Source organism: Elephas maximus, chromosome 19 (assembly GCF_024166365.1).
Source record: "Elephas maximus indicus isolate mEleMax1 chromosome 19, mEleMax1 primary haplotype, whole genome shotgun sequence".
Classification (NCBI taxonomy): domain Eukaryota; kingdom Metazoa; phylum Chordata; class Mammalia; order Proboscidea; family Elephantidae; genus Elephas; species Elephas maximus.
This window is the reverse complement of record NC_064837.1, coordinates 12445312-12513964: the sequence shown is the minus strand read 5'-3', so window position 1 is coordinate 12513964 and position 68653 is coordinate 12445312. Positions and strand designations below refer to the sequence as shown.

General features: G+C 50.5%; 4 protein-coding genes across 11 annotated transcripts in view; 3 read left to right on the top strand and 1 right to left on the bottom strand.

Moving 5' to 3' along the window:
- PFAS (phosphoribosylformylglycinamidine synthase) overlaps positions 1–5787 on the top strand; it is a 19180-nt gene extending 13393 nt beyond the window's left edge. For all 5 annotated transcript variants that reach the window (XM_049860559.1, XM_049860558.1, XM_049860560.1 and 2 more), the window contains 9 exons: positions 68–151; positions 363–518; positions 742–861; positions 1204–1349; positions 1482–1689; positions 1842–1933; positions 2019–2133; positions 2947–3270; positions 3366–5787. In XM_049860559.1, the coding sequence (XP_049716516.1) occupies positions 68–151; positions 363–518; positions 742–861; positions 1204–1349; positions 1482–1689; positions 1842–1933; positions 2019–2133; positions 2947–3270; positions 3366–3676 (1556 nt within the window). In that variant the 3' untranslated portion in view covers positions 3677–5787. The remainder of the gene's footprint in view (positions 1–67; positions 152–362; positions 519–741; positions 862–1203; positions 1350–1481; positions 1690–1841; positions 1934–2018; positions 2134–2946; positions 3271–3365) is intronic.
- A 12051-nt stretch (positions 5788–17838) lies between these two features.
- Positions 17839–19440, top strand: RANGRF (RAN guanine nucleotide release factor). Its single transcript, XM_049861090.1, has 5 exons — positions 17839–18174; positions 18264–18380; positions 18586–18742; positions 18848–18933; positions 19169–19440. The coding sequence occupies exons 1-5, from the start codon at positions 18098–18100 to the stop codon at positions 19290–19292; spliced, it is 561 nt and encodes a 186-aa protein (XP_049717047.1). The 5' UTR covers positions 17839–18097; the 3' UTR covers positions 19293–19440.
- A 54-nt stretch (positions 19441–19494) lies between these two features.
- SLC25A35 (solute carrier family 25 member 35) lies at positions 19495–23676 on the bottom strand. Its single transcript, XM_049861089.1, has 5 exons — positions 22733–23676; positions 21265–21330; positions 20646–20798; positions 20152–20286; positions 19495–20007 (listed from the first exon to the last, which is right to left on the bottom strand). The coding sequence occupies exons 1-5, from the start codon at positions 23105–23107 to the stop codon at positions 19834–19836; spliced, it is 903 nt and encodes a 300-aa protein (XP_049717046.1). The 5' UTR covers positions 23108–23676; the 3' UTR covers positions 19495–19833.
- Positions 23677–46799: 23123 nt separating this feature from the next.
- ARHGEF15 (Rho guanine nucleotide exchange factor 15) lies at positions 46800–58325 on the top strand. Of its 4 annotated transcripts, XR_007514162.1 has the most exons (17): positions 47397–47449; positions 48780–49462; positions 49746–50078; positions 50315–50369; positions 51395–51453; positions 51552–51763; positions 51892–52052; positions 52231–52383; positions 52526–52655; positions 53764–53838; positions 53956–54048; positions 54134–54294; positions 54388–54540; positions 54682–54764; positions 54874–54978; positions 56042–56893; positions 57460–58325. XR_007514162.1 is itself a non-coding variant. In XM_049860870.1 (16 exons), exons 2-16 carry the CDS (start codon positions 48829–48831, stop codon positions 56191–56193), a joined length of 2559 nt encoding a protein of 852 aa, XP_049716827.1. In that variant the 5' UTR covers positions 46800–46906; positions 48780–48828; the 3' UTR covers positions 56194–58325. The 4 variants fall into 4 exon arrangements, 3 of the variants coding, with proteins under 3 accessions (XP_049716827.1, XP_049716825.1, XP_049716826.1); XM_049860870.1 differs by lacking the exon at positions 47397–47449 and adding an exon at positions 46800–46906 and having other exon boundaries at positions 56042–58325; XM_049860868.1 differs by having other exon boundaries at positions 56042–58325.
- The last annotated feature ends 10328 nt before the right edge of the window (positions 58326–68653 follow it).

Sequence of the window (68653 nt, the reverse complement as noted above, 5' to 3'; positions counted from 1 at the left end):
GGGAGCGGGTGAGGAATTGTGAGGCTGGGCTGGCGTCCGCTCTTTCTTACTCTTCCTGGCTCTGCAGGGTCACTGGTCATCTCAGCCTATGCTGTGTGTCCAGACATCACAGCCACTGTGACCCCAGACCTCAAGCATCCTGGAGGGCGAGGTATGCTTATTCTCCCTCCTCACTGCATTGTGTATTCAGAGTGTGGTCCCTTTTTTGGGGTCTGTGTTGTGAGCACTGGGCCCCCTCATCCCTGCACTGTGACTATAGTGCTTTCTGGGACTGGGGGTGGGGGTGGGGTTGCACCACAGGCTGGGAGCTGCAGTGCTTATGAGTCCTCCTGTCCATCTCCCCCACTTCCCTGTCTCCTCAGGTCAGCTGCTCTATGTGCCTCTGAGCCCTGGCCAGTATCGCCTGGGGGGCACGGCTCTGGCCCAATGCTTCTCCCAGCTTGGGGAACAGCCTCCTGACCTGGACCTTCCTGAGAACTTGGTGCGTGCCTTCAGCACCACCCAAGGGCTGCTGAAAGGTGAGTAAGGCCCCCTGAGGATGGCGGTGCCCATGGGGCCAGGCATGTATGGGGCAGCAGTTCCCTAGCTGAGCGTGTAGGGTGGGGGCAGAGAAAGCTGACGCCCTTCCCTCTGGCTGGCTGTGTCTGCTTTCTCACATACTCTACCTGACTCTCCAGAAGGTGGAGTGGAGCAATCAGGTTTGGGCCTCGCGGTTGCTGAACTTTTTTCTCCTCCCTCTAGACTGCCTCCTCTGCTCAGGCCATGATGTCAGCGATGGGGGTCTCATCACCTGCCTACTAGAGATGGCCTTTGCTGGGAATTGTGGGATAGAGGTGGACGTGCCTGCCCCTGGGGTCGATGGTGAGGACCTGCGGTCTAGGCTCTGGCCTGGGCTGCCTTGCCCACCCCACACCTCTAGCAGTAGCCTGCCGTGCAGGTCCTGTCCTCTTTAAGAACAGCATGTCTCCCAGCCCCCTTCTCCCTGAGTTCTATGCTGCCTTCCCTGCTTACTGAACCACATGGCACCACCATGCTCTGACTGCACCCCTCTGACACCTCCCGCAGCACCTGGGGCAACATGCATGATCCCAGTCCCCCAGCCTTCACTCCACCCCTTGACCCTTGGCACTGACCATACCCTCCTGACTCCCTCTGAGTCCCTGGCAGCCCCTCAATCACCCTGATTCCCCGTTGCTCTCCCAGTGCTGCCTGTGCTGTTTGCCGAAGAGCCAGGCCTGGTACTGGAGGTGCAGGAGCCCGACCTGGCCCACGTGCTGAAGTGTTACCAGGATGCTGGCCTGCACTGCTTACGGCTGGGCCTCACGGGCAACGCTGGGCCCCACGCCATGGTGAGGAAGTGAAGGAGAGGGGAGTGGGCAGTTGGAGCGGGGAGGCGGCGAGGGGTTCGTCTCTTGGTCAGCCTGGTCGGTGGGCAGTATTGGGCATCCTTTCTCTGAGCTCTGAATACGCCCCTCTTTTAGGTCCGGGTGTCAGTGAACGGGGCTGTGGTTCTGGAGGAGCCTGTTGGGCAGCTGCGAGCCCTCTGGGAGGAGACGAGTTTCCAGCTGGACCGCCTGCAGGCAGAGCCAGACTGTGTGGCACAGGAGGAAAAGGGGCTGAAGGAGCGGACAGGGCCCAGCTACTGCCTGCCCCCCACCTTTCCCATGTCTTCCATGCCCCAGGAGCCTGGTGAGGGAGTGTGTGGCATCCTGGGGGCACTGAGTCTGGATCTGAAGCCAAGGCCTGGGTGTCTGTCTGGGCCTTCCCTAGAAAAGTTGTCTAGGTGGGTTAGGGTGGGAAAGTAGCCCTCTGGCCCAGAGACATGCCTTCTTGTCCCGCAGGTGGCCCTGCCCCCCGAGTCGCCATCTTGCGAGAGGAGGGTAGTAACGGAGACCGGGAGATGGCTGATGCCTTCCATTTGGCCGGGTTTGAGGTGAGCAGGGCGGCTGAGCAGAGCTGGGGGCAGCACTCCAGCCTCAGGCCACATGTCCTCTGACACCCCCTCCCCATCCTGCCAGGTGTGGGATGTGACCATGCAGGATCTCTGCTCTGGGGCCATCGGACTGGATACCTTCCGGGGCGTGGCCTTCGTGGGCGGCTTCAGCTATGCAGATGTGCTGGGCTCTGCCAAAGGTCAGCCTGCGGTCTTCTTCCCACTCCATCCCACGTGTTCCTCAGCGCTCTGCTTCCTGGCTGGGAATTGGCCTATCCCCTCCATGTTTCCTGGAGAGAGCAGGAACACTTGTTCTGGGTCAGATGCCAGCAGAGGGCCTACAAGTGATTTAAAGGAGGCAGGTGGGCTGGTGGTGTGCCACCCTGGAGGGCTCATGGCCTGGTTCAAGGGGTCGCTGCTCCTCGGCTCCCGCATATTGCCCTGCAGGGAAATTGGCTTAGCAGGTCCAGATCTGTTTTTCGAGAGAAGTCAGAATTGAAGATTTTTATACGAAATCTTTTTTTCAAACGCTCAGCGCCTGTCCCCAGGTGACACAAACCGTTAAGCACCCAACTACTAGCTGAAAGGTTGGCGGTTCGAACCCACCCAGAGGTGCCGTGGAAGACAGGCCTGGCGATCTGCTTCCGAAAGGTCACAGCCTTGAAAACCCTATAGCACAGTTCTACTCTAACACACATGGGGCTGCCGTGAGTTGGAATCGACTCTACAACAACTAACAATAACAACAAAAATAAATATTAGGCAATTAAAGGTTTTTTTGTTTTGGGCAAACCAGAAACTTACTGTGGGCCATCTCTGACCGAAGAGTAGGCAAATCTGATTTAAGAAAATGAACCCATTGCTCCCTTTGTACTTGGCCCGAGATATGCAGCATGCCCTGGGGGAGTGTAGCAGCGATTTGGGGAAGGGAAAGCAGCCAGCTCCCTCCATTTCTTGCTGTCCCTGCTCCGGGGCCTTCTCGGTCTCACCCCAACTTCCCTGTTCCCTCCCAGGGTGGGCAGCTGCCGTGACCTTTCATCCAAAGGCTGGGGCTGAGCTGAGGCGCTTCCAGAAGCGGCCAGACACCTTCAGCCTGGGCGTGTGCAATGGCTGTCAGCTGCTGGCTCTGTTGGGCTGGGTCGGGGGCGACCCCAACGAGGAGGCCGGGGAGATGGGCTGTGACCCTTGGCCAGCCCAGCCAGGCCTTCTGCTGCGCCACAACCTGTCTGGACGTTATGAGTCTCGCTGGAACAGCGTGCGTGTTGGGCCTGGGCCGGCCCTGATGCTGCGTGGGATGGAGGGTGCAGTGCTGCCTGTTTGGAGCGCCCATGGGGAAGGTCAGGACCCAGCATGGGATGGGAGAGAGTCTCAGGGTGAGGGGTAGGCAGAGGGCTTGAAGGAGCTTGGCTCTCACTTCTCTTCTCCCTTCCAGGCTACATGGCATTTTCTTCCCCGGAACTCCAAGCCCAGATCGAGGCCAGGGGCTTGGCTCCACTGCACTGGGCAGATGATGATGGGAACCCCACGGAGCAATACCCCCTTAATCCCAATGGCTCCCCAGGGGGCTTGGCTGGCGTCTGTTCCCCTGATGGCCGCCACCTGGCACTCATGCCTCACCCTGAGCGGGCTGTGAGGCCCTGGCAGTGGGCGTGGCGGCCCCCTCCATTTGACACCCTGACCACCTCCCCCTGGCTCCAGCTCTTCATCAATGCCCGAAACTGGGTCCAGGAAGAAGGTTGCTGAGCAGGCCAGGGAGGCCCCCAGGACTCATGTGTGTCCCCAGGGTGTCTGCTGCTCTTTCCCCCCATCACCTGCAGGACCCCCTGTGTATTTCCAAACCTATCTTGGACAAGCAAGGACCAAAATGCCAAAGATGGCAGCTAGTTTTATAATCTGCCCATTTTGCCTGTTTCCAGTTGCCCTGCTCTGTCTAACACGTTTTGTCTTCCGTGGGCCCAGGAAGCAGCAGGTGGTTCAGAGCGGAAGTTAGGATGCATCGGGGGGGCGGGGGGCCTCATCCCATTGGACCCACTTAACCTGTTAACACCATGTGCCTCATGTCCCCTTGTCTGGGCTGTGATGCCCTCTCTTTTTCATTGGAGTTTATGGGATGGGCAAGTCAGCCCCTCAGGACCTCAGTGTTCTCGTTTAAAAAATGGCAGAAGCTTTCTGGGTTTCCCTTCTAAAATGCTGTGCTGTGCTAAGTGTAAGGGACTGTTTGCAGGAGTTTCTCTGATGGTGCCTGGCCGTCTTGGCTGCTGTGGCCCTGGCCTCTGAGCTCAGCACCCTGAGTTTTGCTTCTCCTAGGTTAGCAGCTCCCATTCTCCCAAGGTGGGTGTCATCTCAACCCTTGAACTGAGCCTTTAGATGTATGAGTACTACATCTTCCTTCACCAAATGCTGTCATTGCCCCCAGGGAGTTTATGGTCCAATGGAATTTAAAATATTAGCCATGTGTATGTTCTAGGCATTTTGTATGTATCTAAATTATTTCCCATAATTCAGCAAGGTACTTAATAGCCATTTTGACAGAGGAGGAAGTAAGGTTAAATAAATTGCCCAGGGTCACACAGCTTGTAAGTGGCAAAGCCAGGATTTGATTTGGGGCTGCCTTTGGAGATCCTGGTGGTGTAGTGGTTAAGAGCTACAGCTGCTAACCAAAAGGTTGGCAGTTTGAATCCACCAGGCACTCCTTGGAAACTATGGGGCAGTTCTACTCTGTTTTATAGGGCCCCTATGGGTCAGAATTGACTTGATGGCAAGGAGTTTGTTTTTCCCCCAAGGCCATTGCTTACCCATGCTACATTTCCTTCCCACCATTATGCTGTCCCACATCCTGGAGACAACATTATCAAGATTTCTCACTGACAGTTATGTCCTATGTCCATTGCTTCCTTCGTGTGCATATGTGTGTGTATGAAGTCACTTCTCATGGCTGTTTTGCAAACTCAAGACATTTTGCCTCCTAATAAATTTTGTAGCTCAACATCTTGGTTAGAGAAGTTTTCCTGAGAAGGGAGACTAGAATCTCAGATCCCTGAGGGCATCAGGGCCTGGTGGGGAGCTGAGCACGAGTGTCCTGGGAGTGGGTGGCCCCCCAAGGGCAGACTGATAATAAACTTTTTGGATATGGAGTCCTGGGAGGTGCAAACAGCTGAAAGTTTGGAGGCTGAGTCCACCTAGAGGCACCTCAGAGGAAACCTCATAATTTATTTCCCAAAAATCAGCTATTGAAAACCTCGTGGAGCACCATTCTACTCTGACACATGGGATTGCCATGAGTTGGAGGTTGGCTCTGTGGCAACTGGTTTTTAAAATTATGGATGTGGAGGAAACACCATTTCAGATTTTTTTCCTCATGCTTTGCAAATCGACCTACCCTCCGCAGTGGAGCTAGTGAGGATAATTTTTGACATTTGGACATTCCCTCCTGACCCTGGGAGATAATGTTTAATTCATAGATAATTTCAAATGTACAATTTTGGAGCTGATACTAAGGCCCAGATGTAAAGTTTACTATGTGTTTTATGCAAAAGCAGGACGGTATGTAAGTAGCCTGATGGCTGTGAGGGGTAAACTAAGGCATTTTGCTGCATTTTGTAGATGGAGCCATTTCTGGTTTGGCTCTTCACCGTCCATCCTCCCCAGACACAGGCAAGACCAAGTCCACTTTTCCTCTCATCCCTAATTTCATCCAGCACCCACACAACTTCTGGCCTCTAACCCGCTTTCTGTTACTTCCCACCCCTCCCACAGAGCCCTCTAGCAAATTCCCCTACTGGTTCTTCTCTACTCCTTGCCTTCATGGTAAACCTGCTGCCCTTGGAAAATCACTTCTTCCACAGTCCCTCCAAGTTGCTTTTTTTCTCTGAAACTTCACATCTCAGGTTCCTCAGGTTGGGGAGTTGGTGTTGGGGTCTTCCCTGTACCACTTCCAGATTATTGCTTATCCACCCCCTTGGGAAGAAAATCTTGAACATTTTAGACCAGTGCCATTCTCTTATCACCTCAACCCCTCTTTGGTGTTCTGCTGTTGTCCTCATCACTCCCTGAGGAAGAGATTGCCAATTGGTCCCCGGTATCTGATTCCCCTCTCTGGAAATAAAACCCTCAATATTTTAGTTGAGCACGTGGCATTCAAAATAAAGTTGATACCTCCCAGCTTCCCTTACAGCGATGACACATTCTGGCCAATGGGAGAGAAAATGAGAACTTCCGGAGTTCTGGAAGGAAGGGTGCATGCTTTTCATCCTTTCCTCCTTCCTGCCATTTGGAATGCAGACATAATGGTAGGGACTCCGACAACCACCTTGGATCATGAAGTACCCATAGGAATGGATACCGTGCAGAGAAGAGTAGCAAGACCGAAGAAGACAAGGTCTCTGGAAACAGGAGTGCCATGACATTGGAAGCTAGACATATGAGCCCTGGATAGGCTCTCTGCATGTGCTGAGTGTGTGAGACAAACTTGTGTTGTTGCTGGGTGCCTTCAGTCAACTTCCAATCAGAGTGACCTCATGTGACAGTAGAACTGCCTCACAGGGTTGTTTCTCCCGCAGAGCCACTGAGTGTTTGAAGCGCAGTCTTTCAGTTAGCAGTGGAGCTGCTAGCTGATTTGCCCCCAGCAATCCTTTCTCATTTAAGTCCTATTAATTTCGGTGTTTCTGATACATGTAACTAAACCTTACCTACTTAACCCTTTATTTAAAAAACAAAAACCTTGCCATCGAATTGATTCCAACTCATAGCGACCCTACAGGACAGAGTAGAACTGCCCCACAGGATTTCCAAGGCTATAATCTTTATGGGAGCAGACTGCCACATCTTTCTACACCGAGGGACTGGTGGGTTCAAACCGCCAGCCTTCTGGTTGACAGCTGAGTGTTTTAACCACTGCACCACCAGGGTTCCTTCTAACCCTTTGTACCCACCAAACCCACTGCCGTCGGGTCAATTCTGACTCACAGTGACCCTAAAGACCGTAGAACTGCCTCATAGGGTTCCTAAGGCTGTAATCTTTATGGAAACAGACTGCCACATATTTCTCCTGTGGACCGGCTGGTGAGTTTGAACTGCCAACCTTTTGGTTGGCAGCTGAGCATTTCAACCACTGCATCACCAGGTGCCTTTTCTAACCCTTTATAGTTGCCCCATATTCTTCAGAGACATTTGCCCTGGATCACAGTCTTGCTCTCCACCTCAATCGCTTCCATTATCCTGAATCCATGTTGATGGCCCATCTAACACCCTGAACGTTTCTCCAATGGCCTCTTCCATTTCCCCTCCGTCATCCACTCCCACCTTCCAAACCTTGGGCCTCGTCATCACTCTGAGCTGTCCCACTTCCAGAATCACTGTTTAAGTGTGTCCTATTTCTCCGTTCCCTCTTGCTGCTTCACCTACAGTACTCTGAGACTTCAAGGTCATCAGCACCACCAGTCCAATAACTACTTGCCCCTGGTCCATCTCCTTTGCTCTCTTTCCTGCTTGTCTAGCTTCCAATAACAGGCCCTTAAACTAACTTGCCCCCATATCTTTTCATCAGACCTATTTGGCAAAATTCCAACCCATCAGCTTTCTCTGAGAAAGCTAGACAACAGGGTAGATTGTCATGATTACCCATCTATGGGGGAAACAGAATGGAAATAGAGATAAAAAGTTATGAGATGATGACAGTGGGTCAGGAACCATGAACTGAGCAGTAAGATTACCTCAGCTCTCTACACCTGAGGTCTAGGAAAAAAAAAAACCCAAACTTAATAATCAAGCCCTGCTTTTTTTTTTTTTTTTTGGCTCTCAGCTCAGTCACTAGCTCTCCGGTCAAATCCTTTGTTAGACACAGGAGGCTCTTATACCACCACACACCTCCCTTCATAGTCCAAGTCACTGTTGTGATTGAGTTTTCATCGTTGCAATCTTACATTGAACTGTGTGATTCTTTGATCAAAGGTCTGACTTCCCAGGAGAAGGTAAACTCCACGAGAGCAGGAACCTCGTTTTTCCTCTCCACCGTACCCTAGCACAGTGTCTGGCACCTACTACGTGCTCAATACATATATGTTGTACAAACGAATAAATATAAATGTTAAAGGTCATTGCTGAGTGAAGTAAGTCAATCACAAAGGGACAGATATTGCATGGTCTCACTCCTGTGAAGTATCTATTAGTGGTTACCAGGGTGGGAGGGAGGGGAAAGGAGTCGTCGTCGTTTAGGAAGCAGTGAGTTTCTCTATAGTGACAGGAAGCTTGGTGACAGATGTTGGTGCTGGCTGCACAACATGACTGATGTAACTGATGTCACTCAACTGTACATGTGAAAACGTTAAATTGGCAAATGTGTTACATATATTTTTACTATATATATATATATATATTAATTAGTAAAGGTCGATACACATTTTTTTTTCCTTAACAGAAGAGCAAACTTAGTGGATTGGGTTTGTGGTGACTTTGCTTTCAGCCCCTTCTCACCTCATTTTTCCAGCTATGCCAGAGTTCTGTTATGGGATCAAATAAACAGCAGTGTGTGTGTGTGTGTGTGTGTGTGTGTGTTGTGTGTGTGTGTGGTGAGGGTGGTGGGGGGCAGGGGAAGTGGAAAGACAGGGAGAACCAGTAAGTCTTCTTTCTGAACGCCTGCCTGGCAGCCAATGAAAAACAAAAAAAAAGCCAAACCTGTGTGTTTGATTCCAACTCACAGCTACCCTGTAGGACAGAGTAGAGCTACCCCATAGGATTTCCAAGGCTGTCATCTTTTTTAATTTTTATTGTGCCTTTTTTTTTTTAAGTGAAAGTTTACAAATCAAGTCAGACTCTCATACAAAAATTCATAAACGCCTTGCTATATACTACTAATTGTTCTCCCCCTCATGAGACAGCATACTCCTTCCCTCCTCTATTTCTTTTCGTGTCCATTTGGCCAGCTTCTGAGCCTCTCTACCCTCTCATCTCCCCTTCAGACAAGAGACACCAACATAGTCTCATGTGTCTACTTGATCCAAGAAGCTCATTCTTCACCAGGATCATTGTCTATCCCATAGTCTAGTCCAATCCCCGTCTGAAGACTTAGCTTTAGGAATGGTTCCTGTCTTGGGCTAATAGAAGGTCTGGGGACCATGACCTCCGGGGTCATTCTAGTCTCAGTCAGACCATTAAGTCTGGTCTTTTTACCAGAATTTGGGGTCTGCATCCCACTGCTCCCCTGCTCCCTCAGGGGTTCTCTGTTGTGTTCCTTGTCAGGACAGTCAACTGTTGTAACGGGGCACCATCTAATTCTGGTCTCAGGCTGATACAGTCCCTGGTTTATGTGGCCCTTTCTGTCTCTTGGGCTCATAATTACCCTGTGTCTTTGGCATTCTTCATTCTCCTTTGCACCAGGTGGGTTGAGACCCATTGATGCATTTTAGATGGTTGCTTGCCATCTTCAAGGTGGGATGCAGAATGTTTTCTTAATAGATATTATTATGCCTATTGACTTAGATATCCCCTGAAACCATGGTCCCCAAACCCCCTCCTCTGCTACACTGGCCTTCGAAGCGTTCAGTTTATTCAGGAAACTGCTTTTGGTTTAGTCCAGTTGTGCTGACCTCGCCTGTATTGTGTGTTGTCTCTCCCTTCACCTAAAATAGTTCTTATCTACCATCTAATTAGTGAAAACCCCTCTCCTTCCCTCCCTCCCCACTCTAGTAACCATCAAAGAATATTCTCTTCTCTGTTTAAACTATTTCTCAAGTTCTTATAATAGTGGTCTCAAACAATATTCATCCTTTGGCAACTAATTTCACTCAGCATAATGCCTTCCAGATTCCTCCATATTATGAAATGTTTCACGGATTCATCATTGTTCTTTACTGATGTGTAATATCCCATCGTGTGAATTTACCATAATTTACCCATTCATCCATTGATGGGCACCTTGGTTGCTTCCATCTTTTTGCTATTGTAAACAGTGCTGCAGTGAACGTGGGTGTGCATATATCTGTTCCTGTAAAGGCTCTCATTTCTCTAGAATATATTCCAAGGAGTGGGATTCCTGGATCGTATGATAGTTCTATTTCTAGTTTTCTAAGGAAGTGCCAAATAGATTTCCAAAGTGGTTGTACCATTTGACATTCCCACCAGCAGCATATGAGTGTTCCCAAGGCTGTAATCTTTAAGGAAGTAAACTGCCACATCTTTCTCCCACGGAGTGGCTGGTGGATTTAAACCAGCAACATTTTGGTTAGTAGTCTTTTAACCACTGCACCGTTTCACAGAAAAACATACAGCACTGAACTTGGCATGCGTTACTGTCCCCTGTCAGCACACAGTGTGCAGGAAGGTGCACGACTAGCCTGGGGTAGAGGGAGCAGGGTCTGGACACAGAGAGGGAGAAGCATGTGCAAGGGGGCCACTTTCTCCAAGGAGACCACAAGTCAGGATGCCCCCTCCTCTCCAATTGTTCACCTCACCTCTGGGCTTCCCTCCAAACTGCAGTCTGGAAGCATGCTACTGTACCAGGAATGGAAAAGGGGCAAGGAAGCAGGTGCGTGTCAGTCAGTGTGTGCCTGTTGGAGGAGGATGTCTCCCACAGTGGCTGAGCCTACAGAGCATCCCTGGGACAGGAAACCCGTATTTCCTGAGTCTCTGTTGTATTCCAGACCTCCTAGTGGAAATCAAAGGACTCTGAAGCCTGACCTTGGACACCTGGGGGCAGCAAACAGCCGGATGGTGGAGACTGGGCCTCTGCAGTGGGGCCAGGACTTGGAGGCCAGTGTCTGGCTTCAGAAAAGCTGTTCCCCTGTGAGCATCCCACTAGGAGTGCCCGCTACTTCGGGCTGAGGAGGAATAGTTCGTGCAGCTTCATCTGCTTGGTCAGGTTGGAGGAGCAGCCTGTGGCCACAGAATGGGACAAAACGTACTGAACACAGGGTCTCACCTAAACTTTCATTCAGGTAACAATGTTGTCAAGGACAACCTCTCAGAGTGTGGTTGGAGGGAGACAGACATGAAATGAGTAGTTTCAATACAGTGCTCGTTTGGGGGAACCTCAGGATACTATGGGAGCCCACAGCACGGGATGCAGCCCAGACTGTCAGGATCAGGGAAGGATACCTGTGGAAGCTGAATGTCAAGGTGATGTTATGGACTGCATTGTGTACCCCCAAAAACATGTGTTGAATTCCTGGTGGTTAAGAGCTCGGCTGCTAACCAAAAGGTCGGCAGTTCGAATCCACCAGCTTCTCCTTGGGAACTCTCCTTTAAAGCCACCCACTTGAGGTATTTTTTGTTAGAGCAGCCCTAGGTAACTAACACAGATGAGTAGCAGTTGGTCACTTGAAAAGAGAACGAGGAGGAGTAACCCAGAAAAGCAGAACAACATTTCCAAAGAGACACGGTGAGTCAAAGTAAACAAAGGTGAATGAGTCTTTCTGGAATATCAGTTCTACCCTGTCCTATAGGATTGGTATGAGTCAATCTCCTGGACAGCAATGGGTTTGGCACCTGTGGATGTGGTCTCATTTAGGAATAAGGGGTTTTTGTTGTGTTAATTCATACCACTGCAGGGTGGATCCTAAACCTAATCACTTCTGAGTTCTATGGAGCAGCATAGACACAGACACACATGGGGGAAGACAGGAACCAAGGAAAGCCAAGGAACCTCTGGGACTCCTAACAAGGAAAGATCCTGCTACAGCCACACCCTGAATTCTGACTTCTAGCCTCCTGAAATGTGAGAAAATAATCCCTTTTTTCTTTTTTGTACTTTAGACGAAGGTTTACAGAGCAAATTAGTTTCGCATTGAACAATTAATACACATACTGTTTTGTGCCATGGGTTGCCAAGCCCATGACATGTCAACACTCTTTCCTTCTTGACCCTCGGTTCCCCATTACCAGCTTTCCTGTCCCCTCCTGCCTTCTTGTCCTTGCCCCTGGGCTGGTGTGCCCATTCAGTCTCACTTGTTTTATGGGCTTGGCTAATCTTTGGCTGAACAGTGAACCTCAGGAATGACTTTGGTGCTGAGTTAAAAGGGTATCTGGGGGCCATACTCTCAGGGTTTCTCCAGTCTCTGTGAGACCACTAAGTTTGGTCTTTTTTTTTTTTTTTTACGAGTTAGAATTTTGATCTACATTTTTCTCCAGCTCTGTCTGGGACCCTCTATTGTGATCCCTGTCACAGCAGTCGGTGGTGGTTGCCGGGTACCATCTAGTTGTGGTGGACTCAGTCTGGTGGAGGCTGTGGTACCTGTGGTCCATTAGTCCTTTGGACTAATCTTTCCCTTGTCTGTTTGATTTTCTTCCTTCTCCCTTGTTCCAGCTGGGGTGAGACCAGTGGAGTATCTTAGATGGCCACTCATAAGTTTTTAAGACCCCTAGATGCTGCTCACCAAAGTAGGATGTAGAACATTTTCTTTATAACTTACTGATCTAGATGTCTCCTGAGACCATAGTCCCCAGCCCTCAGCCCAGTAATTCGGTCCCTCAGGGAAAACTCCTGTTCTTTAAAGCCACCCACTTGAGGTATTTTTTGTTAGAGCAGCCCTAGGTAACTAACACAGATGAGTAGCAGTTGGTCACTTGAAAAGAGAACGAGGAGGAGTAACCCAGAAAAGCAGAACAACATTTCCAAAGAGACACGGTGAGTCAAAGTAAACAAAGGTGAATGAATCTTTCTGGAATATCAAATAAAAGTGGGAAGCTGAGGACAGGTAAGTTGAAGTCCTAATAGAACACGTTAACGAATCTAGACTTTATCCTAAGAGCAATGGGAAGCCACTCAAAGAGGTTTATGTAGGGGGTAGACATGATCAAGTTTGCATTTTTGAAAGATTACTCATGCAAGAGAGGATGTGGGCAGTCTCCAGGCTACACAGTCTCCAGGCAGAAATAATGCTGGCCTGAACGAAGGTAGTGCAATAGAAATGGAGAGAAATGGAAGGATTCAAGGGACACTAGGAGGTAAAGTCTCCAGGAACTGGATGTAGGGAGAGGAGTAGGAAAGGGGAGTCCATGATGATGCCCAGGCTTCTTGCTTGGACCACTGGGTAGATGGTGATTTCATTAACTGTGATAGGAATACAGGAGGTGGCCCACGTATGAGTGGGAAGACAATTCACTTTGCTTAGAACATGCTGAGTTTGAGGTGATGATGGGACACAAAAGTGGAGGTGTCCAGGAGGCAGTCAGATGAGGTCTGGGACAGGGATGAAGATTTTGCAGGCACTGGCATATATATGGGTGGGTTATTTAGGGGTAGCGTGTAGAGCCTGGTAACCCAACATTTCAGGGGTTGGCAGAAAAAGAGGAGGCTGAGAAGGAATGGTCACCAGCTGAGTGGCTTCCCACTGCTGCATCACTAGACTACCCTGGGAGGCCTCCTGGAATAGTATCCAGGACTACAGAAGGGACTAGGAAGCCAGATTGCCGTCCTCCTCCTCCTTCACCACCAAGTCCTAGCAATGCTGATCCTGTCTTCGCCCCTAGGCAAACTCCTCTCTCCCAACGCTCTTTCCTAACATACCACAGACAATCCTCCAGCCCCCAAACACTTCGCCTGTGAAAGGTTATAAGGAAATGGCCTTGCCTAAATAAAGCAGATAAAGAGTTAAATTATGTAACATTTTGGAAGCTGGGACGCCAGGGGCTCCCAAGAGGGATTGACACCTTCTAAAAGGTTCCCAGGGAAGAAACAAGGGGCACCCCCACTGAGTTCAAGAATCAGGGATCCTGGCTTGGGTAGCAGACCAAGGAAATCCCTCCTCACACAGCCCATGATGGGCCTCTCCCTCCTCACCAGAGTCCAAAGAGTAGTGATAGGGTTCCCTTCTTCCCTCTCTCTGGACTGAAGACAGGCCACTGGGTGTAAGTATCAGCCACCACACACCACCTCTTCCACTAGACAGCATCCCAATTGCCTCCTCCTCCCACTTCTGCAATACGTCCTGAAACACAGGTGTGAGATGCAGGTGGCTAAGTGTGTGTTGAGAAGTCAAAACAGGTTGCTAGATCCTAGGTGAGAGACTATGTAGCTACTCCTGAGAGTGGCGGGGCTGTGTGCTGTTGGCTCTCTCCAGGCACAGGGTCCTTATGAAGAAATATTCCAGAGTGTTGTGTGGTAGTCACCCCTGATACACTGCCTACTGGTAAGCTGACACTGAAAAAGGGCAAATGGCAGAATCAGATGTTGGGCTCGATCGTTGAGGAGTGAGGGGCGGAGGGTAAGTGCCTGTGGTGAGATGAGTTCCTTTATGTGGCCTTTCTGCCTTGGTTCTTTGGAAAAACAGCTTGAGAGATTTTTCCCCTAAACCCTGAGGAGTTAACTTTGCTCTGGTTTTCCACTCCAGTTTTCTACTTTTATACTGGTTGACTGACACTTCCTGGGTAAGCTGTAAACAATTTGATGGTTGGAGAGTTTTTGTCTGGCCCTGGGCTGCAGCCCGCCCTGTGATTGGTCTATTTTATGTCCCTTGCAGGGACTGGTCAGTATACTAGGCAAATGAAGTGACTATGGTCCACCAAGGGGATTAGTCAGTTCATGGCCCTGCTGGGAGGATCATGCCTTGAAATTCACAAGTAATTGTAGCCAACCCCAGAGAAGTTTCAGAATGAGGAAAGGAGAAAAGCAAGAGAGGCAGAGAGAAGACAAGGAATCTCCTAAAAGAGCTGTAACATGATGGGTCAAGGGCTGTAACACTGAACACGGCAAGAGACCCAGAAGGGGCCCTGCTGCAGAGCTGGGAGTGAAGGCAGAAACGTGATGCTAGGAAATTAGGAATGCAGCTAGGAGAGCTGAGCAAAAATACTACACTGGCTGTGAGCTGGGTCAGTTAGCATCAGTTAGCAGTGGAGAGGCCCATGACAGGGAGGCTGATGGCAGAGAGGCCTGCCCTCAGGGGGCTAAGTGGCAATGTGCAGGGCCAAGAGGAGGCCTGCATGGCTGAGAAGGGGACTGCACAGCAGAGAGAAGGGCCTGCTTGCTTGTATAGCCAAGATGAGCTGAGAGAGCTGTCCTGCACTGAAGAAGAAAGGGATGTGCTCTTTACTTCCAGGGAGCTTTCTAGACTTTGCCTACATGCTTCCTGGTCCTGATCCTGAGTTGTAGCCTGTTGATCCTGATCCCAAATTGTACCCTTTTCCTTAATAAACCACTTAGCTGTGAGTACAGTCTGTGAGTTCTGTGTGGCCATTGCAATGAATTATCGGACCCATCAGAGAAGAGAGTGCTGTGGGAAGGACAGTTGGTGTCAGAATTGGTAAAAGGTTTGGGAAGTGGCGGTATGTCTGACCTCCATCTCAGAGGGGTCAGCTTTGGGGTAATGGTGATTCTCCTCCTACTGAAGTTAGAGGACTTCAGGCACTACTGGAACATTTCAGTGTTCAATTTTGTGACTGAAGGGCAAGAACGGAGGCCCTCTCTCCTCTTGGCCTCATCCGCCACCAAACTGTCCACCTCCCTATTTCTGTCACTACTGTTTTCATTCTTCATGGCCAGGTCTCCATCTTTGGACCTGCTCTTCACTCTTCCTCTACGCTTTGTGGCTCCCCCATCCTACTGCTTCTTCCCTTGCTTATTGCTTATCCTAACCTTTTGGTTAGCAGCCAAACTGTCTTCCTAACAGTTTAGAGATGAGGAAATGAAGCTCAGAGAGAAGCCTGATGCCAACAGCCAGAAATGAGGAGTCCGAGCCTCTTTGTATGCCATACAAAAGCCCTGCATATCTGGCCTCCTCTCCAGCCTCATCGCTGGAGTTCTCCACCATCAAACTGATACTCGCAGTCCCCAAGACAAGCCATGCCCTCTCATGTCCAAGCCTTTGCTCCTGATGTCTCCTGCTACAATACACCAAGGTTGCCCTGGTGAGTTCCTGAGTCAACCTTTGAGACTCAGTCCAAGTGTACTCCACTGTTCTTGTGAGACAGGGGCTGTGTCCTAATTGTTTTTGTATCTCCAGCCCTTCACATAGGGCCTGGAAAGGTAAGATGCCCATAAATATGTGCCCTTGTCACTAAATGATCTGGGTCCTGATTAGGGTCCAGAAGTATGCTCAGCATTTGAAACCCTGTGGGAGGCCCCAGGACGAGAATCCCCTTGCCCAGTTCTTGGCTGGTGTGAAAATGGCATGGCAGGGCATCAAAAGTCCTCCTCTAACTTCACAAGGAGAGAGAGAGTCATCATCAACATCAGCCCAAGGCTGATTCCTATGAAGTGGAGGTCAAACATACCTCCACCCTCCAATCTTTTTACCAATTCTGACACCAGCTGTCCCGCCCATGGCACCCTCTACTTCTCTGCTGGGTTCGATAATTCATCGCAATGGCCACACAGAACTCACAGGCTATACTTACAATTATGGGATTTATCAGAGAAGTAACAGGTTACAGTCAAGATCAGGAGCGACTCAGGATACAGTTCTTCAGTCAGGACAGCTCTTCGGCCATGCCTACAGGCAGGCCTCTCTCTGGCCTTTGGCGTCTCAGCCTGGTCTCTGCCCTGCTTGGGCAAGTGTTACAAAGCTCTTTAGCTCCACCAGTAAGTGCCCGGGGACACCCCACTCCACTAGCAAGCCTCAGCCTGAAGACGCTCTGCTCTTTAGCTCCGTGGGTCAGCAAGCCTAGCTCCACTGACAAGCGCCCAGAGGCACCCCACTCTGCCACGAAGCCTCCTGCCCAAAGGTGCTCAACTCTCTTACCCTGTGAGTCAGTGAGCCAAACTCCATCAAGCGCATGGAGGTACTCTACTCTACCAGCAAGGCTCCTACGCGAAGGTGCTCAGCTTTCTCACTCAATAGGCTGGGAAGCCTACCACGCTGTCTCCTGCTGGTCTCCTGGTCCTGCTGCTGCCAGCTCTCTGCCACACTTGCTGCCACTTCTTGCTGTCTTGTGCCATCGCCAGTGTTACAGCTGTCTCCTGGGTCTAGGAGGTTCTCCTTGCAAGAACCTCAGATCCAAAGGATGCAGTCTGCTCCTGTTTCTTCTTCTTGGTGGTAGTGAGGTCCCCCCGTCTGCCTCTGGGATGGCTCATTTTAAGCCTAGTGGGTGGCAAAACTGACCAATCCCCTTGTTAGGGTTCCATACACCTTATTTGCATGGTCATACCCCTGCAAGGGTGTCATGCATCTTATTTGCATTACTAGCAAGGTATCTAATCCCCTTGGTGGGCCACAAGTACCTTATTTGCATAGTCCCACCTAGTTATTTGGTGGGAGTTACAAGACCACGGTGAGAAAAAAAAGCCGTATACCATATAAAATTGTCACACTGCGGGTGGGAAGGAGGTGACATCTAGAACCCCTGAGGGCATGAATGGTCCCCTACATTCCAACAATTGGCACTAATGGGTTTATTCCACCACTCAACAATACATAATGGGTCTGTTATGCTCTGCACACTAGGCCAGGTGCTGGGGATCAAAGATGAATGGAGAAATAAACTGGGAGGAGACACTCGAGCTGAAACTTTAAGCACGGCCTAAAATCTGCAAAGAAAAACAACAGAATTTAATCTGTCTTTCATCCACGTGTGCGAGGTCCCCACCGCGTTCCCAAGGCGGAGATTTGAGGGGGATTAGACATCTAATCCTCTGGTTGGGTCTCCTTCTCAGGAAGGCATAAGGCCGGAATCCTAATCTGGATTCACACCTGGCCCCATTGTTCTCCTAATTCCCTGCATTGGGTCCGGGAATTAGCGGTCTAGTTTCCAGCGCATTCGCCGTCGGGAGGCCCCGGGAAACTCTGAAAGGATTCCACCCTCCCCCGGCTCAAGAGACCCCCATCTAGACTCGGACCTCTCGGACGAGCGAGCAGGGCCCCTAAGGAGAGTCTCAGGCGGTCTTCCAAAAAGTGCTTCCCCTTTAAAAGGAGGAGGCTGGCGGGCGCAGGATAGTGACAGCGGGACGCGTCACAAATCCAAAGCCAAACACCCTGTCCCTGAACGACCCCGCGGGCCAGCGCTGTCCCAAGAGGCTTCCACCGGCGGCCCCGCGGAGCCCCGAGGCGCGGGCGCCGATTGGCCAGCTCGCCGCGGGGCGGGGCCAAGCCTTAAAGGGCCCGAGCTGAGGCCGAAGGGAGGCGGCGGTGGCGGCTGGGAACCGAGCGAGGTGATGCCGCCGGGCTCTAGGGGGTCCCGCCCGTGCCCCACGCGGGTTTCTGTTAAGTCCTTCTAGTGCCCACGCCTACTCTCGGGTCCATGGAGCCCTCGCGAGACTATCCGCTGTTCGGGGGCTCCTTCTCCGCCATCCTCCCCGCCGGAGCCATTGACGTAAGGTGAGGAGGCCGGGGCGCCGGTGGAGGCCGACCGGGTGGGTTGCGGGAAGAGGCGGGGGTCAGCTAGGGACCCCCTGACTTCTCCCCAGTGACCTCCGACCGGTCCCGGACAATCAGGAAGTTTTCTGCCATTGCGCAACAGACCAGAGCCTGATCGTGGAACTTCTGGAGCTGCAGGCCCACGTGCGGGGCGAGGCGGCTGCGCGGTGAGGAAGGCGGGCCCATGGCCAGCCAATGGGAGAGCCGGAGCCAGAGAAGTGGGCGGGGCCCGTGACGTGATGGTTAATCAGGGCAGTGAGAACTCCAAGGGCAGTACCGCCGGAAATGATCCCAGCCAGGGATTTAGAGATGTCGTGGGGGTGGGGGGACGGAGAGAGATGACCCTCCCTGACCCTGCTCTACCCAACCCAGGTACCACTTTGAGGACGTTGGCGGGGTGCAGGGGGCTAGGGCTGCGCAAGTAGAGGCTGTGCAGCCCCTGCCTTTGGAGAACCTGGCTCTGGGGGGCTGCTGTCAGGAGGCCTGGGTCCTCTCTGGCAAGCAGCAGGTAGCTAAGGAAAACCAGCAGGTGAGGGCTGGGGGAGTGTTGTGGCGGCGGGGGGCGGGGAAGGGTGGTGGTGGGGAAAGGGTAGCCCTGGGGGCCAGGTAAGTATCCTGATTCTAATCCCTTTAGGTAGCAAAGGAAGTGACACTACACCAGGCCTTGATGCGGCTGACCCAGTACCAGACGGATCTCCTGCTCACCTTCAATCAGCCCCCGTAAGGAGGGAGGATAGGTGGAAGGAAAAGGCGGGTGACTGGTCATGGCTGGGTCCCCAGGAGAATAGGGCCGGGAAGGGCAGAGCGGGGAGACTGACTGGTGAGGTCCTCCAAGGAAGCGAGAGAGAGGGCTAGAGGTTTGAGGTCTCAGATACCCAGGTCCCCTGGGGAACAGGAAGTGGGAACTTCCAAACCTGAGCCTGGATGATGTTCTCTCTCCATGTGTTCCCCCAAGCCCTGAGAACAGGTCATCTCTTGGCCCTGAAAATCTGTCACCCCCACCCTGGAGCCTGGGTGACTTCGAACAGCTGGTGACCAGTCTAACCCTTCACGATCCCAACATCTTTGGTCCCCAGTAAAGATGGTGAAGCACTGCGTGATGCTGCTAAGGACCTGGGGGCCCACTAATGCAGGGGTACCAGGGGCTGGATATCTGGGTTTCCCCTTATTCCTTCCCTGTGCATAAACATAAGACACCTCCACTCTGCAGAAATAAACTTCCTTTATAATCAATATAATCTTTGTCTTTGAATCTAACAGGACACCTGGGTTACTCCCTGTTCCCTTTGGTCTTGGAGGGGGCGTTTAAAGCTGTGCATGGGAGCAGGAGGGACCCAAGGCCAGCAGTGCAGAGGAAGAAATACCCTTTGGAGTGACTGGCTTAGCCCTGAGAGAGGGGTGTAAGGTGTACAAGGGGTGGGTAGGGAAGCCACAACACCCAAGGAGGAAGGGAGGAAAACTATCCCTTGTAGTGATTTGAACCCTGAGAGAACAGATGGGAGTGGGGTTGGTTGTCCCCCTCAATGGATGAAAGGTCACCTGGTCAGAAGTCCCCAGGACCTAATAGTGGAGGCAGAAGTGTCCAAAGAGTGCTGATTGGTGGAGATGAGGGAGTGGCTGTTATTTGGTGTACTTGTAGTAGAGGGAGCGCAGCTGGTCCCAGAAGAAGAGGGAGAGGATGGTGTGGGGGCCCAGGCGGAAGTAGGAGGCACCTATGCCCTTGTACATGCCAAAAATGCCCTCCGTCCGAGCTGTCTGCAGCAGAGCGTCCAGTATCCCCCGGTACATGAGACCCTGAGAGCAGGTTAGGGAGGGAGGGAGGGAGAGCATGAGGAAGGAATCTGTCAGAGCCCAACAGGGGCCTCACCTGCACCCACAACCTGCTTTCCCCTCTCCCTGGCTTCCCATGTCTGCCTGCACCCCAGAACACTCCCTTACCTTGCCCCCAGCATCTGTGGGCTGGTTGTAGAGTCTTGTACTGGCCATGTCAAAGGGTGTCATGGCCAGGACCACCACAATGCCACTCACCATGGCCGCCGCCAAAGCCACCTTCCAGCTCTGGGAAGGAAACACCTAGGAGGAGCGGGAGGAAGGGCTTTGTCAATCAGCCAATCATTCAACACCTAGGACAGGACAGACCTTGTGCTGGGTACACAGTAGAGAGTTGGTGACTCAGGAAGCTTACACTCCACCAGTTATAACAGTGTGATAAGCTGTGAAGGAGGAAGGACAGGGTGCCCTGAGGACTTAAGGTATACCTTCTGGGAGGAAGTGACAAAAGAATTGTCAAGAATTGACAGGAGTCAATGACCCCCAACCCTCCTGCTGCTCCCTCACATTTGAATGTTGACACTGCCTCCTCTAGGGTCCACCTCAGCTTGCCCTCCCCTCCCTCATTCCCAGGAAAGCCCACCTCTTTCCCCGGGCAGTACCTCCCACTGGGTTATGAAGTCCTTGGTGGATGAGAAGGTGCACAGCTGGGTGGAGGAACCGATGATAACTCGGGGCAGGCTGCCCAAGGACCCGCGCCACAACCCCACCAGACCATGTTTCTGGCCAATCTGGGTTAGCGCCTGAAACATGCCCTGGTGGGGGGAAGACCATGGGGGCGGGGTTCAGTTACCCCAGTGTCAGGATCACCACCTCCTAACACCGCCAAGGATGGGTCCTTAACAGGAACTCGTCTAGACAACTGGTTCCATGTGGGTTTAGAGCTAGACAGTGGCCCTTCAGTTGTCTACCACCCCATTGTTCCCTCTTTCCCCACCCCCAGAATAGGGGCAGGATGTATGGAGATGAGGACATTAGCAGGTCAGGAGAACAGGATGGGAGAAACAGGTGCAGAAGACTAGAGGGACTGGGGTACACTTTGGAAAGGGGGTCTGGGTGGACTGCATGGGGAGAGTGGGGCTGAACTGAGGAGCCATGCAGAGCAGTGGCTGGGATGGGAGCTGTCTGGTAACAGGCAGAAAGCTGGGGCGGGGAGGGGGGGTGGTGGGGAATGGGAGAGAATGGGCAGGGACAGCAGCTGAAGGGTTGGGCAGTCCTCACCTGGTGCTTATACTGGTGTCCTACTGCAATTTCTGAGGCTGCCTGGGCCTGTAGGTGTGTCTTTACCTGAGGACAAGATAGTGTCACAGCCTATGCCCCAGTGGCCATGCTGCCGTTTCAGAAACCCAAATGCTTGACTCCCTCATACTTCTATAGGGTTCTCAGCAAAGAATATCCTTTTAATCTGATAATTACTGTTGTTCCCACTAAACAAATTGGTCATGAGACTCTGTGTCTCTTGGCTCCAGGCCAAGGGGATGGATCTTAGCACAGCAAGACACCCCAGCCTCCTCCACATCCTCCTTCCCTTGGGGGTGGGGGAGGGGAGTGAAACGGCTGGATAACAGCAGCGTTTCCTAAGACTGCTCCCCTTAGGTAAGACCTGGGTACCAGCCTCTCACAGCAGCCCCTGTTCCCAGACCAGATATCCAGCAACCACAAGGACCAGGTTCCCCATCAGACTTTGGGGCAGGTTATGAGGGTTCACCGGCAAAACCTGGCCATGACTGACTTTGGAGAGGCCACTGTCCCTGAATCTCACACCCTCGGAGTGAGACTAGCCTGCCTTCCCTCCTGCAGAACACACTGTCTCCCAATGTCTTTCCAGGAGCAATAGGCATGGCCTAGTCCTAGCAAAGGAGTCCCACTGGCACAGCGGTTAAACGCTCGGCTGTGAACCAGAAGGTCGAGGTTTGAACCCACCAGCTGCTCCATGGGAGAAAGATGTGGCAAACTGCTTCCATAAAGATTACAGCCTTGGGAACCCTATGGGGGCAGTTCTACTCTGTCCCATATGGTCACTATGAGTTGGAGTCAACTTGAAGGCAACAGGTACAGGTAGTCCTAGCAATAATCAGCTGTGTGACCTTGAGCTAGTCACTTCCCTTCTCTTGGCCTTAGGCTCCCAGCCCTTTACCTACTCCAGATGAACTCAAAGGGGCAGACGGCGAGACTGTGATTCTGCGATGCCCAGGATGCCCCTGTACTGATGATGTATGTTATTCAGATTCCTCGTCCTTCCCTAAACAAATCCACCTCCAGCTTCAGTATCAGGTAATATAATAATAAAAATACTATCAAATGCTTATTATGTGCCAGGATTTGTACTATGCTTTACGTGTGCCATCTCGTTTGTCTCACTCAGTCCTCCTCATAATCATATAAGAAGGGGACTACAATTATTCCCATTTTACAGATGTGGCAAGTGAAATTTAACAACTAGTAATTTTCAAAGCCAGGATCTGAACCCCAGAAAGGCTTACTCCACAGCCTGTAATCTCAATGAATACATCAACCAAATCCATTGGATGGGTGTGTATAGGGCAGATTGGAAGACCCTAAAGCCTTTTCTGATGTTCTCCCCTAGTTGTAGGGCAATACCCTGCCACTTACACCCTCGTGAAGGCCCAGACCCCACATTGCACCAAGGGTCTTCCCCAAAGGTCCCAGGAAGAATCCCTCTTCTTACCATGTAGATGGGGCTCCCCAAGTAGGCTCCCAGGGCCCCAGCCAGGGCCCCAGCTGCTGCGCTGCGGGCAGGGCTGCGAGAGCCTTCTGCTGTATGCAGATAGCCCCCAGACTCAGCCAGCCCGTACGTGCCAAGTCGAATGCCATTCATCAAGAACTGGTATATGAGGGCAGGGGCCAGGCCCTTCTGCAGGGCGGCCAGGCCGTCCACTTTGCCAATAGTGATGAAGGCATGGAAGACACTTCGGTAGTGTCGCCGGTAGCTGCCCGGGGCCTGCAGCTCTCCCTGTAACTGCATCCGGGTCTTCACCACCTCCAGGGGGTTGGTGAACACACAGGCCCCACACGCTGCCAGGCCGCTCAGCAGGAAGTCCATGCCGGGGCAGTGACGGCGGGGACCGGCCGGGGCAGTGACGGCGGGGACCGGCCGGGGCAGTGACGGTGGGGACCGGCCGGGAGTAGGAAAGTCACAGTGAGCCTCAGAAAGGGGGGGGGGTGTCAGGGGAAGACCCCAGTTTCAGTAGTCTAGGCTGTAGAAGATAGGAATTGAGAGGTCTGGAGTCAAGAGTGCCAGCCAAATGTCAAGAGGTCAAGGGTTAGCTGGAATTTGGGGATCAGGAGGAGGCAAAGAGGGACGAAAGAAGGGTTTAGGAGAGTCTAGTGAGAAGGCCCTGTTGGTTGTGAGGCTTGAGGTTAAGGAGGGGCAGGAGCCAGAACGGTGGCAGGTGGGATGCTCAGGATGGCTGGCTACGGGGGCCAGGAGTAGGGGAGTCAATCGCGGAGTTGGAAGATGGGAGAGCGGGGAGGAAGGAAAAAGAAAACCAACAGGTTAAGGAGGAAAAGGATCCGGACGGGAATCCGGTGGTGTCCCCAGGACAGCAACGAGATCTCGATCCGGGAAGGAAGAGGGGGCTCCGGCCAGGGATGAGCGTCAGTCGGCAAGCAGCTGCGGGCGCCTGCAGCAGCTCCGCCTGGGGTGCCTGCCTTGGCCGGGCAGCCACGCTCCCGTCACTGGAGCAGGGCACCCAATGGGGAGCCTCCGAGGGCCACAGCCAAGAGCCTCAGCCAGTCAGCGCCGAGCCGGCTTCGCGGCCAATGGGAGGTACCCTGGGCCACCCGGCCCCCGGAACCGAGCGACAAGCGGTTGGAGTTAACTCTGCCCGCCCCGGCGCGCAGGCTGGGCCCCGGCTGCGGACTCGGAGCTTCGGGAGGGCTGGCCCCGGTCGTGGAGGTGTGTTTACGGGCGGGGAGAGCAGGTTGGAGCCTGGAGGCCCGGACGGGCGCAGACGCGGAGCGCCGACGCAGCAGTCCCCCATGTTTGGGGCTACTTCTCTTCCTTTTCGCCTTCTCTCCAGGGTCGTGGCTCGGAGTGGCGGCCTAGCCCTGATGTCCACTCCCAGCTCGGCTCCCGCTCCCGCGTCTCGACAGCCCGGAAGCTGCGGCCCCATCCGCGGGGCGAAAGGGGACGTCCCTACTGCACGGGACACATCTCCCGAGGCTGTGTAGAATGCCTGTGGGTTCTAGCGCCGTGGAGGGCGTGGGAACCGAAGGAGGGAGGCTTGAAGGGATGGTGAGGGAGCGTGGTCACATCCCAAAGCTTTTGCTCCTCCCAGCAACCCGGAATGGAAGGCAGGGCAGGCCAGGACAGGGATTTTTCATCCCCCTATATCTGGCTCGGGTGGTACAAACGTTTTGCGCTCCACCACTGACCTAAAGGCAACCTAAAGGTTGGCGGTTGGAACCCACCCAGCGGCACCCCGGAAGAAAGGCCTCGAGAGCTGCTCCCTTAAAGATGACAGCCAGGAAAACCCTCTGGAGCTGTTCTACTCTGTAACACGTGGGGTTGACATGAGTCGGAATCCACTAGATGGCAACGTGGGATTTTCTAGCTGGCCTTAGGTTACACGGGGTTAGCAAGTGGTAGGAGGGATCCTGAGATTCCAGTCTCTTGTCCTTGCTGATGAGTCTGGGCATGGTTAATCACAGAAGAACTTCGGAGACGAGAGACTAGGGAAGCTAGCTGGAAAGGGGTTGAAGGAGAAAGCTTGGAAAAAGAAGGAGGGGGAATAGGGTGCCACCTGGGGCAGGAGGAGGCAGAGAGCTCACATGTGTGAGAGGAAGCCACCAGACTTTAGGTCTTCACAGCATGACCTTGGGCAAGTTACTTAACATCTCAGAGCCGTTTCTGTAAAATGGGGATGATAGTATCTGTTGCACCTGCCTGAGTGAAAGTTTTGGGCTTGTGCCACCTGTTGTCTCAGTTGATTCTGACTCATGGAAACTCCATGTGTGCCAGAGTAGAACTGCACTCCGTAGAGTTTTCAATGGCTGTAGATCACCAGGCCTTTCTTCCGTGTACTGCTGGGCAAATTCCAACAACTCAGCCGGAACACAAACCATTTGCACCACCAGGGGGTGCTCAATAATCAGGTTTCCTGAAAAGCCAAGCTCTGTCACATCTCTGTGCACTTGTGTATCCTGCTCCCACTGCTTGGAATGTCCTTCCCCCTTCTTTGGTGCTCTCCAAGTCATTCTCCTTGAGCATCATCTCTCCTGACCCATGAAACTTTACCAGATTCTCCACATTCAACCACTCCCCTCTTGTATTTGGTCTTCAATCATTTACATTCACCCACTTTTCTTATTTTGGTTAGCATTTATTTACTGTCTGTCTCCTTCACTAGACTGGAAGTTCCTAGCTGCCCAGGGGAGGAGGAGGAGGGCAGGTCTGAGTCCTCTCTGTCTTACCAATGGGCTGCTAAGCCATTGAGCCATAGGATGAGACCCGTTTAGCCCATTGCCATTGAGTCGATTCTGACTCACAGTGACCCTCTCTGCCCCATAGGGCTTCCAAAGAGTGGCTGGTGGATTCAAACTGCCGACGTTTTGGTTAGTAGTCATAGCTCTTAACCACTATGCCACCGGGGCTCCACAGAAGGGATATATTCTAGGGGTGGAGGGTAAATTAGAGCAGATAATGGAACTCCATTTCAGGAGGGGACCTGAAAGAATCCCCAGCAAATTTCCAAGGAATGTTTTCCAAATGCCTCCTCCATCTGCCACCTGGGATGAGATGCCATCATTGTTTTATCCCTTGAGCTTCCAAAGTTTCTTTTATATATATATATATAATTTTTATTGTGCTTTAAGTGAAAGTTTACAAATCAAGTCAGCCTCTCACGTAAAAACCCACATACACCTCGCTACACACTCCCAATTACTCTCCCCCGAATGAGACAGCCCGCTCTCTCCCTCCACTCTCTCTTTTTGTGTCCATTTCGCCAGCTTCTAACCCCTTCCACCCTCTCATCTCCCCTCCAAGCAGGAGATGCCAACATAGTCTCAAGTGTCCACCTGATCCAAGAAGCTCACTCCTCACCAGCATCCCCCTCCAACCCACCGTCCAGTCCAATCCATGTCTGAAGAGTTGGCCTCGGGAATGGTTCCTGTCCTGGGCCAACAGAAGGTCTGGGGGCCGTGACCACCGGGCTCCTTCTAGTCTCAGTCAGATCCAGCGTTTCTTAGTAAAGTGTGGTTCCTGGAGCAGCAGCAGCCACCACCGGATGACTCATTGGAAATGCAAATTAGACTTCCTGAATCAGGAGCTCTGGAGATGGGGCACTATGCTTTTTAAGAAGCCCTCCAGGATATTCTGATGTGTGCTTAAGTTTTAGAACTGGCTGATGTCTTTGATCTTTAATATCCAGATGCTCTTTTAAGCTCTTATAATTTTCTAAAAATAATCTCTAGTTTTTAGAAGAGCTTTAGATTTACAGAAAAATTGCAGAGGTAGTACAGTTTCTATATAATCTGCACCCAGTTTCCCCTTTTATTAACTTGTTTTATTAATAGTTGTTATCATTAACAAATATTGATACATTGCTTTTAACCAAAGTTCATACTTCATTCAGATTTCCTTAGTTCTTAGCCAATGTCGTTCCTCTGTTTCAAACAGCGAATTACATTTAGTTGTCATGTCTCTTTAGGCTCCTTTTGGCTGTGACAGCTTCTCAGACTTCCCTTAACACAGAGGTTCCCCAGGCTGCACAGAATTCCACTGCAGCTCGCTTTGCTGGCCTTGCCATTTCCGCATCAGAATTCCAGCCTCATTGCTTGGCCAGCCTCTCCATTTTTGCATTAAAATTGCAGTTCCTTTTGCATGGTATCATCAAGAATGTTGGCTGAGGTAACTTGTATGAACTCTACTTGTAAACCCCTTAAAAATAACTTTTTGCCCCCCTCACTGTATCGAAGCAGTCTCTTGATGGCAGCAGCCCCAATTGCTTCCTTTCCTTGCGCAATGAAATAAAGGCAACTTTATACTCCCCCGCCTTGATCTGTCTTTTATCGGCCAATATGAGTCACGCTGAGCAAAATGTTCTGCCCAGTAGCATTTCTGGCAAGCCAGCCAGGAGTCATCTGCTCTGTTCTGGAGGTGGATCAGACAACAGACCTGCCCCAACGTCTGGTGCCACCAGGAGATTTCTTCTGGAGACCTCGGAGCAGCTCTGAAAGCCAACCCTCCTTGGACCTAACAGTGATTCTGTGGGATACTTAAAACAAGCCTGGGTTATTCGTTAAGTCCTTAGGTAAGGCCTTAGAAGAGTCCCAATGAGCGGGAGGAATTGACCATTGAGGGCATTAGGTATCTGAGGTATTTGGTAAATAACAGGTTAATTTCTAGGTAAGGCCTTAGAAGAGTCCCAAGAAGCAGGAGGAACTGATGTTGAGGGCGTAAAAGGCTCTAGGTTTCTGTTGTTAGGGTGGCGTACCAAATTAGGTTGTATGAGTGTGTTAAGTGTGTGTGTTTCTGGAGAATGGGGAATGTTCAAGGGATTCCCCATTGCAGCTCCTTAGGATGCCTCCTGGCGAATTGGAAATATTTCAGGCTAAGCCCCATGAAAAAGGGAAAAAAAATGATTTTCCTTTGCAACACTGCCTGGCCAAAGTATAAATTAGCAGATGAAGAGGAATGGCCAGGGAATGGCCATCTTTTAATACCATCGTTCAGTTGGTCTTTTCTGTACTCGTGAGAGGGGAAGTGGGATGAGAATTATTATGTGGAAGCTTTCATGACTCTGTACCAGGAAGGGGGATTGCAGAAGAGATGTTAAATTCTACTCCAGAAGGGGGCTGGCAGATCGCGACTGCCAGTCCTCCCTCCTGACCCTGAGGAGGATTTTCCAACTCCGTGCTCGCAGCCCACTGGCCGCCCACCCTCACTCTGGCCTCCCACCGCTTTTCTGCCCATGCCACCCCCTCCCTATGCCCTGCCTCCATGTAATGGGGCCACCATACCAGTGACAGGCCCCACTGTTAAGCCCCCTCAACTTTTGTATCTACCCCCGCAAGCCCTTTCACCCTGATTCTTGGAAGAGCCATAGCACAGCTGAGCCCAGGGGCATACACCCCCTTTGACAAGTCCCAGCAGGAGACGCCATGGTCAGGGTCCACCAACCTTTCTCAACAAGCGGGAAAACCATTGCCCCGGGTGTCAGGAAGAGCCTAAGAGAATGCAGATCTTTTTGCCTCTATCTTCCGCACCCATAACCCTAATTGGGCAGCTTGTCAGGCACTGCTAGATGTGTTCCAGACCCCAGAAGAAAGGCACATGGTCCTAGAAAAGGCTAAGGCCAGGGCTGACAGATGCTACAAAGTGCAGGCAGTAAATCGGCTGGGGGCGGAGACTTTCTCCCGGGGAGACCTTGGCTTGGATCAGAATACAGCTCAGGGAAGGACCTGCCTTGCTTATCCTAGGGAGTGCCTTTCAGAAGGGTTAAAAAAAGGGTTGCCTAGACAAAAAAAATCTTAGCAAAATATATGAGATCAAACAAGAACCAAAGAAAGATCTCTCTAAGTTTCTGGGAAGAATTTATGAGACTTTTAGACAGTTCACAGGCACGGACCCTGAGAGTCCTGAAAATGCTCGCATGGTGAATATGATTTTTATCAGGCAGAATGCCTGGGATATACAGAGAAAACTCCAAAACCTCGAGGGAGGTGTGGAGTTAGGGATCTCACAGCTTGTTGATCTTTCCTACCAGGTATATTCCAATTGGGACCGGGAACAGGAAAAGAGAAAAATCATCGATCAGAAGAGACAGGCCACATTCCTGGCCACTGCCTTGCAGGGAAATGGCCCATCTTCCAGTGGCTCAAGAAGAGAAGGGTCCCTGAGGAGAGAAGGTGAGAGGCTCCAACCCCCATTAAGCTGAGACCAGTGCGCCTGGTGCAAAGAGAGAGGACATTGGAAGAGAGAGTGCCCTAAATTCCTACCCAGAGGTAAGAAAGAACCTGGGACTGCCCAGCGCTCCATGATGCTGATGGAGAAAGACTCAGATTGAGGAGGACCGGATTGAGAAGGACTGGAGGTGAGTCCCCCACCTGAGCCTCTGGTTATAATGAAAGTGGGAGGGGAACCTGTACGGTTTCTAGTGGCTACCAGAGCAACCTCCTCTGTCCTGGTGCAGAAAAGACAGCCCCAACAAAATGAACTGTGTCAGTCATGGGAGTCTCAGGCAAAAGAGAGAATTCTCCCTTCCTCCAGCCTCTAACGTGCTCCATACAAGGGAAGTTATTAATGCATTCCTTCCTCTACGTGCCCGACTGTCCCATCCTCTTGCTGGAAAGAGATTTGTTGTGCGAACCACAGGCTCAAATGTCTTTTAATAAAGGGACCATGCAGATACAGGTACCACCAGAAAATGGATGGCAGCTGCAGATGGTCCTTACCACTGAATCACCCACCAATTATAGTGCAGAAGTACACTACCCAGGGTTGGTAGGGCCAGACATCAATGACGCAGCAGTCCTGTGGGTATGGGCCAACAACGTGCCAGGATGCACCAAAAACATTCCACCAGTGGCAGCTGAGCTTCTGCCAGGCATAGTTCCCTCCTGACTTAAGCAATACCCCATTTGGGCAGAGGCCCGACAAGCACTGGGAAAAGTCATCACCTGACACCTGAAACATGGACTGCTTAGATCGTGTCAGTCACAGTTCAACACCCCCATCCTGCTGGTGAAGAAGAAAAACGGAGAATATTGATTGGTTCGTTCAGGATCTATGAGCTGTCAACTGGGTAACAGTCACTATCCACCCTGTAGTTCCCAATCTGTATACCCTGCTGTTGATCTTGTCACCCACTTTTTCCAGATTCACTGTGCTAGACCTGAAGGATGCCTTCTTTTGCATCTGAATGGAGGAGAAAAGTCAGGAAATCCTTGCCTTCCAGTGGGACGTCCCAGAAACAGAACAGAAACACCAGCTGCGCTGACGAGTCCTCCCACAGGGCTTTAAAAACAGCCCTGCTCTGTTTGGATCAGCTTTGGCCCAGGAACTGGGACAACTGACCCTGACCAACAGTGTCTTCCTCCAATATAGGGATGACCTACTTATTGCCAGTTGCAATACACTCACCTGAGGAGCCTGCTTGAGCCAGAGGTGCCCCTCCATCCATTCCAGCTGGGTGATTGGGTCCTTCTCAAGGCATGGAAAACCAACCCTCTTCAGCAGAAGTGGACCAGTCCCTTTGAAGTCCTTTTGGCTACCCCAAATGCTGTCAAACTCAATGGACTCAAAGCTTGGATCCACCATACTCCAGCAAAGAAAACCACCCCATTGGACGCTGAGGGACAAACTAGCCAGAACTGTAAGAACTGGACTTGTTAGGCAGTCGAGGACCTTAAGTACTTGTTTTCCTGACACCCTCCTGCATGGGTGAGATCCCCCAAAGACTCTTAACACTGCTCATAACCTTGGTGTCAGTATTCTGTTTCCTATACCTGTATACTCTACTTGAACAGGTTAAATTGCTATAGACCTTTGAGTAAGGAGAATCATCCACGAACAGGGTAATGTGGTTATTCCTAGGAGTCAAACTATGTGTAAATGCTGGACGGGATTTCAACGTTCTTAATAGGTTGCACCAGCCAGCTGTAAACCATACTGCATGGGCTAACAATTGCTGAATTTGTTCACTCTCCTCTTCATATGTAGGGCAAGGATTACCCATAATCTCTGTACCTCTCCATCCAATTTACCGGCTAAAAGAAGAGGAGGTACAATTAATAAAAACAAAACCCTAGACAGAGTCCAATACACCACTATGAGGTCTGACTACCCAGCAGCTTGGTGCATACAGTGGCATCCTACCTATAATGCCTCAACAGTGGAACACTGGCCATGACGCAATACTGAGTCTATGCTAACCAAACATGGGCTAAATTCAATACCAACACCTCTTTTAAATGAGACAACACTAGCACAGTTATGTAGGAAAAACTAGGGTACAAAGTAACTGATCAAAGCATTATAAAAGCAGTCTCCCAATTTCCCCCTACAACCTACTCATTAAGACACCAAGGACTTTATTGGTTATGTGGGCATTCAGCCTATAAGACATGGCCAGTTAATCATACTAGCACATGTACGCTGGGCTGCATATGGGCAGGAGGCATACATTTACCCCCTCTAGAAGCGGTTCTGTACTCCACCAGAAGCATCCATAGGTTTAAAAGAGAAGCTATAGATATTACTAACAGTGCTTGGAAAAAAGCACAGAGGGTGCTACTCCCAATGCTTAGGGTTGGGAAGAATTATGATGATATTCATACCCTGTACCGGCTCATTAAGAATGTATCTCTAAAATGATACTCATGAAAAGTGTACTTCTTAGCTCAAGTAAATACAGGAGACTAAATGGGTAGCTCCTGTCTGGAGGTGAGATGAGAAGGCAGAAAGGGACAGGAGCTGGTTGAATGGACAGGGGAAATCTGGGGCGGAAAGATGGAGTGTGCTGTCACATTATGGGGATAGCAACTAGGGTCACCTAACAATGTGTGTATAAATTTTTGTATGAGAAACTAACTTGAACTGTGAACTTTCACTTAAAGCACAAAAAAAAAGTATCTCTGTCGCTTGAGACGGTAGCCAATACCACCAAAAGCTTGACCCTGACTTTGCAGTCTGAAATAAACTCCACTGAAACCATGGTCCTACAAAATCGGGTTGCCTCAGATCTACCGTTAGCTTCTTCTGGAGGAGTTTGTATATATTATCAACGCTAGCTGTTGCTCTTTAGTCAATGCACCTAGACAGATTGAACATGACCAAGAAAAGCTGAGTTCAGTAGTCAGACAACTACAACAAGATCGTGCAACTACCGCTGGCTGAATTTAGCTGGCTGACATTATGGTTACCCAACCTAGAACGGTTAAAATCATTGGTTACTTTTATAGTGTAAATAATGGTCATAGGTATAAGGTCCTACTGTTGTGTACCACGTACCTGCGTCTGAATGTCCTGGTTAAAAAGGCCTACTGTTCAAGCCTATCCCCAATATTTGCCTCCTCCTGGAGAACATGCTGGACAATTCCAAGCTGAGGCTATAGTTCAGAATGGACACCAGTCCTGAATGACCAATGTTCAAAAAAGAAAATGAGGAAATAATATAAAGGTCCCCCGGCTGCAGAGAATTCCACCGCAGCTCGCTTAGCTGGCCTCGCCATTTTTGCATCAGGATTACAGCCCCAATCCTTGGCCAGTCTTGCCATTTTTGCACTAAAATTGCAGTTCCTTTGCTTGGCCGGCCCTGTGAAAATCCTGGCACCTGCGTGGTATGATTAAGAGCATTGCTGACATAACTTGTATGAACCCCTTACTTGTACACCCATTAAAAATAACTTTTTTTCCTTGTCCTCTTGAAGCAGTCGTGGCAGCAACAGCCCCGATTGCTTCCTTTCTTTGCGCAACAAAATAAAGGCACCTTTACGCTCTCCCACCCTGGTCTCTTGTTCATTGGTCGATATGAGTCACACTGAGCAAAACGTGGGGTTTACACCTGGTAACACACTTGTTTTTTGATGGCCTTGACAGTTTTGAGGAGTACTGGTCCAGGATTTTGTAGAATATCCCTCTATTTGGATTTGTGTGATTTTTTTTTCCCTCATGATTAGAGTGATGGGCTTTTCGGAGGAATATCACAGAGGTAAACTGCCATTTCATTGTATCATGTCAAGGATATATACTATCAGTAGAACCACTCATCGTTGATGTTGACCTTGACTGCCTGGCAGAGGTAATGTTTGTCGGGGTCCTCCAATATAAAATGATTCTTTTTTCCCCCTTTCCTTACTACACTCTTTGGAAGGAAGTCACTATGCACAGCCCATACTTACAGAGTAGGAAGTTAGGCTCCACCTCCCTGAGGGCAGAGTAGCTACGTAAGTTATTTGGAATTCTTCTACATGAGAGATTTGTCTCATCTCTCTCCCAGGTTTTGGCCCTACAGGATGTTCCAGGCTCATCTTGTGTATTTCCTACCCCAGTCCTAGAATCAGCCATTTCTCCAAGGAGCCCTAGTTCTTTTTATTGAAGAAAGGGGTTAGGAACTAAGATTTGGACACTAGGTGTTTCGATTACTATTGGGGTGTTGTTTCTAGACCCTCTCAGCTTGCAGAGCAAGGTAATATATGTGTGTATACCAATCAATGTATATATACATATTTATAAATATTTCTGCATATAACGGACCATCTGTATTGTTATTAAAATAAATGAGTTCATACTGATTCTCCAGCTCTAATCCATTACCATATGGATTATTCTAGTCTCCTCCCCTTGCTTATCTGTGAATTCCCATTCCAGAAGTGAGAAACCTGGCTCCTGCCCTTCACCATCCATTTCTTAATTGTTCAATTTTAGTATACATGTGTAGGAGTATCAGAATTGTTAACCCATACTCATGTGGGAAACAATCTTATCAACTAGTGTACAGTAGTTACGTGCTTTTTTTTTGCCTTTTTTTTTTTTTTTAGTCTTACAGTCTCTACTCATAGCCAAAGTTACTTAGGTCAGCACTTTTCCCCCACCCCCTTTAGTGAGATTGTTTCATACATTTGTAATACAGTTAAGATTCTTTTGTCACCGTGTGCATTCTATCCTGGGATCCCCTGACCTCCTGAGTGATTTTTTTTTTTTATTTCCAAACATTAAGGTTCGCTCTTTGTGGTGTAAAGTTCTATGGGTTTTGACAAATGTATAATGTATTACACAGAATAGTCTCATTACAGTTTTGCACAGAATAATCTTATGACCCTAAAGCCCCTGTACTTCACCTACTGTGGTGCAATGAATCGCTTTTATATGGCGTTTCTCTCCATGGTCTTATAACTTCCACCAAATGATTGTGTGGGACTGTGCAAACAAGGTAATTGTGGCCCACCAAGGGGATCAGACATCTTGCTAATAATGCAAATAAGATGCATGGGACCCCAGCAAGGGGATTGGTCAGTTTTGCCATCCCGCTAGTCTTAAAATGAACCATCCTAGAGGCAGAAAGAGGGGAACTTCACTACCATCAAGAAAGAAGAGCTAGGAGTAGAGTGCATCCTTTGGACCTGGGATCCCTGTGCTGAGAACTTCCTAGACCCAGGAGACAGGGAGGGAGAGAGCGAGAGAGAGAGAGAACTGTAACACCAGAGACACCAAGAGATGGCAAGAAGTAGCGGCAGAGAAATGGTGGCAGCAGTACCAGGTGACCAGCAGGGGACAGCACAGTGGGCTTCCCAGTCCACAGAAAGGGTTGCTGGTGGAGCAGGGCGCCTCTAGGCACTTGGCAGAGCTAAGCCCTCAGGACCCATGGAGCAAGAGAGCTGAGTACCTTTGGGCCGAGGCTTACTGGTGGAGTGTGGCGCCTCTGGGCACTTGGCAGAGCTAAGCCCTCAGGACCCATGGAGCAAGAGAGCTGAGTACCTTTGGGCCGAGGCTTACTGGTGGAGTGTGGCGCCTCTGGGCACTTGGCAGAGCTAAGCCCTCAGGACCCATGGAGCAAGAGAGCTGAGTACCTTTGGGCCGAGGCTTACTGGTGGAGTGTGGTGCCTCTGGGCACTTGGCAGAGCTAAGCCCTCAGGACCCATGGAGCAAGAGAGCTGAGTACCTTTGGGCCGAGGCTTACTGGTGGAGTGTGGTGCCTCTGGGCACTTGGCAGAGCTAAGCCCTCAGGACCCATGGAGCAAGACAGCTGAGTACCTTTGGGCCGAGGCTTACTGGTGGAGTGTGGCGCCTCTGGGCACTTGGCAGAGCTAAGCCCTCAGGACCCACGGAGCAAGAGAGCTGAGTACCTTTGGGCCGAGGCTTACTGGTGGAGTGTGGTGCCTCTGGGCACTTGGCAGAGCTAAGCCCTCAGGACCCATGGAGCAAGAGAGCTGAGTACCTTTGGGCCGAGGCTTACTGGTGGAGTGTGGCGCCTCTGGGCACTTGGCAGAGCTAAGCCCTCAGGACCCACGGAGCAAGAGAGCTGAGTACCTTTGGGCCGAGGCTTACTGGTGGAGTGTGGCGCCTCTGGGCACTTGGCAGAGGTAAGCCCTCAGGACCCATGGAGCAAGAGAGCTGAGTACCTTTGGGCCGAGGCTTACTGGTGGAGTGTGGCGCCTCTGGGCACTTGGCAGAGCTAAGCCCTCAGGACCCATGGAGCAAGAGAGCTGAGTACCTTTGGGCCGAGGCTTACTGGTGGAGTGTGGTGCCTCTGGGCACTTGGCAGAGCTAAGCCCTCAGGACCCATGGAGCAAGAGAGCTGAGTACCTTTGGGCCGAGGCTTACTGGTGGAGTGTGGTGCCTCTGGGCACTTGGCAGAGCTAAGCCCTCAGGACCCACGGAGCAAGAGAGCTGAGTACCTTTGGGCCGAGGCTTACTGGTGGAGTGTGGCGCCTCTGGGCACTTGGCAGAGCTAAGCCCTCAGGACCCACGGAGCAAGAGAGCTGAGTACCTTTGGGCCGAGGCTTACTGGTGGAGTGTGGTGCCTCTGGGCACTTGGCAGAGCTAAGCCCTCAGGACCCATGGAGCAAGAGAGCTGAGTACCTTTGGGCCGAGGCTTACTGGTGGAGTGTGGTGCCTCTGGGCACTTGGCAGAGCTAAGCCCTCAGGACCCATGGAGCAAGAGAGCTGAGTACCTTTGGGCCGAGGCTTACTGGTGGAGTGTGGCGCCTCTGGGCACTTGGCAGAGCTAAGCCCTCAGGACCCATGGAGCAAGAGAGCTGAGTACCTTTGGGCCGAGGCTTACTGGTGGAGTGTGGCGCCTCTGGGCACTTGGCAGAGCTAAGCCCTCAGGACCCATGGAGCAAGAGAGCTGAGTACCTTTGGGCCGAGGCTTACTGGTGGAGTGTGGCGCCTCTGGGCACTTGGCAGAGCTAAGCCCTCAGGACCCATGGAGCAAGAGAGCTGAGTACCTTTGGGCCGAGGCTTACTGGTGGAGTGTGGTGCCTCTGGGCACTTGGCAGAGCTAAGCCCTCAGGACCCATGGAGCAAGAGAGCTGAGTACCTTTGGGCCGAGGCTTACTGGTGGAGTGTGGCGCCTCTGGGCACTTGGCAGAGGTAAGCCCTCAGGACCCATGGAGCAAGAGAGCTGAGTACCTTTGGGCCGAGGCTTACTGGTGGAGTGTGGTGCCTCTGGGCACTTGGCAGAGCTAAGCCCTCAGGACCCATGGAGCAAGAGAGCTGAGTACCTTTGGGCCGAGGCTTACTGGTGGAGTGTGGTGCCTCTGGGCACTTGGCAGAGCTAAGCCCTCAGGATCCATGGAGCAAGAGAGCTGAGTACCTTTGGGCCGAGGCTTACTGGTGGAGTGTGGCGCCTCTGGGCACTTGGCAGAGCTAAGCCCTCAGGACCCATGGAGCAAGAGAGCTGAGTACCTTTGGGCCGAGGCTTACTGGTGGAGTGTGGCGCCTCTGGGCACTTGGCAGAGCTAAGCCCTCAGGACCCATGGAGCAAGAGAGCTGAGTACCTTTGGGCCGAGGCTTACTGGTGGAGTGTGGCGCCTCTGGGCACTTGGCAGAGCTAAGCCCTCAGGACCCATGGAGCAAGAGAGCTGAGTACCTTTGGGCCGAGGCTTACTGGTGGAGTGTGGTGCCTCTGGGCACTTGGCAGAGCTAAGCCCTCAGGACCCATGGAGCAAGAGAGCTGAGTACCTTTGGGCCGAGGCTTACTGGTGGAGTGTGGCGCCTCTGGGCACTTGGCAGAGGTAAGCCCTCAGGACCCATGGAGCAAGAGAGCTGAGTACCTTTGGGCCGAGGCTTACTGGTGGAGTGTGGTTCCTCTGGGCACTTGGCAGAGCTAAGCCCTCAGGACCCATGGAGCAAGAGAGCTGAGTACCTTTGGGCCGAGGCTTACTGGTGGAGTGTGGCGCCTCTGGGCACTTGGCAGAGCTAAGCCCTCAGGACCCATGGAGCAAGAGAGCTGAGTACCTTTGGGCCGAGGCTTACTGGTGGAGTGTGGCGCCTCTGGGCACTTGGCAGAGCTAAGCCCTCAGGACCCATGGAGCAAGAGAGCTGAGTACCTTTGGGCCGAGGCTTACTGGTGGAGTGTGGCGCCTCTGGGCACTTGGCAGTGAAGCTGAAGAACTTGGTAACACTTGCCCAAACAGGGCAGAGGTTGGGCCAGCTTAAGAGCCCCAAAAGGGCCGAGAGGCCAAGGGCCAGGAAGAGGCTGCTTGCGAGCATGATTGAGAAGAGGCTGTCCTGATCGAAGAACTGTATCCTGAATCATTCCTGATCCTGAATTGTACTCTGTTAAACAAACAAACAAACAGAAAAATAAAAAAACCAAAGCCATTGAGTGGATTCTTACTCAGTGACTCTATAGAGTAGAATTGCCCCATAGGGTTTCCAAGGAGCGACTGGTGGATTTGAACAGCTGACCTTTTGGTTAACAGCCGAATTCTAAACCACCGTACCACCAGGGCCAGAGTAACCTGTTATTTCCCTAATAAACCCCATAACTGTGAGCACTGTCTGTGAGTTCTGTGTGGCCATTGCAACAAATTATCAGACACAGCAGAGAAGTAGAGAGTGCCGTGGGAGGGAGGGCTGGTGTCAGAATTGGTGAAAAGTTTGGAGAGAAGAGATCTGACACTGCCACCACACCGTTTTGACATCTATTCAACCCCGTCTGGCAACCATTAATTTTTTACTCCATAGTTATAGGGTTACTATGAGTCAGAATCGACTCGACGGCAGCAGGTATAGTTTTGTCTTTCTAGAATGTCATATAATTGGAATCATACAGTAAGTAGTATTTTCATACTGGCTTCTTTGACTTAACAATGTACATTTAGGGTTTATCCATATCTTTTCATGGCTTGATGGCTCATTTCTTTTTATCACTGAATAATATTCCATTGTATGGATGTACCACAGTTTGTTTATCCATTCACCTGTTGAAGGACATTTTGGTTGCTTTTTTTTTTTTTTTTCCAGTTTGGGCCGGGGGCACTCATGATTAATCTGCTGTAAATATTTGCATGCAAGTTTTTGTGTGGACATAAGTTTTCACATCAGTAGGGTTAATACCAAAGAGTATGACTGCTAGATTGTGTAGTAAACCTGTGTTTAGCTTTGCAAGAAACTGCCAAACTGCCTTCCAAAGTGGCTTACCATTTTGCATTCCCAACAGCTCCATATCATTGCCAGCATTTAGTGTTGTCAGTGTTTTAGATTTTACGCATTCTAATAGGATATTTTTTTTTAATAGGATATAGTGGTGTCTCATATGCCCATTTGTATATCATTTTTAGTGATATCTCTTGCCCATTTTGTAATTGGGTTGTATGTTTTCATATTGTTGAGTTTTAAGAGTTCTTTGTATATTTTAGGTGCAAGTGCTTCATTAGATATGCGTTTTGCAAATATTTTCTCCCAGTCTGTGGCTTGTGTTTTCGTTCTCTTAACAGTGTCTTTTGTAGAGCAGAAGTTTTTAATTATAATAAAACCCACTTATCAATTTTTTTCTTTCATGGGTTGTGCTTTTGGTGTTGTATCTAAAAACTTATCACCACACTCAAGATCACCTGGATTTTCTCCTAGAAGTTTTCTAGTCTTACCTTTTACAATTAGGTCTAAGATTCATTTTGGATTAATTTCTGCAAATGATGTGAGGTCTATGTCTAGAGTCTGTGTGTATGTGTGTGTGTGTGTGTGTGTATGGTTTTCCAACCGTTTCAGCACCATTTGTTGAAAAGACTGTCCTTTCTTCACTGAATGCCTGTGCTCCTTTGTCAAAGATCCATTGAATAAATTCGTGAGTCTATTTCTGGGCTCTGTATTCTTTTCCACTGACTTATGTGTCTATTCTTTCACTAATACCATACTGTCTTGGTTACTGTAAGCTGGTACCATTTTTTTCCTGGATGTGAACGTCCTCAGACAGATTTGAGAAGAGTAGAGGGAGAATACAAAGGGCTGCGTGTATCTGAGAGAAGGGGCGATACCACTGAGAGTGGAGGGCGGGGGGTGCAGAGGTTTGGAGTGCAGTGAGCCGCGCGTCCGTTCCACATCTGTCTAGTGTGGTTTAGAAACTGATGGATTCGTTTTGGCGGCCAGGCCTCGCACCTGAAGCGTTCAGTCTCCACCTGGTGGCAGTTCAACAGAGCCCTCTGAGTCTCTCGCCCTTAGATTAGAAACTGCATGGATCTCCAGGGCAAGACAGCCCTTGCATATCACTGCCTTCCTGATTTTTCCATACCACAGGCAAGCTACTTACCCCTACCAGCTTTCCAAACAGAAAAGGGGGCCCAGGTGTTCCTTACTCTATGCAGGGTTCTATTGGGCTTCACAGTTCTGGCCCCACTAGAGACCAGTCAGACTCAACATGTCTATTGCTATGAGCTCCCCTCGGAAGAGAATTTTTTCTTTCTTTCTTTTTTTTTTTTTTTTGTTGTGACAAAAACCCAATTCAGATTAGCTCAGATTGGCTCACGTAACTGAAAAACCCAAACATTGATATAACTTCAGGCAGCAGGAACCAAGGACTCCAATTTCTCCACCCCTCTGCTGTGTTGGTTTTATTCTCAGGTCACCTCAGAGATGGCCACCAGCAGCTCCAGGCCTATGTCCCACTAGCTTAGCATCCCCAGTGAGAAGAGAAGGTTTTGGTTATCTCTTGCTGCATAACGAGTCATCTCAAAGCATAGTGGCTTAAAACAAGAACCATTTTATTGCTCAGTTTGTGGATCAGGAATTTGGGCCTGTGGGGGACACTCCTCGTGAGGTCAGATGGGATATTTGACTGGGGCTGGAGGATCCAAGATGGCTTTGTTCACATGTCTAAGACCTTGGTGCTAGCTGATGGTTGGGGCGTCTTGGTTCTCCTCCATGTGGCCTTGCCCTACACATGGTGTCTCATCAGTCGTTAGTCTAACCCACGCTTCTTTACGTGGTGGCTGGCTTCTGAGAGAACAAAGTGGAAACTGCCAGCTTCTTTAGGGCCTAGGCCCCAAACTGGTACAGTATCACGTCCTGCATATTCTATTGATCACAGCAAGTCACAGGGCCTGCCCGGATTCAATACGAGGGGAAATAGATTCTGCTTCTTGATGAGAGGAGAGGCAGCAGCATTGCAAAGGGGCACTTGAGATGGGAGAGGCTGTGACAAGCATCTTTGAAAACGATCTACCCAAGAGAATAGAGTCTCTTTCCCAGGAACTCAAGCAGAAGTCCCATATGGATTATGCCTTGACCCTGCTTGTGTCACATGCTCACCCCTGAACCGATCTCTGTACGTGGGGGAGAGAGAGTGTGTTGACTGGCTGTTCTGGGTCATGCATTCCCGCAGAATGGGCACGTCGGCTGAGAATGATGGAAAGGCAGTTCCCCAAGGGAAAACTGGGTGCTGGTACCAAAAGAGGGGGAATGGATGTGGGACTGGTTAAAACCATAGCTGTGTTAGGACTTCATTTCTCCTCATGGCTGAGTAATATTCCATTGTATGTATTGTATTTTTGCCATTGTATTATATAAAAGTCATGTGGAGCAATAATAGCAGACATTCTGACTTTGCTTGTATTAAAAATGTTTCATAGCAAACAAACACAACTATAGCTGTCCACTCCCTCTCACCCCTGCTCAGAAACCTTCAGTGGCTCCCCAGTGCCTGTTCGCCTCTGCCTGGCTGCCAATGTGGATTCTTCTCCTTCCTCCAGCCCCATCTCCGTCTCCTCTGTTTCTGCCAAGCTTCCCTTTCCCAGCTCTCTGAACGTGCTTACTCTCTGTCTTCACTGTGCCAGTGCTTCCCTGTTCTCCCAAAACAGTCACCCACCCCTTTGCCTCTTGGCCTGGCCAAACCCTATCAACCCTTCAAGGCACCAGCTAAGTGCCCCTCTTCCATGAAACCTTTCCCAGCTACCAGGTGAGTGACGTAAAGGAGGTTAAGGGAGGGCTGTAGTTGTCTGATGTGGAGGCAAAGAGATAGGTAGACACTGAGGACTCCTCCATCCTTCCTGAAGAGAATCTCCAAGTAAAATCAAAACCAATCACATCGAAGCTCCTGGGATTACTTCATTAGGAATATTTCCAATTGAAGGTTTTTGTTTTTTGCACAAAGATGGTCATTGTAGCATTATCTATAATGGTAAATACTGGAAGCAACCCAAACGTCCTGCACTAGGGAATGGATTGTAATGGCCAAGATTGTTTCAGCAGTAAGTGACAAAAACCCAGCTCACAAGCTTTAGCACAAAAGGGAGTATAGTGGCTCAGGTAACTGGGAGTCCAAGGGGCTCACGAGGTGGTGACAGCCTCCCTTTCCCCATATCTTGGCTCTGCTTCCCTCAAGTATGGGGCTCATTTCCTCCCACCATTAACTGGTTTCTTCCATTTTGGGGGGAAGGGAACCCAAAGCACAGACAGCTCCAGACTTAATTGTTACTACCTTGCAAGCTTAGAGGAAAGAGAAAGATTTTCTTTCCTAGTCTAAAAAAAAAAAAAAAAAAAAAAGAGGCCCAGGCTGTTCTGGCTGCAGTGGCTTGTCTTTTCCTGGGCCAGTCTCCATGGCCAGAGGAATGAGGTCCTGTGATTGGCCAGACCTAAGCGAGCTGTGATTGGCTGCCCCACTGGAACCACATGGAGCAGGGTGGGAGATGAAGAGTTTCCAGGAGTGCCCAACTGTTGTTACCACTGTGGCAAAATATGATTGATACAATATTATATTCTAGGAAAATTCTATGTAGCAACACGGAAAAGGGTTAAGAGAAGAAGGCAGTCTACAGAATTGAAACTATGATGGAATGGAATGTGGAAAAACAGAAAACTTTTGCTTTGTGGAGGTGGGGGAAGACTGGATTATTACATTAAAAATTTTCAGTATCTTTGTAAAAATATTTGCACAATAAATAACCCGGTGTATATTGGATGATTTTGTGATATTCGGAGCTCGGTTTCTTTTTGGAATGAGATAGGACATAAGTACAAAGATGGCGGTTTTTATAGACCTGAAAAGTCATCGTTTTCATGTTTACAGTGGCTTTGAGGAGTGAGCCCAGTGGGACCTCTTTGACAGGAACCTCTATGTCAGAACATTCTCAGTGTAGCTCCAGGAAACTTGAGTTACCCACAACATGCTCTTCTGCCTTTGAGTGTTGGGGAAATCCCTTCCCAACAGACAGAGAGATGAAAAGAATTCATGTTGCTCTGTCTGTTGGGGAGAGAGAGAGGAAGAGGAGATACGCTCAGACCAGACAGGGAGGTCAAGGTCCATGAGTCTGCCCAAACCATCTAATGCTTCTTCTCCTCCTGACTCCTTCGACCCTATATCCCCACTCAGACCTGGAGTGGTTACTGTGGTACCAAATACCACCCATGCTCGCAGCTAATAACCAGGCTTTTTGGTTAGTGTTATCTTTTTTTGATGTTATTTTTCTAAGTAGCAAAACCCATAAAAAATATTCCCATTTCAGCAAAAACAAAACAGGATTCCTTTGGCTACATGTGCATGTAGCTTTCTTGATAGGGTTTCTGAGGGCTGGGAGGTTGGATGGTTGGCTTTTGTGTGTCTGTGTGGTTTGTGTGGTGTGGGGTGTGTGTGTGTGGTGTCTGTGGTGTGTGGTGTGTGTGTGGTGTGTGTGATGTGTATGGTGTGTGTATAACGGGAATCTGGTGGAATCAACAGCATTATAGAAATGGTCTGTAGGGAAGGAGAGTAAGGGGAGGAGTTGTGGGCTGTGGGAAGGATTCAATTTAGTTTAATGAATCAAACAATTATTAGTGCCTTTATTAAGCTCCTGGTTGCCCCCTGGGTAGCAAAAACAGTTAAGCACTCAGCTTAACCTCAGCCCCTGAGCTGTCGCCACCCATCATCACCTCCACCCCATCCGCCCGCAGAGACAGAAGCATTGCCTGTACACACAACTGAAGGTTTGACGTTTAAACCAATCCAGAAGCTCCGTGCAAGAAAGGTCTGGTGGTCTGCTTCCCACAGGTCACAACCGTGAACACCCTACGGAGTGCAGTCCTGCTCTGCAACACCTGGGCTCACCATGAGTCAAGTTAACTCGATGGCAGCTGGTATATTATGTGCCTGACCCTGTGTCAGAATTGCAGTACCTCAGTGAGTCAAACAAAGATCTTGCCTCAGGATGTGTACTTTCTAACGTGGAAAGCTAAGTAACTAAACACAATACGTAAGTAAACTCCATGGTATGTTAGAAGCTGTCACTGCTGTGAGAACAAAGGTAGCCCCGGCATGCGGGGTGAGGTAGAGGGGGCTGTAATTTTAAACACTGGTAGGGTAGACCTCACTAAGGAGGTGACATTTGAGCAAAGACTTGAAGGAGGTGAGGGAATCATCCAGTGGGATGTCTGGGGAAGGAGGTTTCCAGGCAGAGGAAACAGCCAGTGCAAAAGTCCTGAGGCAGGACTGTGCCTGAGAGGAGAGGTAAGGGGAGAGGGTAGATTGGTGGGGCCTTGTTCGTCACCATAAAGACTTGGGCTTTTACTCTCAGATTAAAAAAAAAAAAAATCGACAACATATTTTTTCCCCAGCTTTCTGGAATTTCTTCCCAGTATCTTGCTTGGAGGGGTTTGTGTGTGGCGGGTGGGGGTGGGGTGTGGGGGGGGAGGGGTGTGTGTGTGGGGTGTGTGTGTGTGTGTGTGTAAGTCTGGCAAAGGCAGGTACCTGGGGGTAGGCAGAGGTCCCCAGAGTTCACAACTGCTCTGGGATCTTCCTCCCACCGCCCTGCTTCCCATGCTGGGGTGTGGCTCATTCCACCCTCTCAATTGTTTTAATGATACTTCTGGCCTTGGGAACTCAGCTTCTCAACCTTAGGGCAAATTAGGTAAGAGGGACCCCTGCCCACCCCACCTCCTAGCCAGTCATCACCAACAGGGGGCGGATTACCTGATAAGGAAGTTAAGCTGTGCTTAGGGCTTCAACAAAACAGGGGCACCAGTTGTCCAAAGCAAAGACGCATAGATACCATGCAGACAGGACACAAGGAAAAGGGAGCCCCACAGTGGAAGGGAACTGGCTGGGCACTGAGTGAAACTGATACCAGCTCCAGTGCGTGTGAATGTGCTGGCTGGAAATGAACTGCATGCAGGGTCACAAGGGCACCCACACGCAAGGTCTTTTAAGCCATGAGGTCCCTACCACTCAACACCTTCCTTGACATCTGTCTCCTATGGTCCCCTCCCATGTAATTGAAAGTCCTTATCTCAGCAGGTCTCTTGGGAGTATGCTATTTCTTTCTAATAAACAAGAGGTGGGGTCGGGCTGTTGAGTCGAACTTGCTACATTCACCCAATATGCAACTGGATCCAACAGGAGTGGTTGCTGAGCAAGGATGGCTTGATTATATTAATAGACTCCAGTCTCTGATCCATTCTGAGAGAACAGTTTCACACATTCACGTCTGCTGATCCAGCAACTCCAGCCAGGAGGGCCAGCAGTGCTCTTTGCCATGATACAAACACAAGGGTACGCTCTTGCGCACGTCCTGGTAAACAACCGATGGGAACTCCAGCCCCCAGATGACAAGCAAAAGCCAGCCATTGCAATCAATTCAATCAAGTTACTTTCTAACTGTGTGGCATTCATGTACAAAGTTATGTTCTAAGTTTTGTAAACAATCATATTTATAACTTTAACTTTAAAATATGTTTGGCATACACGCAGATGTAATATGGCACACCTTTAATATAATAGTAACACAGGTTATAATGTGATACTAACAGCAAACGTCCAAAAATACTGGAAATATTAATATTTACCTAACGCAAAAGTTTTAGTTTACGGATCAAGTGAGTTTCCTTTTTTATTATCTGTCGTGTGGGACATAGTGCTTGGTACTGCTTTATATATGCTAAAAAGGAATAAAAGAAAAGAATTTAGGCACATAAAAAAAGAGGGTGCCAAATTCACCATCTATATATGTTTCTGTTTTGCAACAATGAGTGTTTCTACATTTGTCTTCCAAGAAAACAACAAAAGGCATTTATCAGAACATTACATTTATATTTTATCAGAATATTTATGTATCTCCATTAAAGGAAACTGAACAATTTCTTGAGGAAACAAATTAAATTAAAAATAATAATAAATGAATAAATAGATAATAAAAACTACATAAATGTATTCTATTTTCCATTTCCCTTCAGACTGACTTTCTTTTAAGAAATTGACTGCTATTGTTATGACTTGCAAAACAAACTCGCTTGTCGAGAAGTGGTGCTATTGTTGCAGTGATTATGTACAGATCTCCAAACATAGATGCCATGGATTGAATTGTGTCCCCCCAAGAAATGTGTGTATCAAGTTGGTTAGGCCATGATTCCCAGTATCGTGTGGTTGTCCTCCATTCTGTGATTGTAATTTTATGTTGAGAGGATTAGGGTGGGATTGTAACACCGCCCTTACTCAGGTCACCTCTCTGATCCACAGTAAAGGGAGTTTCCCTGGGGTGTGGCCTGCACCACATTTTACCTCTCAAGAGAGAAAAAGAAAAGGAAGCAAGCAGAGAGTTGGGGTCCTCATACCACCAAGAAAGCAGCACCAGATGCAGAGCGTGTCCTTTGGACCAGGGGTCCCTGAGCATGAGAAGCTCCTCGACGTTTGCTGTTGGTATCACATCCTTACCTGTGTTACTATTATATTAAAGGTATGCCAAATTACATCTGTGTGTATGCCAGACGTATTTTAAAGTTAAAGTTATAAATATGATTGTTTACAAAACTTAGAACATAACTTTGTACATGAATGCTACTCAGTTAAAAAAGGACCTTCCTCCACAGCCCACAGAGAGAGAAAGGCTTCCCCTGGAGCCAACGCCCTGACTTTGGACTTGTAACCTACTAGACTGTGAGAAAATAAATTTCTCTTTGTTAAAGCCATCCACTTGTGGTATTTCTGTTATGGCAGCACTAGATGACTAAGACAATGGGAGTTAAACAATTCCACAAACAAATAAAATGTACATTTTATAAGCTTCGTATACAATAACAATTATATTTTCCTTTTCATTTTGGACTGGCCGGGTATAACCTTACATTCAGCTCCCTTGTCGACCACGTAAGAATGCACAGCGGCGCTATAATCAACAAACAAGCATTACACCGTTTAAAGCGAAATTGGTGAAAGTCAACTTTTTGTTGTGAGAGATCAACAGAATTTTGATCTGATAGATGGCTGAAACAACTAGGTGACTCATCTTCCTTGCTGTAGAATACGTGGAATATTCTTTTTGTAGAAAATGTGATATATAGTCAAAAAACTTAGTACCCCACATCCACTAAAAATTTTATAAACCACTTCATTTCATATGCCACTTTGGCCTTCAATCCCTGATATTATAGTCACATTTAAAAAGAAGTTACATCATGGATGGCTAAGACACACATATACATGTATGTATCTAACTCACATATCCCATTTGAATGAGTGAGTAAACAGAGGAAGGGGTGCCACAAATTATCAGTGTTTAGGGCCTTCACATGCCTTAATCTGGCCCCCTGATCACCAATGCCACCCAGCTGGCCTGGGAGAGCCAGGGACTGGGGCCCAGAGAAATAGGGACAGCGTATGGTGAACGTGGGTGAGGATCCCAGCAAATGTCATACCCAACTGGAGGAGATCTCAGTTCTCTGTCCTCACCCCTTGCCTGCCCCACCTTCTTTCCCTCCTACACACACACACACACACACACACCCTATCTCTCACATAGCTTGACACAATGGCCGGGTGGGGCTGAGGAACTAGCTTCCTCTGTGGAGATCTCAATCTGGGCCCTCAGTTCCCGTCCCAGAAACACGGAGGAACGGGTACTCAGAGACCTCAACAGGCAGCCCACTGCACTCCTAGCTCCAAGGGGCAGGCAGGACAGGCTGAAAATAGAAGGTGCTTCGAAAAAGATAAAGGTAAATTCTTGGGGTGTTAATGCCAAGCCAGTTGCGTGTGAAATAGTGGGATGGCCCACACCCAGGGCCACAGGTTGGAAAATAAAGAGACACGCTGTAGCGTGAGTCAGGGGAGAGATGGCCTTAGAGGAAGACAACACCGTCCCTCAGCTGAGATAGGTGCCTCCTCCTGCCACCCCAGTCTCTGTGCTATGGCCATGCCATCCTCACCTCCACCCCCCATGCACCCCCAGCCCCTGCAGGCCGAGCCCACTGTCCAGAGGGACAGAAGCAGTGCCTGGACACACAGCCATGCGGACAGAGCAAGTACATCCAGAGCAGCCCACTGTTTTCCAAGCCTGAGTTTCCGCCTTTTGCCAGACCCCTTTCCTCTGAGACCCGGGATACTGGGTCCCTCACATCTTCCAGAGCCCGAGTGTGCGCATGTGGAATGTGGTGTGGTTGTGGAGGGGGGGTGTCCGGTTGGGAGCAGGATCTGATTCCTGTTTCCTGCCCCTACTCACTCAGCCCTGGGAGGTGACTGAGAGTGGAGGGGACTCAAGGGTGAGTGCTTGGGGCCGGAATACCTGGGTCCCTGCGAGAGGCCGGAGTAAGGGGTGGGGAAGGAAGCAAAGGCTGGTACCTGAGAGGAGGGCGGGCTCCCTGAATGGGGCCAGGGCCGGGGAGGAGCTGGCCAGCTGGTGAGGTGCTGCCTGGGCCACCTCGCTAAGGGGCTTCCTAATAGAGACAGAGAGCCATTGAGCTGCAAGACTTCACGATCTGCAGCCCGCAGCCCATTTAATTTTTCAAGAACCTCAGCTTGGGCCTGGAGGGGTCAGACTCTCCTGCTGACTCCTGAAGGGAGTTTGGGTATCTCCCCACAACTCCTGACCCTATAGCCTTCTGGGACTGCACCCTCCTTCCTGAGGGAGAAAGAAAAACCCAGGTCCCAGCGTCCTGCCCTCCCCTGGCCTGGGCCTTCAGTCTGGTCTCCAGGCCACTCCCCAGGCATCTTAGCAGGACGCAGGCCTCCACTGAGGCCTTTCCCTGTGTCTGGATGGGAGGATAAAAGACCATGCCCAGGGCCTCCTGGTCTCCTGGGGTCAGAGGCTCCAGGAATCTTCATAGCAGGAAAAGGAGACTAAAAATAATCCGGAAAGGGAGAGTCCAGAGAGAGGAACTGGGAAACGGGGGGTGGAGGGCCCGGCTGGAGCAGGGAAATAGTGATGCATCCCTCACTGCCCAGGCACAGGCATACACACGCGCACGCGCCTGCCTACACACGCACACACTTGCATACTTCTTAGTGGGGCACACTGCACACACTGTACACACACTCTCCATACTACATTCCTACTCAATAAGCACGTACACGTACATTCTCTCACCACATCACACAACTCCTCGGAACTACACACAGGCAGCACGCACACCCCACCCCCCACACTAATCACCATGAACTCAGCAGGTCCACACTTAAACCACACGCACAGACGTGCAAGCACGTAGTGGCTATCCTGGCAAGCTGAAACCCCCTCACTGAGCCAGCCCACCAACCTGGGTTTCTACTTCGGTGCCCCCACCCCCAGCCTCACCGCCTCCTCTGGCCTGACTGTGGCAACAGAAGCCAAATGGAGGTGGAGAAAGGCTGCCCCGGAGGGTCTAGGGCCCTCAGGAGGTGGAAAGAGAAGGAGGGGAGGGAGGCGGAGGAGACAGAAGAAAGTGGAAAAGAGAAGGAAGGAGCGAAGTGCGTCAGCCTTCCCTCTCGACCCCAGAATCCTGGCTCGTGCGCGCTCCTGCAGACGATGTCTTTCCGCCTTGATTGCTGTGAGGGCACAGGTCCACTCACCTTCGGGACACTGAAGGCCTCTCTCTCGCCTGCCCTCCTCCTCAGGGAATGACTCCAGCAGAGTGCCCCATTCTTCTGAAGAGCTCTGAGGACGATGTCCGCCCAGTCCCTTCCTGCAGCGACACCCCCAACTCAGAAACCTCCTCGGATCATCCGCCTCCGCCCTCCTTCTCGCCCCCGGGGGGGTGCCCAGACACCAGGGCTCCCCCACAATGGCTCCTCCCCACAAGAACCTACCCCCACCTCCAATGATGCACCAACTCCGATGTGCACCCCCATCTTCTGGGAGCCCCCAGCCACGTCCCTCAAGCCCCGTGCTCTTCTGCCCCCCTCAGCTTCTAGAGCCAGCCTTGACTCCCCAACCTCCCCAGGCTCATCTTCTAGTACCCCCAGTCCTGTGTCCCAGCGCTCCATCTCCCCAGAGCTTGTTCCCCAGTCTCCGGTCCCCCCACCCAAGCCCTCCAGGTCACCCTGCACACCTCTGCTCCTGCTTCCTGCCGCCCAGGCCCTGGCCCCGGATGGCTCCACTTCGGATGGCTCCACCTCGGGCCCCGGCACTGGCACTGTGCGGAGGCTGGCTGGCAAGTTTGAGTGGGGGGCTGAAGGCAGGGCTCAGGCTGCCGATGCCCTGGAAAAGGGTCCCCAAAGTGGAACGGATGTGAACCGGGAGAGAGAGGCTCCCCAGGGCATCCTTGCTGGGAGTGGGTCCCAGGAGAACGGCGCTGTGGGTAAGTGCAAGGCGGCGCTGGGGTGGTCCCAATCCAGTTCATCTTTATTTTCAATACTTTAAGAGGGGGCACTTTCAGGGGCTGAAATGGATTTTGTGTTTAGAAAATCTGGTTTCAGTATCTCTGAGGGTTTTGAAGAGAGTCAGAGTTGGGAAGATAGATGCTTGGAGCTGGACCTCGATGCTCCTGTGGCTGGCTGGGTGGTTACAGTCAGGGAAGAGGCTTGGGCAGGTGGGGCCAGGCCCCAAGGACTTTCTCCTTAGGACATCCTTGTGTCCCACAGATGCTCCCCTGGCCTGTCCTCCCGGCTGCCCCTGTGTCTGTCATGTAGCCCGGCCTGGCCTGGAGCTCCGATGGGTGCCTGTGCGGGGCTGTGAGGATGGCCCCAGGGTCCCCAGCCGGGTCTCCCCACTGCGAACCTCCCGTTCCCGCCCCAACCCTCCAAACAGCAGCCACCCCCCAGTTGTCCTCACGTCCTACCGCTCCACTGCTGAGCGTAAACTCCTGCCACCCCTCAAGCCCCCCAAGCCGGCTTGGGTCAGGCAGGATGCCGCCATCCCTGGGGACTCGCCACAGCCAGACCTGGGTCTGCCCTCCGAAGATGGAATCCAAACAGGTACACAGCACCTCTGGGCTGTGAAGGGAAGGGGTAGATGGAGGTGGGGGAGTCTAAAAATCCAGGAACTACGACCCCCGACAGGCCCTGGGCTTTTTATCCTTTCATCAGCGGCTTCTCTGGGGCTGACGGGAGTTGTAGTTTCTGTAGTAATAGTCTCTGCTGTGGTCGGAGCTCAGAGTCCTGGGCTGGGGATCCTAGAGATTTGCTCTCTTCACTCTGGGTTCTCTCTCCAGGGGACAGTCCTGATGAAGCTCCTCGCAACGATTCTCCAGCAACCATGGAGGGCAGGTACCAAACAGCCACCATTACTCCCTCCCACTCCCATGGTCCTACCTGAGGGCAGACTAACCGTCACGTGTAGTTAAATACCACTTTCACAAGGTGGAGTGAAGAAGGGCTGGGACTCTAGAGACAAGCAACCCTGGTTTCTGTTCCCAGTTCTGCCCCTTATTAGTTCTGCGACCTTATAATATACCTTTCTGAGTCTCAGTGTCCTCATCTATAAAAAACAAAACACAATACAAAAACCCTTGCTGTTCAGTCGATTCTGACTCATAGCAACCGACCCTACAGGACAGAGTAGAACTGCCCCATAGGATCTCCAAGGAGCAGTTGTTGGATTCGAACTGCTGACCTTTTGGTTAGCAGCTGAGCTCTTAGCCATTATGCTACCAGGGCTCTGCTCATCTACAAAATACCTATGAAATGCCACCTACTCCACAGAGCTGTTGGGATATGATATCAGCAAAGAACTGGGCTCTGTTTTAGTTGCCTTCCCCCTGGTAACTATTGCCCACAGATCCACTGGCAATCGTGAACACTTCTTCTCTGTTATCTGGACTTGTTGATTGTCTTAGATTCCCCGACTTTGTCAGAGTTAATCCTGGCCCATTCATTTAGTCAACAAACATTTACTGGCTTGGAGGAGTAGGTGTGTGATGGTGCTGATAACCAGAACAGGGGGCACAGGGAGCCGCAGGTGGTGGTGGGAGGTGTAAGAATCTGGGTTTGATCATGTTGACTTTCATCGAGGCACAGACAGGACATTCTAGACAGTGGTTGCTAAAAAGACAGGGACTTGGAAGTCCATGGTATATAATGGTGGAGATAACAGGCTGGGTGGGCCCCAGTTAGGTCAGGGCCTCCCTGCAGCAGGCACACAAAAAAAATATGGGGTTTGATCTGGGGAGCTGTCAGGGCTGTGCATACAACCATGCAGGCTGGGCACTCTCTTATGCTGTCGTGTGCATAGCACCCCCTGGAGGTGTGCACAGCAGTGGCTCTGGGTCTCCCATCCCTTTTTCTCTCCACAGGGAAGAGGAGGGGCTGGAGGGGCTGAAGGAGCAGAACTGGGAGCTGCCCCTGCAGCATGGTAAGGCCTCTAACCTCGGGGTCCCTGTTGTGACCATCAAGCAGAGGGGCAGGGGTTTGGGGCACTGAACCTCCCTGATGTGTTCCTGTGCTTTCCAGAACCCTTGTACCAGACCTATCGAGCGGCTGTGCTCTCAGAGGAGCTCTGGGGGGTTGGTGAGGATGGGGGTCCCTTTCCAACAAACCCTGGAGAGGCTCCAACTTTAGCACGGCCTCCCGGACCTCGAAACACACTGTGGCAGGAGCTTCCGGCTGTTCAGGCCAGCGGCCTCCTGGAGACCCTCAGCCCCCAGGAGAGGCGCATGCAGGAGGTGGGTGCACCTGGGGTTGGGACCAGCCAGACCCAGTGTAGGGGAAGAGCGGGGCCGAAATCCTGGGCTGGCCATGAGCTGGGCCATGAGCTATCTGGGCTTTCCCCTACTACCCTGTCCTTCCTCAGAGCCTGTTTGAGGTGGTGACGTCTGAGGCTTCCTACCTGCGCTCTCTGCAGCTGCTGACTGACACCTTTGTGCTCAGCCAGGCACTCCGGGACACGCTAACCCCCCGGGATCATCACACCCTCTTCTCCAATGTGCAGCGAGTCCAAGGAGTCAGTGAGCGGTCAGTAGGACCACTGTCCTTCTAGGAGACCAGGCTCCAGTGCTTCGGCACTTCCCTGGCTTTCTCCCCATCCTGGTCCTACTCCTCCAAGGAACCAGTCTGTTCCCAGCTCTTCCCTCCAGAACCCAGGAGGCCTGGCTCTCTGTCCCTCCATTGCCTGTTTCCCTCACGCCTCCAGGTTTCTAGGAACGTTACTGTCCCGTGTGCGCGCCTCTCCTCACATCAGTGACCTGTGTGATGTGGTGCACTCCCATGCCGTGGGTCCTTTCTCAGTGTACGTGGATTACGTGCGGAACCAGCAGTATCAGGAGGAGACCTACAGCCGTCTCATGTAAGAACTCCTCAGAGGTCTGGGCGTGGGGAGACAGCTGGGGAGCAGGGTTGGGGTCTCAGTCAGAGAGGCTGGGGAACCAGATCAGGGGCTGGGGAGGGGTTTGAGGCAGAGGCTAGCCACCTGGATTTTCTTCCTGCAGGGACACGAACATGCGCTTCTCTGCAGAGCTGCGGCGGCTGCAGAGCCTCCCCAAGTGTGAGCGACTCCCGCTGCCCTCCTTCCTGTTGCTGCCCTTTCAGCGTATCACCCGGCTCCGCATGTTGCTGCAGGTGCCCGTCCTGGCTTGGGGAGTCTTCTGCCCCACTAGCCCAGCAGGAGAACTCTACCCAGGGGCCTTTTGCCTGGTCATCACCATTTCCCACCATCAACACCACCAGTTGTCTTTGAGTAACTCTGACTCATGGCAACCCCATGGGTGTCAGAGTAGGACTGTGTGCCACAGGGGTTTCAAAGGCTGGTTTTTCAGAATTAGATGGCCTGGCCTTTGTTCTGAAGCACCTCTGGGTGGACTTGAACCTCCAATCCTTTGCTTAGCAACTGCATGCACCCAGAGACTGCAAAAAGTCTCCTGAAGGGAGTGATAATGGAAAAAAGGCTGAGAAACACTCTTCTATTGCAAGCTGGAGACTCTGCCTACCCCAAAGCCAGGTCACTCAGTGTAGTGGGGATCTTAGTGTAAAGAGTCTCCAACTAGATTATCATCTTCTTAATGGCTTATTCAGCTTTATACATGCTCAGTGTTGACAACATGATAATAATGATAATAACTGTAACAGCTAAGTGTCTGTTGAGTGCTCTATTCCAGACACTGTTCTAGGTGCTATGTACCCATTTAACCTTTCCCAAAACCTTATGAGGGGAGGAACTATTATTTACCCCATTTTATAGATGAGGAAACTGAGGCACAGAGAGCTTAAATAACTTGCCCCAGGTCACACAGCTAATACTCGATGGGGACAAGACTTCAATCCACTTTTAACCACTCTATGTTATTTGCACTAATTGTTGTGGTTAATAAAAATTAAAATAAAATAATCACTACCCTCTTTTCAGCATTTACTATGTGCCACAGACTATGCTAAGTACTTTACATACATTGCGTTGCTGAAAATCCTTACGACAGTGCTATGAGGTGGGTATGATCCCTGTTTTACGGATGGGGAAAGTGAGGCTTCGAGAGGTAACATGACTTACTCAGGGTTATGCAGATGGTGAGTGGTGAGGTCTCTCAGCCTTGTTGAAGAATTTTCTCCACCAGCCCTATGATCTCTAAACTGAGCATTTCTCCAAGCCAGCCAAGGTCTTCTGAGCTGTGGCCCCTCTGAATCCCAGGACCGCAGAGCAAGGGGTCTAGTCGCCCTTTCTCCTTGTCCCCAGAATATCCTGCACCAAACAGAGGAGGGGTCCAGCCGCCAGGAGAATGCCCAGAAGGCCCTGAGTGCTGTCAGCAAGGTGGGTAGGAAGGATGCTGAGGTTGGGAGAGGTGGTGAGGTCATAGGGAGAGATGGAAGGGGTGGCAGGGAGTAGGGGCTGTTCTCTGGGGTGGGTGACCTGGCTCCCCTTACCCAGATCATTGAGCGTTGCAGCGCTGAGGTGGGGCGCATGAAGCAGACTGAGGAGCTGATCCGGCTCACCCAAAGGCTGCGCTTCCATAAAGTCAAGGTTCGTCCCTGCCCAGACTCCCCACTTTCCCTTTCCCCAGAGTGCTTCGAGGCCACCCCCTCCAGAACATTCTGCTTCCTCGCAGGCCCTGCCCTTGGTCTCCTGGTCGAGGCGCCTGGAGCTGCAGGGGGAGCTGACGGAGCTGGGGTGCCGGAGGGGTGGTGTGCTCTTCCCTTCGCGTCCCCGCTTCACCCCCCTCTGCCTGCTGCTCTTCAGTGACCTGCTGCTCATCACTCAGCCCAAGAGGTGGCTCCCAGGGAGGGGGGGCACCCAGGTGGGGTGGAGGAGGGGGCCAGGTGAACCCCTGCTCTCACACTAAACCTCCTCTGTCCTGGGCAGTGGACAGCGGCTGCAGGTTCTGGACTATGCTCATCGCTCCCTGGTCCAGGCCCAGCAGGTTCCGGACCCATCTGGACCCCCTACATTCCGCCTCTCCCTTCTCAGCAACCACCAGGGCCGCCCCACCCACCGACTACTCCAAGCTTCATCCCTGTGAGTTGTGTCTCTGCCAGAAAACACCCTTGGGACCCTCCCCTGACCTCTCAGACCTCACCAACCTCTTGCCCAGTCTCTCCTCTGTGACCCCTGCCTAACCCCTGGGTCCACCTGTGACCCCTCCCATATCTTCACCAGGTCAGACATGCAGCGCTGGCTGGGAGCATTTCCTACCCCAGGCCCCCTTCCCTGCTCCCCAGACACCATCTATGAGGACTGTGGTGAGTCCCCAGGGGGGAGGAGGGAAGGAAAACTGAGTCTTAAGGGGAATATAGGGGAGGAGCTGAGAAGAGCCTTGAGTCTACTGCAGTGTCATCCACCCCCAACCAGAATGTTCCCAGGAACTGTGTTCAGAGCCTTCTACACCATCCAAGACTGAGGGACGGAGTCTGGTGTCCAGGGATCCCCCTAAGCACCTGCATAAGAGCCCTGAAGGTGGGAGATTGTTACTTATTCATTCAATAAATACTTATTAAGCACTACTAGGTGCTGATCGGAAACACTGGTGGTGTAGTGGTTAAGTGCTACAGCTGTTAACCAAGAAGTTGGCAGTTCAAATCCACCAGGTGCTCCTTGGAAACCCTATGGGGCAGTTATACTCTGTCCTACAGGGTCACTGTGAGTCGGAATTGACTCGACGGCAGTGGGTTTGGTTTCTTGGTTTAGGTGCTGATCGGAAACCCTGGTGGCATAGCGTTTAAGAGCGACAGCTGCTAACCAAAAGGTTGGCAGTTTGATTCCACCAGGCATTCCTTGGAAACTCTATGGGGCAGTTCTACTCTGTCTTATAGAGTCACTATGAGTTGGAATCGACTCGACGGCAACGGGTTTGGTTTTTTTGTTTAGGTGCTGATCACTGTTGTAGGCAATCCCTGTGAGCTGAACACATTGATTCTAGCAGAGGAGGCAGACAATAAAGAATAAGCAAAATGAATAACAAAATCATATAGTACATTAGAAGGTGACAAGTGCTATGGGAAAGCCAGACTGGGGCAGAGTAAAGGAGGTCAGGAGTGCAGGGTTGGGCAGGTTACGATTTTAAATAGAGAGGCTGAGGTGGACCTCACTGAGAGGGCAGCATGCGAGCCATGGATTGACGGAAGTGAGGGATTTAGCCACATGGGTATCTGGGAAAAGCATCCCAGTCAGAAGCAACAGTCCATGCAAAGGCCCGGAGGCCTGGCGAGTTCGAGGAACAGCAAGGAGACCAGTGTGGCTGAGGGGAGTGAGGAAAGGGGAAAACAGCAGGAGATGAGATCATAGAGGTAACAGGGACCAGATCATGCGGGTCCTTGTAGTGGTTCTAAGGACTTGGGCACGGGCTCTGAGTGAGATGAGCAGTGATTGCCAGGTTTGACACGTAGGACCCCAATGCTCCAGGCTCCTCTGCTAATTCCCATACCCACCATGACCCTTAGAGCCTTAGACCCCCCTTGGGCCTCTCTCTTCCTCCTCACCTGACCTCCTCCACCGTTCTTGGGTCTCTGTCTTTCCCCAGGCTGGCTGAAGGGGGTCCCTGGGGTCTTCCCCCCCCAGTTGGTGTGTGAAGTCACAGGAGAACATGAACGGAGGAAGCACCTTCGACAGCACCAGAGGCTTCTTGAGTCTGTTGGGTCCTCTTCTGGCCCCTCCAGTGCCCCCCCACCCTAATACAGGCTGGGAACGGGGCACCTGTTGGGACAGCTGGCAGTGTGGCCCATGGACACAGAGTTGGCTAAAATCCTCAGCCAGAGAGGACAAAGCCCACTCATCCATGGATTCACTGTCAGTGAAAACACTACCTCAGGTGGCAGCCAGCAGAGACCAAGCCTGGGGCGGGGCGGCCAGTGGCAACAGGGCCACTGGAGCCTACAGCGATGAGGAACGGGGACGGCTTGAATGCGTTGCCAATGGAGGCAGAGGCTTGGGGAAGACCAGTCGCCACTGAGTTGACCCTGACCCACGGGGACTCCGCGTGTGCCCCACGGGGACTCCGCGTGTGCCCCACGGGGACTCCGCGTGTGCCCCACGGGGACTCCGCGTGTGCCCCACGGGGACTCCGCGTGTGCCCCACGGGGACTCCGCGTGTGCCCCACGGGGACTCCGCGTGTGCCAGAGAACTGTGCTCCATCGGGTTTTCGACAGCTGATTTTTTGGAAGTAGATCACCAGGCCTTTCTTCCGAGGAGCCTCTGGGTGGACTCGAACCTCCAAGCTTTCAGTTAGCGGCCAGGCAGTTTAACTATTTGCACCACCCAGGGACTCCAACTCAGGATGACTCCACGTGTGCACAGTAGGACTGCTCCACAGGGTTTTTATGGCTGTCAGCTTTTGGAAGCAGATTACCAGCCTGTCCTCCGAGGTGCCTCTGGGTGGGTTCAAACCACCAAACTTTTGGCTAGTAATCTAGTGCTTAGCCATCGGGGCCACCCAAAGACTCCCAGGGACAGTGCAGAGCAGTTAATGGGTGCTAAGGCGGCCAAGCCCTTGGTTGATGAGTATCCCTGCTGTGGTTATAGCCAAGGAGTGACCACGCTAGGTCAATCATGCAATTTAAAAAAGCACACACTGGAGATAAAGTCCTAGGATAAAATAGCTAACAGGGATGAGCAGGAACCCACCCAGCCAAAGAAGATGGTGGCCTGGGTCCCAGAGACCAGTAATGACCCTACTTGGTTCTACAGTAATGATGGGTCCTGCCCTTTTAGACAGGGAAGTATTAGAGTGTATTCCCAGGGTGCCTCTCAAGCCACATCCCCTTTTCCAGGAAATTCCAGAGCGTGTGTCTCAGAGAATGTGTGTGCGTGCATGTGTGTGTATGTGGCGGAGGGTGAATCTGTTGAAGATAGTGTGTGTGTGGTGATTGCTCCCCACCCCTGACGACTGTGTTCCATTTCTTTCCTCACTCCCATTTTCCCTGTTATTCTCTCCAAAAAAGACACTTGGTCTGAGCTCCAAAGGCAAGTGTGCTGGGAGCGGTTCGAGGCCAGAGCTGGAGTTCTGGGTCTCTTGGAGGCCAAGGTTCCATGACACTTGGAAGGTGATGTTATTGGAGCAGCCAGGCAGCCTGGCAGAGGACCTCAAGGGACTGAGGACGGCCAGTACCTGGAGCCCGAGGCCCCCTGAAGTCTGCAAGCCCTTCTTGCCCCACAGCCTGGCCTCCAGGACCCCTGCTAACAGAGCCTCCAACCTGAACTCCAACCAGTCGGCCAGTCACTGACTCAGCCTTCGGACCTGCTGTGGGACCTAGGGCTGGGTGAAGAAAATGGCAGCTGTGGATCACAGGCCGGCTGGTGAACTCCCTGGGCTTGCTTGCCTTCTTCCTGGTGCTCTCACAGAAACACTGGGCTAAGCAGTGGGGCGAGAACAGAGAACTGGTGTTGCTGCCCAGCTCTATCCAGGGCATCTGCTTCCAGATGAGAAACTGCCCCCACATGATGCCTGAAGGAGGGGAGGGACAGAGACAGAGTGGAGCAGACCACTGTTGGCGACTGTGGGCCCAGGCCTGGGACAAGGCCATCCATGGGCTAGGCCATCCACGTGGCCCCTCTGCTCATGCTTGGCAACTTGCCTAGGACAGAAACTTCTGCACTGACTACAGGAAGTACAGGGACTCTAGGAGTCTCAGAGGGAGGACACAGGCATTTGGTGTGTCTGTGCCTTTGGGGACTCACCTAGCACAGTGGTTGGCATACGGGAAACCCTCAATAAATGTTGGTGGAGTTATATTGAGGCTCTTCAGGGGAGTGTATGTCTCAAGGGGCAGTGGTCACCAGTGGTTTTCTAAGGGGAATGGGGCTGGATGCAAAGGGATGCTTCAAGAGCAGAGTCCTGCTGGTAACTGGGGCTCAGAGACCAGGCCCAAGGCCTGAGTATGTTGGCCCACCCATAGCTCCCGAGGGATCTAAGATAGGGGAGGGAGGTTACAGCTGCTGGGACGGAGGGCTGCTTTAGGCTGGGGCAGAGGACTGGGCAGGGCCAGGCATGGCTGGGACTCCAAGAGGATTATGGGAGATGCGGCAAGAAGGACAAAAAAAGCAGTCAGCAGTAAATGTACTTTATTGACCAGCCAAATACCTCTGTATTTAGTTCAATTCAGCACCTACTTATTGAGTGCCTTTGATGTACCGGGCACTGCTGCAGGTGCTGGGGATACAGAGATGAAAAGGACAAGGTGCTTGTCCTCAAGAAGCCTACGTTCTAGCTGGGGGAGGCAAAATTACCAAGCAAACACATTAGTAAGTAAGATAAAGCCAGACAGTGGCAAGTGTTATGAAGACAACACAGCCCTGGCTGTGACAGAGAATGTCATGGGGCGAGGTGAGGTGGCGGGCAGCTTTAGACTAGGTGGTGCCCTGATTGTGTTTGTGCAGGACAAACAATCCTGAGGAGGGTGGTCTGCAGTCTGAAGTTCTGTCAGGGAGGGCTGAGGGGCATGAAGCACAGCTATGAGAAAGGGGCAGTGTTGGGGGCTGGGGAACATGGTGCGTGAGGAGAAAGTAGGTGGGAGATACGAATGTGGATCAGGTAAGGATTTGAACTACTGGCCTTTTGGTTAACAGCTATAGCTTGCCATAGGTTTTAACCACGGCACCACCAGGGCTCCAAGAAAGACAGACGAAGGAAAAGCTGCGCAGGTACAGGCAGTACAGATGGCAGTGGGTAACTTGGCTCATCCTGAATTCTCTCCTCCCTTTCTCAGGCATCTACCTCTTTTCGTACAGCTGCCTGCTGGTGCCCATCATCCTCTCCTCCTGGGTTGCTCCATGCACTTCTTGCCTCTCTGAGCTGCCTTCTGTGGGTCCTCGTAGGTGAAGTAGGAGAGATCACCGGAGGAGAAGCCTCTCAGTGGTGCCCTGTCTGAAACTGCTGGCATGGGGGTGAGGATAGGGGTTGGTACAAATGTCCCAGGTGGAATAGAGAGATTCACTGACCCACTTAGGAGTCCTGGAGCTGCAGTTAACCCATTCCTTCCATTTCTATCACTCTGGGGAGGTGGAAGAAAGGTTGTCAAAGGGTTAGGAAAGGTGCAGGGGTGTGTGTGGGCAGGGTGTCTGAGGGGACTGGGTGGGGAAGCCGGGCACCTGCTGGGAGGTTTCTTTCTTGCTTGCCTGCCTGCCTGGCTTCCTTCTTCCCACCTTCCCTCCCTCCCTTCTTCTCTTCCTCCATCTCACCCTCCCTCCCTCCTTTCTGAGTTTGTGTGCTCTGTCCACCCAGGGCTCTGCTCCGTGTATTTGTGGTCTCCATATTCGGGGGTCGATGATAATGCAGATAGGGCACTGACCTCTCTTGGCTCTGGCCCTTCTATGGGCTCTGGGCCAACGTCGAAGTGACCATTTTTACCAGCGAGCTAGGAGGGCTTTAGAATCATGACCACAAACAACAGGTGCATAAGAGGAGCCTCCCTCCTCCCTGCAGCCTGCTCACTAGCTCTCTCCCCTCTTCTACCTCCAAGGGCCCCTCGAGCTCACTTCCTGCGCTTCTTCCCAGAGCCCCTCGGCCTGGCCCAGCTCGCCTAGACGAGACAGGCTCTCTCCATCCCTGAAAGCTGCGGGTACCTGTCCTCCAGGCCGGCCAGCACACCAACCAGGTGCACCCTCCCCGTCCTTCCCTCCGACAGCTACATCACGAGCCGGGGCGACTCCCACAAGCCACCCCCGCCCTTGCTTTCCCTGCACGCCCCCTCCTGACTACGAGAGCGCCCGGGCAAGACCAACGGGAGCCTGCCCTCGGGCCCCCCGACGAGGCCCGGCCCCCTGGCTCCGCCCCCGGCGTGGCTCCGCCCAGCCACGCTCGCGCGCTTCCGGCCGGCGGAAGGAGACGCGCGCAGAGGGGGGGGCCCTGCGGCCCGGACTTCCTTCCGTCGGGGTTTTCTACGACTTCCGGCCGGGGTGAGCTCAGTCTCCTGGTTCTCAGGGCTCGCCTTCGACGCTAGGCGGGGCCCGGGGGTGGGCCGCCCCGCGGAAGAATCCTTAAGTGGAGGCGCTGTCTGTCTCCTCGGCGCCGGGAATGCTGGGCCGTCGCGGGTGTCCCGGCTTCCTGAGGGCCGGGGCTGACCGTCTGAATCCTCGCGGCGTTTAGCTGGCTGAGTCGACTGGGGTTGACTTCGGGCAGACTCGGTCCCTTCCGCGGCAGCTCACGAGCATAGGCGGCGGCGGGGCTGGCTTTTCCCACCGGTCCCTGACGCACCTGTGCCGCCGGGCACCCTGCCTCGGGGCTTCGTCTCAAACTGCTGCCCGGCCGACCCACTGACTTCTGCAGTCCTGTCGCACTCCTCCCGGCCCCTCGATTTCCTGTTTCCTCCTTCCCAGCATTCTGCTGCTCCCGTCCCCTCTCCAACTCTAGGAACCACCTCCCCTTCTTTTCCGAAACCTTTCACCACCCCATCCACCTTCAGAAATCTGAAACTGCTTGCTGTGGGAAGGCGTTAGGGGTGAATCAAGATTTTTAAGAAAAAATACAAAATGCGAATAAAAAAAATGTGGTACCAGAATGAGTATTTAGAAGGAGTATAAGACAGTAAATTGATCATTTAAACAGTTGACAAGGAACCTTATTTACAAAAACCCAGAAAAATAAGAATTTTATGAATTTGTTGACACATCTCTCAAATTTTTCTTCTGTGATTCTTAGTTGGTTGCTCTCATTTCCTCTTCGAATGACATCAATTTCATAATACTTTTCCACTGAGAGGATAATTCAGCCTTCGAGCACAAATGTATTATTATTACTTAATTGTTGTAAAAGTATATGTAACAACACTTGCCAGTTCAGCATTTTTGGGTGTACAATTTAGTGATACAAATTACATTAGCATGTTGTTCAAGCGTCTCCCATAATCGTTGCCAGATTTCCCATGAAAGTATTTATTATTGAAGTTTCTCTCAGCTTCACTACTTCTTATTGGTAACGGCATATACGTTTCCAACAATATTGTCAAATTTGGGAAAGCATCTACCAAGTTTCACGTATGATCTCGTACAATTTCAGGGCATTTCAAGTTTTCTTATGCAGTGACTGATCTTGAATGCACTTTGAATTGACAGCACTCACGAACCACTGTTTCCACAGATGTTCTCATTCTAATTACATGAGTTTTGTGTCGAATCAGCAAGAAATTTAAATATTTTTCCAACCTGTATACAGGATCCGAACTTCTTCATTAATTGGATTATCTAAGAACTTTTTCATTATTCCATACTTTGGTTTACTGAACATCATATGTGGAAGTTTTATCACTGGAAGATTTGTTTTTTCAGGCTGATTTGCTGAGGCAATTATGCGTCCATTTCTTTTGGAAGCACCGGATTCTCTCAGGACAAGATGCACCAGATATTGCCAAAACACCACCTTAGACTTGGGGATTCATCAAACTTTAATCTTCCACACAGACATACTAGCTGTTTGTAGTCCTGCTACAGGTTTGTGCCCTGCAAACACAGGAATTCTGATACATTTTAATTTCTGTGGTTACCATAAAAGTACGTACTGCATTTTTAGTTACAGATGATGCATGGTTGAGGATATTACTGGCAGGTGAGAATGTCAGTTTTGACTAGGCGTAGATAAAAATCAAAGGCTCCACTTTCAAATTTGTTACATCTCATGATAGGAAGAACTTTACTCAGACTAGCTTCTGGCTCTGGATCTTTCAAGTTAGATTCTCCTCCACAACCCACATATTTCTGGTAGGCAATGTCGAATTTATTCATACTGAGATTCCACCTCTGGTCCTGTACCTTTGTTTTAAAATAGTAGGTGATCATCAGAGTGGATGTTAGGAGTATTTCTAGAAACCATTATTATATTGGGGCCCTGTGACGCAGTGGTTAAGAGCCACGGTGTGTTATGGCTGCTAAGCAAAAGGTTGGCAGTTCAAAAACACCAGCTGCTCCTTGGAAACCCTATGGAGCAGCTCTACTCTGTCCTATAGGGCTGCTATGATTTGGAATCAACTGATAGCAATGGGTTTTTCTTAGATTAGGATAGCTAGCAATGAATTAGATACAGCAGTGACTGTGAATACATTCTTATATCCCATTGTATTAGTTACTGTTGCTGTGTAACAAATTACCCCCAAATTTAGCAGCTTCAAACAACATACGTTATCTTACAGTTTCTGTAGGTCAGGAATTCAGGTATGGGTTATCTAAGTCCACTGCTCTATGATCTTTCACGAGACTGCAATCAAGATGTTGGCCCAGGGTCTACAGTCTCATCCGAGGGCTCAACTAGGGAAGAATCCACTTCCACACTCTTTTAGCAGTTGTTGGGAGCATTCAGTTTCTCACATGTTGTTGGACTTGACAATGAGCACTCTAAAATTCAAGGCACTTGGCATGGCTGAGGAATCTAGCTAAAGCTACATACATTATCTTTCCCCGGACCTTTCCCCGGTTTTAACTTGACTCTCTCAGAAGTGACTTCTACTTTGCAAATTCTCAGAGAATATTAAACCCTCTGTGGGATGGAGCTTTGCTGGAAATGAAGACAAAAGGATACCAAATAGGGGATCTCAGGAAAGATTGGTGTAAGGCCCATGAGAGATGAGAGAACTGGCCGGTAATGATTAATGAACGTAGGTTCTGGGGCTAGCCTATCTGCATTCAAGTACTGATTCTCTAGCTAATCAGCTGTGTAATCTTTGCAAGTTAATTAACCTCTCAGTGCCTCAGTTTCCTCATCTTGGTACTGGGGAGGTGTTTTGGATTGAGCTGTGTCCCCAGAAACACGTTGGAATCCTAACGCCTATACCTATGGATGTAATACTGTTTGGAAATAGATTTCTTAGTTATGTTCATTAGAGCATATGTGAGCAGGGTGGTGTACAGTGTGGCAGCAGGGTCTGACCTCCTCCAGCATCACAAGGGGAGGGGAATCATTATCAACATTGACGGCCCAAGGCTGATTGCTATGAGGTGGAGGTCAGACATATCTCCACCCTCCAACGTTTTTACCAATTCTGACAGGAGCCGTTTCTCCCATTGCACTCTCTGCTTCTCTTACAGACCATACTCACAGTTATGGGGTCTATTAGGGAAGTAACAGGTCATGATTCAGGATCAGGAACTACTCAGGATTGTTTTTCGATCAGGACAGCTTTTTCTCAGCTGTGCTGGCAGGCTGGCCCTCTCTAGCCCTAGGCCTCTCAGCCCCTCAGCCTGGCCTCTGGCTTGCTCAGCTATTAGCTCTGCCAATAAGTGCCTGGGGACACCCTACTCCACCAGGAAACCTCCTGCTCGAAGATGCTCTGCTCTCTTGCTCTGTGGGTCAGCACACCCACTATAGCCACCTTGCTCCATGGGCCAGGAAGCACCCCCATGCTGTCTTGCGTCAGTCTCCTGGTTCTATTGCTGCCATTTCTCTGCCACAGCCAACTTACACCATCTCTGGTATTACAGCTCTCTCTCTGGCTTTTGGGTCTAGGAGGTTCTTAGCACAGGGACTGGGTCCAAAGGATGCATTCTGCTCCCATCCCTTCTTCTTGGTGGTAGTGAGGTCTCCCCCTTGCTCTGGGATTGTGCTACCTGCTGAGGGAACGGAGGCCCTCCAGACTCAATGGGTCCTTGTCTTTCTCTTGTAAGAATACACAGAGGAGACAATTTTGGGTTCAGCTCTAACAGGTATATTTTACTTGTGACAAGTAAAAGGAGTCAGTGGGGGGTTATGCCTCTTCAAAGGACTGACTCAGAAAGGGGAGGCAAGGCTAGGGCTTATACGGGTTTGGTGGAGACAATAGAGTAATGAATATTTAGTGGGTTTCTCTCAAGGGTGGGTACTTCTCAGAACGGTGGCACATACTAAATTAGGTTGCACATGCATCTGGAATCCAAGATGGAACCCGCTGATATTCAAGATGGAGTCCTCTCAGCAGCCCTTGCACACTGATCTTTGGTACTACATCGCCATCTTCTGTGGGCTAAGGAAGGTTAAACAGCGGTCACACTTTGTTCTTCTTTAAACAGCGGTCACACTTTGTTCTGTGCATGTGGAGCCTGTAAGGGGGGAGGGACTAGGAAAACACTAAGAAGGAGATAGTAATTCAAGGGTTGTTTCAACCTTATCTCCTGCTGACAGGGTGTGATCCCTGTTTTCCCAACTCCTGAATGGTAATCTTTTAACAGCTCTTTTTGTTCTGCCAGCACAGTTAACAGTATCTGTCTCAATTGGTTCTCATTTTTAAGCCTAACAGGGTGGCAAAACTGACCAGTCCCCTCTTTAGGGTTCTATACATCTTATTTGCATGGTCCCACCCCCTACAGGGGTTCCATGCACCTTATCTGCATTCTTAGTAGGGTGTCTAATCCCCTTGGTGGGCCACAAACACCATATTTGCATAGCCCCACTGAATCATTTTGTGATAGTCACAAAGACTGTGGCTAGAAGGGCCATATTAAGTAATTAACTGCACCAAAGTGGGATATAAATCTAATCACTTCTGAGTTATAAAAAGAACAAATTAGACACAGAGACATGCACACGTGGGGAAGATGGGTGCCATGTGACGATGGCCAAGGAACCAAGGAATGTCTGGGCTACTGACAAGAAAGGAACCAACATGGCCGAGACGCTGATTTAGACTTTTAGTCTCAGGAACTGTGAGAAAATAAACTTCTGTCCTTTAAAGCCACCCTCTTGTGGTATTTTGTTACAGCAACACCAGGAAACTAAGACAGGAGGATTGGACAACCGGTTCAATTTGGTTATGACTTATCCTTTTATTTAAGGTGAGGTGGAAGATTCAGAATGCTGTTGTTGTTAAGGGCTGCCGAGTCAATTTTAACTCATGGTGACAGAGTAGAACTGCCCCCTAAAATTTGCTTGGCTGTAATTTTTACAGGGGCAGATCACCAGGTCCTTCTCCTCCAGAGCTGCTGGATGGGTTTGAGCCACCAATCTTTTGGTTAGCAGCCGAATGCCTAACTGTTGTGCCACCAGGGCTATGAAGGTTTGGAATGAAAAAAAAAAAACATTGCCACCCAGTCGATTCCGACTCATAGTGACCCTATACGACAGAGTAGAACTGCCCAGTAGGGTTTCCAAGGAGTGGCTAGTGGATTTGAACTGCTGACCTTTTGGTTAGCAGCCTGAGCTCTTAACCGCTGCACCACCACAGCTTCAAAGATTTGGAATAGCAGGGTAAGTAAAAATACAGAATGTTGTATGTTTGTTTAATTCTCTCATACCTACAGCCATAGTCATAGGCATGCAGCTCAACCTGATAGCTCCATTCCCCCCGCAAAAGAACCGTTCACTCAGCTGCAGGAAAAAAGTGGAGGCGGAGCCAAGATGGCAAATAGACGCTTCCGGCGAGCCCTCTTTACAACAAAGACCCAAAAAAACAAGTGATATGAGTATATTTCTGCCAAGCTAGGAGTCCTGAGCATCAAAGGCAGCTTAGAAAACAAACTGAGGGGCAGGGGGAGACACTGTTCAGAAGCAGAGAGGAGTTCCTGGACCTGAACTGCGGGAAGCCCTCAGGCACTGTTCCTGGAGTGTGGCGGTGGGCTGGTACCAGCCTTCGGCCGTAGTTTCCTCAGGGCAAAGCAGCCAGCCACACAGCCTACTCACACCCCTGGAACCAGAGATGAACGGCGCTTTCTGCAAAAGCTAAGTACTTGCGTATATTTTACTGTGCCCCCTGCCCGCTCCCAAGGCACTTTCAGCGGCTGGATTCCCTGGGCCTGAGATAGGCCCTGTTGAGCGCCTAGGGCCATCCTGCCAGCCTTGGAGAAGGAAAAAATTTGTAATTGGGGGAATAGATAATTTGCCAGCTCCACCAACCGGGGGAGCTCAGGACAGAAGTGGCTCCTGTCCAGGCATAAATGGTCCATGGAGTTTGAGTACCTTTCCCCTCTGCATGGACCTGTGTGGGCCTATTTCAGGAGAATAGGGCCTTGTTGGCAGACTCCAACTGTTTCAGCTGTGTGGCGGAGAGTTGAGTGTTTGATGTTTGACATTGCTTTGCCTACTAAACAGGGTCCTCACCTACCCATACCAGGAGCCTAAAGACTGGAGGCTCCACTCAGGTCACCCAGCCACCTGTGACAGGGGTCCAAGGATAACTGGTACCTCCCAGTCCTTACAGCCAAAAACACTGGGTGCCCATGGTCCATCTGCAGAACCCACCCACCTGTATGCTCTAGGGAGCAGGGACACACTTTCCTCAGAGACACGTGCGGGACGATTCTCAGCCCCCTGCCTTGTCCAGAGTGTGACCCCCTGATGCAACTAAATACCAGTACCTACACCAATCACCCTTGCCCCTCTAAGACTGTAGGACAGAGCCAGTACCACACACTTGATGATCAGGTATCTGCAAGCCTGAGCTGAATGCATACAAGAAAAGTGAATGGACTCTGACTCCTACACTGATATACCCAATAACAGCTCTAGCCATCTGGGGATAGGACATCAGAGAGCTCCAAAGGCAAAAATAATCAAGCTAGCTCACTTGAGCAACCCATTTGGGCATATCAAAACAAAACAAAGCAAGAAGCTATGACACAGTAAGCAAACATAAAATAAACTAATACAATAACTTAATAAAATAAACTAATACAATAATGGCTCAGAGACAACAGTCAATATCAGGTCACATAAAGAAACAGAGCATGATTGCCTCAACAAGCTCTCAAAACAAAGAATCAAGGGATCTTCTAGATGAAAGTGCATTCCTGGAATTACCAGAGGCAGAATACAAAAGATTAATATACAGAACCCTTCAAGACATTAGGAAGGAAATGAGGCAATATGGAGAACAAGCCAAGGAACACACAGATAAAGCAATTGAAGAAATTAAAAAAGATTATTCAGGAACATAATGGAAAATTTAATAAGCTGGAAAAATCCATAGACAGCAATCAGAAATTCAGAAGATTAACAAAATTACAGAAGTAGACAACTCAGTAAAAAGTCAGGAGCAGAACCGAGCAAGTAGAAGGCAGAATTTCTGAACTTGAAGATAAATCCCTTGGCACTAATATATTTGAAGAAAAATCAGATAAAAGAATTAAAAAAAATGAAGAAACCTGAAGAGTCATGTGGGACTCTATCAAGAGAAATTGGAGTGCCAGAACTGGAAGGGAGAACAGAAAATACAGAGAGAATTGTTGAAGATTTGTTGGTAGAAAACTTCCCTGATATAGTGAAAGATGAGAAGATATCTATCCAAAATGCTCATTGAACTCCACATAAGGTAGATGTTAAGAGGGAAAAAGTCCCAGGGAAGAACTCTGGCTGGATCCAGCTTGAGTCAATCACTTTGAGCTTGGGTCACATGCTCGTTCTTTACAGTCCCTGCTAGAGCCAAAATGATGGGTTTTCAGGGGTGAATACATAGGAGACAAGCAGATGGAGATACAAATAACACCATTATTACTAATAAAGATGTTTGGAAAATGTGGCTTTAGCTCTTTTGATCAAATGGGCTTTTTAATAATTCATCCCTGAATTAGAATTAAACAGACTAGGTGTAGAGTTAGACATATTGCGTTGGGCAAATCTGCTGCGAGAGACCACTTTAAAATTTTAAAAAGTAAAAATGTCACTTTGATGACTAAGGTGCACCTGACCCAAGCCATGGTCTTCTCAGTTGTTTCATATGCATGCAAAAACTGGAAAATAAAAAAGGAAGACCAAAAAAGAATTGAGGCATTTAAATTATGGTGTTGGTGAAGAATATCAAATATACCATGGGCTGCCAGAAGAACGAAAAAATCTGTCTTAGAAGAAGTACAGCCAGAGTGCTCCTTAGAGGCGAGGATGGTGAAACTTCTTGCTTACTTTGAACATGTTGTCAGGAGGGACCAGTCACTGGAGAAGGACATCATGCTTGGTAAAGTGGAGGGTCAGCAAAAAAGAGGAAGAGCCTTAATGAGATGGATTGACGCAGTGGCTCCAACAATAGGTTTAAACATAAATACTATTGTGAGGATGGTTGGGCAGTGTTTTGTTCTGTTATCCACGGGGTTGCTATGAGTTGGAGCTGACTTGACAGCACCTAACAACAACAAGGTATCCCTGGGTGGAGCAAATGGTTAAGAGCTTGTCTGCTAACCACAAGGTTGGCTGTTTGAGTCCACCCAGAGTCTGATTGAAAAAAGGCCTGGTGGTCTACATCAGAAAAATCA

Excerpts from the sequence above, each read along its gene's own strand:
- RANGRF (XM_049861090.1), top strand. The coding sequence starts at position 18,098 with ATGGAGCCCTCGCGAGACTATCCGCTGTTCGGGGGCTCCTTCTCCGCC. Across the intron at positions 18,743-18,847 it reads TAGCTAAGGAAAACCAGCAG|GTAGCAAAGGAAGTGACACT; the intron begins GTGAGGGCTGGG and ends TAATCCCTTTAG. Across the intron at positions 18,934-19,168 it reads CTCACCTTCAATCAGCCCCC|CCCTGAGAACAGGTCATCTC; the intron begins GTAAGGAGGGAG and ends TGTTCCCCCAAG.
- ARHGEF15 (XM_049860870.1), top strand. The coding sequence starts at position 48,829 with ATGTCCGCCCAGTCCCTTCCTGCAGCGACACCCCCAACTCAGAAACCT. Across the intron at positions 52,053-52,230 it reads GTCCAAGGAGTCAGTGAGCG|GTTTCTAGGAACGTTACTGT; the intron begins GTCAGTAGGACC and ends TCACGCCTCCAG. Across the intron at positions 52,384-52,525 it reads GAGACCTACAGCCGTCTCAT|GGACACGAACATGCGCTTCT; the intron begins GTAAGAACTCCT and ends TTCTTCCTGCAG.
- SLC25A35 (XM_049861089.1), bottom strand. The coding sequence starts at position 23,107 with ATGGACTTCCTGCTGAGCGGCCTGGCAGCGTGTGGGGCCTGTGTGTTC. Across the intron at positions 20,799-21,264 it reads GACACCAGTATAAGCACCAG|GGCATGTTTCAGGCGCTAAC; the intron begins GTGAGGACTGCC and ends TCCCCCCACCAG. Across the intron at positions 20,008-20,151 it reads CCACAGATGCTGGGGGCAAG|GGTCTCATGTACCGGGGGAT; the intron begins GTAAGGGAGTGT and ends ACCTGCTCTCAG.